Consider the following 72,089-nt stretch of genomic DNA (forward strand, 5'->3'; position numbering starts at 1 on the left):
GGATCAGGTCAGAATGTAGTTCAAGCGTGTAGGACGCAGTATGAGGCGCGGAGCCTTAGCGGAGAGGCGTGCTCGACGAAGGAGACGGGGCGCGAGGAGTCCTCGGCGGCGTCTCAGAACTTCGGAGATCGCGTAGGGGTCTAGCGTGTTAGACGCGCGAGGGTAACTCTAGGCGAGAACCCTAGGGGCGTGCTTGAGCACCGGAGAACGTTAGGTCAAAAGGAGCGACGTCCGGGAAGTCCCCGTGAGTGCTTCGGAACCTTTGAGAATGAGGGAGGGAGAAGACAGTCTGCTTCAGGCCAAATATGGCATCCAGAGAAGCAGAGGCGAGTAAGAAATCGAGCGTGTCGATAGGAGATGAAGAGAATTTTGTATCTTGAATAGGATTCAATGGGATGGCTTTCCCCTCAATGGGAGGGGTTTATATAGGTGTTTGGGGGCCTTAGAAGGTCCCTTTTTCCTCCATGTGGGACTAGGATCGCGCATGCCATCAAGTGGAGGCGCACGGCGTGCGTGGCGCACAAAGAGCGACGCACAACGCGCGGCGCAGTGGGCGCGGCGCACTGGTCATGGGGCACGGCGCGAGGGTCACCGGGCGCGGCGCAGGTCGCGCGGCGCATGGAGCGCGCGGCGCGCAGCTGTCTGGCGCGGCGCGCCGTCTGCTGCACGGCCGGCTGGCGTAGCGTGAAAATGTGCGTGATGAACGGCTCGTCTTGCCGGGCTTTTGCGGGCCTTCGAATATCATTCTTCCCACGTGAAATATGAAGCTTTCCACTTGACGAGAGTGACTCGATTCGAGGAGCAAGGCTCGACTCGACGAGAGCGACTAGCGACTTGACTCGAGGAGTGACTCGAGAATGACTCGAGGCTCGACTCGAGGAACAATTTAAGGCTCGACTCGAGGAACAATTCAAGGCTCGACTCGAGGAGCGAAGCTTGACTTGAGGAGATTGACTCAAGGCTCGACTCGAGGAGAGAAGCTCGACTCGAGGAGTCATGAGTTTGGGCGAGGGCTTGAAGATTTGCCGCTCTTCAGGACCTCCGGCCTGACCATCGGCCCTTTGAGCGACGTGCCTTGGCGTCTCGGGTTTTTCGAAAACGACCGACAACATTAGCCCCCCAAGTTTGTCGTTCGGGAGGCGTCCCAGCGATGAACTTTTTGTTCTTCTAGTTGGGTGTTTGAGGAAAATATTTCCCGTGCCTTGTGGCCCCGAGGAAAAAAATTTTCCTCTTCTTTTTTCTACTTTTTTTTTTTTTTTAGGGGGCCGCTCGGCGCGCGCCCTGGATGGCGCGGCGCGCGGTCTGTGCTGCATGACCCGCGCGGCGCGCCCCGTGCGCAGGGCTGGTTCGCCTCGCGCGGGAGAACTCTGACTTTTTGGAGTTTTTACTCCGATTTTGCTCCTTGTGGGCGTAGGATTTCGACTCCTACCCCCCCCAGAAGTCTATAAATAGACCTCCCCCTTCCCTTTATTCCTCACTTTATTTTTTCTCTTTTCTCTACGCTTGTTTTCTTTTTTACGCTTGCATTATGGGTGTCCCTCCCCTTTTCTCAGCTGAGAGTCCCGAGATTGATTTCTCTCTCTTGTTTCAGGGTTCTGAACACGCAGAGGATGATCTCTTCGCGGGATTAAGGGAAGTTCCTCTGCACGTGGAAGAAAATCCAAGCGGAGTAGAGCAGTGGCTGGAGGAAGGCGAGCTGGGTGCGACCGTGCCCGCTGCTCGGCCTCTTGAAGAGTGGGCGCCAACTGGGTACGATACAGGTGGGGAGTTTGATCATCCCACGTCCGGGGAGCCGGCCCCTCGCCTCGTGATCAACTTAGTTGGCGGGGGGGTCCGCGTCAAAGTCCGCCTCGACGTGCCGCAGTCCGACTTGGGCTTTCAAGGCGTGCCGGGAGATGTTACGGACGCGGATGCGGTGACTCCGCTAGAGTCGGTTCTCGACGAGATAGACTGCGTGGACGACTTTGGTCCCGAGTCTGAAGATCCTGGAGGTGAGTCAGAGACATGTCCGGGGGCCGAAGGCCTCGCATCGGAGTGTCCCGAGGTACCGTCGGCAGCTGCCGCGGTCGTGTCAGAGGGCAGGGACCCTTCCGTGGAGCCAGGGGGTTCTCAGCCCGAGACTCCTGACGCTGAGGCGTTAGTATCGGCGAGGTCGCTTGCTAGGACGGAGTGGTATCCCGAGGATGGCCTTGTTGCTCCCGAGGACTTCGATTGTTCGGGGGTCGATGCTTCGAGCTCGCTCACCTACCGGACATTCGTTGGTCTCCGGGAGGCATTCGCCATTCCGTCGTCCGTGGCGCTTCTCCGTCCCTTACAGGACGACCGTCCTTTCCGGCCTCGTCGTGGATTTGCCGCAGTTTCAGTTGCAAGTCTCAACTGCGGGTTACGGCTGCCGTTTCAACCCATCGTTCAGCAGCTTCTCGCCCGTCTGGGGGTGCACGCATGTCAGATGAGCCCGGCATTCTATCGTATAGTGGCGATGTGCCACATGGAGTGGCATTGCCAGACTGAGCGGGTAATGACCGTGAGTGATTTTCGCAACCTCATCGCGGTCTTCCCTGCGCCCGGGCAACCCAGTTTCTTTGTGGCCCGCGACCGCCGGAATACTAAGCTGATCGTCGATTCAGAGAAGTATAATCGACGACCATGGGTGTGGGTCTCGGCGGACGCCTTTGGCGATGCGCCGCTCCGGTTCGGCCCCTTGGCCGAGTTTTCTGCTAACGTAGGGGCCGATGACCTCGATTTTGTGAAGGAGATCCGAGGAATGTCGGAGGCTCGGAAAGCCGTCGAACGATTTCGTTCCCCTGAGCTGATAGCTTCTACCGGGTGGTTCCCGCCATTTCCACCTAGCCAGCGGACCGAGAGTGCCCCCAGTGCCGCTTCATCTCTCTCGAGTGGCGATCCGCAAGGTATGTCGATGTTTTCACACTTCTTGCTTCTTGTTTTTAGCTTAGGTTTTTTACTTTTGTTGCTTTTGTAGTCTCTTCGGCTAGGGCAAGGGCTCGAGCGCGCCTAGCGAAGGCTTCTCGGGACCCGAAGTCGTTGGCGGCGGTCCGTTGCCGGATTGCCGCTCGGAACGGTCGGGAGAAACCCGATACCGATCATCGGACGGGGAGTGGTCCTCGCGCTTCTTTGAAGCGACCCTCCTCCTCGGCTTTACCCAACACGTCTTCGGACTCCAAGCGCGTAAACTCGATGGTTGACGTGGAGGCCGCGGAGGTTAGGGGGGAATGTTCCCTGGGCCTCGCTCAATCTTCGATGAAGATGTGGAAGAGCGTCGTGGCCAGCACCGACGTGGAGTTCTTTCGTCACGGCGTTTCCGATGCACAGAGAGTAAGTTTCCCTTGCCTCGTTTGTGGTGAACCTTTCTTTTGCTAAATTATGTTTTTGCCTTCTCAGGTGCTTGCTCGAGCGACCCGGGGCGAGAAGATCCTTCACGATCTCATCAGGCGGATGAGCCGTGCCCAAGAAGAGCTTGCTCAAGCGAAGTCTCAGCTGGCCCAAGCCGAGCAAGGTTCTCACTCAAAGGCAGAGTTTGCGAGTCTCCGCGAGCAGCTTCAGGAGGCTCGCGTGGAATTGGGAGTTACCCGCGGCAAGTGTGACCGCGCTCAGGCGGCGGTGGCGAAGATGGATGAGGAGCTAACGATGGAACGCCAAGCCCTCGAAGTGGCGACTCGATCGACGGAGGTCTTCCGGAGCGAAGCGCGGGACCTTCGACGTCAGTTGGAATCGCGCACGGAAAAAGTTGGCATTCTTCACGGCCAGCTTACATCGAGTGAGGCTGCCCGTGTTCGTGCGGAGCGTAAGCGCGACTCCTCGGCGGAGGAGGTGGTTCGGGTCACCGAGGAGAAAGTCGCTGCGGAGCAGCTTGCGTCCGACCTCCAAGACGACTTTGATGTCGGAGTCGAGGAGGCAAGGCATGCAGCGGCGGTGGAGTGTTGGGACGCCACAGCTACCGAGAATGTTTCTCGGGGGGTCACCTTCGACTTCTTCAACTCGCTATTCCCACCACTCGACGGGGCCGATCCTGTAGGCGATGTTCCCGCCGAGTGACCTTTTCCTTTATTTATTTTTCTCGCGCAAGTGTTTAGCGCATGCTTTTTAGGTTTTTCCATTCAGCGCACTTGTCTTAGCGCTTGCTTACTAGGATTTTTCCCTTTAGCGCACTTGTCTTAGCGCATGCTTTCTAGGATTCGAGGCAATTGCCTCTTTCTTTTATGAAAAGTTTTTTTATTTATTCTTACGAATATTTTCGCACATTCATCTTTTGTGGCATGCTTGGATGGTCGATTTGTTTGTGTCAATGGTTTTGCCCATCCTTTTACCTCAGCAGGGTAGCTTTTCAAACACGCCAGTCACTTGGATGGTTCGCGTTTTTCAGTATTTTCAACTGCGGGTCAGCCAGGCTACATAGGCGCCTTACGTGTGCCGGATTGCGTCAAGTGGACGTATCAGGCCGCGCTAGGTAGGCGTTTTAAGCGCACCATGCAGGCGTCTTGGATTGCGCCATGTAGGCGTCTTAGGTTGCGCCATGTAGACGTCTTAAGTGCGCCATGTAGACGTCTTAAGTGGGCCATGTAGGCGTCTTAGGTTGCGCCATGTAGGCGTCTTAAGTTGCGCCATGTAGGCGTCTTAAGTGCGCCATGTAGACGTCTTAAGTGCACCACGTAGGCGTCTTAGGTTGCGCCATGTAGGCGTCTTAAGTTGCGCCATGTAGGCGTCTTAAGTGCGCCATGTAGGCGTCTTAGGTTGCGCCATGTAGGCGTCTTTGGTTGCGCCATGTGGGCGTCTTACGGGCTGCGCCTTTACCATCTTACGTGCGCCATGTAGGCGTCTTAGGTTGCGCCATGTAGGCGTCTTACGGGCTGCGCCTTTATGCGTCTTACGTGCGCCATGTAGGCGTCTTAAGGTTGCGCCATGTAGGCGTCTTACGGGCTGCGCCTTTACGCGTCTTACGTGCGCCATGTAGGCGTCTTAGGTTGTGCCATGTAGGCGTCTTACGAGCTGCGCCTTTACGCGTCTTACGTGCGCCATGTAGGCGTCTTAAGGTTGCGCCATGTAGGCGTCTTACGGGCTGCGCCTTTACGCGTCTTCCGTGCGCCATGTAGGCGTCTTAAGTTGCGCCATGTAGGCGTCTTATGGGTTGCGCCTTTACGCGTCTTACGTACGCCATGTAGGCGTCTTAAGTGCGCCATGTAGGCGTCTTATGGGTTACGCCTTTACGCGACTTACGTGCGCCATGTAGGCGTCTTAAGTTGCGCCATGTAGGCATCTTAAGTGCGCCATGTAGGCGTCTTACGTGCGCCATGTAGGCGTCTTAAGTTGCGCCATGTAGGCGTCTTAAGTGCGCCATGTAGGCGTCTTACGTGCGCCATGTAGGCGTCTTAAGTTGCGCCATGTAGGCGTCTTATGGGTTGCGCCTTTACGCGACTTACGTGCGCCTGTAGGCGTCTTAAGTGCGCCATGTAGGCGTCTTATGGGTTGCGCCTTTACGCGACTTACGTGCGCCATGTAGGCATCTTAAGTGCGCCATGTAGGCGTCTTAAATTTTTTGGTGGAGCGTGTTCTTTTGAGAGTTTCCTTACCATAGCTAGCCCCCCCAAGTTTTTGGGTTATAAGTTAATTGTTTGATAACCAGAAAACTTGCATAAAACAAAATTTGAAACGGAAAACTTGAGTTTTATTACTTTTGCGAAAAACTTGCGAGAAAATTAAAATCCTAAAACATTGGCTCGTAGGCCTTATTGAAAATGGGAAATGAAAGCGATAAAAACGCGGGGGATGCTAGCTACTGATAGTACTTCCTCAAGTGCTCCGCGTTCCACGGGTGGCGAATCGGAGTTCCGTCCGTGTGCTCGATGTAGTATGTCCCGTCGTGAATGACTTTGCGGACTCTGTAAGGGCCTTCCCAGTTCGGGCCTAGGACGCCGGCGCCTTGGACTTGTGTGTTCTGGAACACTCGTCTGAGGACGAGGCTTCCGACGGCAAAGGTTCGCCTTTTGATCTTGGAGTTGTAGTATCTTTCGACCTTGCGCTTCTGTGCGGCGAGGCGTCTGAATGCTTCCGCTCTCTTTTCATCGATCAGGTCGAACTCAAGGCGCATGGCCTCGTCGTTGTCCGCTTCGTCGAATGTATCGACTCGGAACGTGGGTACCTCGGTTTCAATTGGAACCACGGCCTCGACCCCATATGCAAGGGAGAATGGCATCTCACCGGTGGCGTTTCGCGCGGTTGTCCTATATGCCCATAGGACGAATGGCAATTCCTCGGCCCAGGCGCCTTTCTTGTCTTCGAGCTTCTTTTTCAGGTTGCTTTTGATAGTCTTGTTGACTGCCTCGACTTGGCCGTTGGCCTGAGGATGACGCGGCGAGGAGAAGGTCTTGCTGATCTTCAGTTGATCGCAGATATCTCTTACTCGCGCGTTGTCAAATTGTGCCCCGTTGTCGGTCACAATCGAGGCGGGGATACCGTGCCTGCATATGATGTTCTTCCAGATGAAGTTTGTCGTGTTTGCTTCAGTTATTCTGGCAAGCGGCTAGGCCTCTACCAACTTAGTGAAGTAGTCGATGGCGATAATGGCGTACTCGTATTGCCTTGGCGCTCTAGGGAGCTTGCCAATGATGTCCACGCCCCACTTAGCAAAGGGACGTGGGACAACGATGCTGCTTAACGGGGTCGGGGGCTGTCGCGGAATTTCCGCGAAGTGCTGGCATTTATCGCAACGCCTTGCCCATTCGCAAGCATCTCGCTTCATGGTAGGCCAGAAATAGCCTTGCTTAAGCGCTTTGAGCGCAAGGGAAGTTCCCGCGGCGTGGTTTCCGCAGATGCCCTCATGGATTTCGCGGAGGACCTTGGTCGACTCAACGCTATCGAGGCATCGGAGCAGCGGTGTCGAGTAACCGCGCTTATAGAGTATGCCCTCACGGAGCGTGTATTTGGATGCTAAGGCCCTCAGTTTATCGGCTTCCTTGCGGTCTTCGGGGAGTTCCCTTCTTCGCAAAAACTCGGCAATTGAGTCCATCCAAGTGGGCTGAGATGCCACCTCTATGGTCCCGACTTCGTCTCGGGAGACGGATGGTCGTGGGAGAGATTCAATGGGTACGGTCCCTAATCCGTCTTCGTCGATGCCAGATCCGAGGCGAGCAAGCGCGTCAGCCTCCGAATTTTGTTCTCTCGGGATTTGGTGAATCTCGAACCAAGAGAAGGCCTCGAGTTTGGAGTTTGTCTTAGCCAGGTACGCGATCATGTTGGGTTCCTTGGCGGTGTAATCTCCTCTAACCTGGTTTACGATCAACTGCGAGTCGCAGTGTATTCGCAGGTTATGGGAGCCGAGTTTCTGTGCCAGCTCTATCCCTACAATGAGCGCCTCGTAATCAGCTTCATTGTTGGAGGCTTGGAAGCCGTAGTGAAGGGCGTATCGCAGCTTTTCCCCGTCGGGATTAATCAGGATTATTCCGGCGCCAGCCCCCCGAGCATTAGATGCTACGTCTACGTATAACTCCCAGATGGGACCCGTTGGGTCTACCTTCCTTTTCCGAGTTAGCGTATCGTCGCTAAGGTCGGCTTCCGCTCTTCCCATATCGGGAGCGTAGGAGAATTCTGCCACGAAGTCGGCTAAGGCTTGCCCCTTTATAGCCGTTCTTGGGTGGAACTCAATCCCGTACTCGGTTAATTCTTGGGACCAGATCGCCATGCGAGTCGATGTTCCCTTTTGAAGAGCTTTACCGATTGGATGCTCAGTTGGCACCGCAATTGGGTGAGCTTGGAAGTACGGTCGTAGCTTCTTAGCTGCCGTTACGAGAGCCAGAGAAAGTTTCTCAATCTCGGTGTAGCGCGTTTCCGCGTCGAGTAAGGCTTTGCTCACGTAGTAGATCGGCCACTGGACCTTGTTTTCTTCGCGGGCAAGGACAGCACTTACAGCTCTTTCGGAGACGGCGAGATACACGTATAGCGTCTCGCCCTCTCTCGGTTTAGAGAGGAATGGTGGGGTCCCAAAGTAAGCCTTCATTTCTTGGAAGGCATTTTCGCATTCGTCCGTCCACTCAAAGCCGTCCGTCTTCTTCAGAGCTTTGAAGAACGGTTGACACTTGTCGGTGGCTTTAGACACGAAGCGTGTTAGAGCGGCAATCCGACCGGTCAGGCTTTGTACCTCTTTAACTCGTCTTGGCGACTTCATTTCAAGGAGTGCCTTGATTTTTTCCGGGTTCGCCTCTATGCCTCGTCGGCTGACGATATAACCGAGGAACTTTCCGGATTCAACCCCGAATACGCACTTATTGGGGTTGAGTTTCATTTTATATCGGCGGAGAATTGTGAACATCTCCCTTAGGTCGCGTACGTGATTGGTTGCCAGCAGGCTTTTAACGAGCATGTCATCCACGTACACTTCCATCGTCTTGCCGATTTGATCGGCGAAGATCCGATTTACCAAGCGTTGGTACGTTGCTCCCGCGTTCTTAAGGCCGAAAGGCATGACCTTGTAACAGTAGAGACCTCGATCGGTGACAAAGGTCGTCTTAATTTGAATGGGGTCGTGCATTCGAATTTGGTTGTAGCCGGAATAGGCGTCCATGAAGCTTAGAAGTTCATGGCCGGCCGTGGCGTCCACCAGTTGTTCGATGCGCGGGAGTGGAAAGCAGTCCTTAGGGCAGGCTTTGTTAAGATCTTTGTAGTCTATACAAATTCGCCACTTCCCGTTGGGCTTTTTTACCATTACCACGTTGGTGACCCACTTGGGGTACTTAGCCTCTCGAATGAAGTTTACGGTGAGGAGTTTCTCGACCTCTTCATTCATGGCCAGGTATCGTTCTGGGTTGAACGTTCGTCTAGCCTGTACTTTTTCGGCGACTTTTGGGTCGTCGTTCAGTCGGTGCACTATTACCTCGGGATCGATTCCGGGCATGTCCGCATGAGTCCATGCAAAAACATCCTTGAACTCCCTAAGGAAGGCGGTAAGCTGAGTTTTGATGGCGAGTGGAAGTCGGGTGCCGATTTTTACAACCTGATCAGGCTTCGACTCGTCCAGGACGATTGGCACAAGATCATCGGAGGTTTCCACCTTAAGTCTTTCGATTTCATCACGGGGGTCAAGTTCTCCGAACTTCCTTGCATCCCTTAGGTTGCATGTGTAATCGTCTTCCAGTTGGAAGATTGTGTTGACCGCTTTTCCCGCGGACTTGCCATCAACTCCTTGCACGTAGCATATTCTGGCTTGGGATTGGTCTCCAGCCATGATGCCAATTCCCCCTTCGGTAGGGAACTTCACCAGTAGGTGATACGTGGAAGTGATTGCCCTTAGCCGGTTCAACGTGGGTCGCCCGATGATTAAGTTGTAGGGCGACTCTTGATCGACCACTAGGAATGGGACCATGTGAACGGCTTCGATTCCTCCAGGGGTCCCAAAGGTGACCGGCAGGTCGATGATGCCCTCGGTCATAACCTTTTCCCCAGTGAACCCAAACAATGGCGTTTGGGTCGGAGTCGGGCGCAGCCCCCCGAGCTTCATGCGCTCTAGGATGGACTTGAAAATTATGTCGGCAGCGCTGCCGTTATCGATGAGAACCCTTTTCACCAAGTTATTGGCCACTTGGGCCTTGAGCACGATCGCGTCATTGTGCGGATGCACAACTCGCTTGGCCTCTTCATTGGTGAAATACATCGTCTCGTGAGGCACGGACGGAAGTTCTTCATATGTGAAGTTGACGTGCATAGCAGCGTCTTCCTGAGACACGGCCCTAAGGAATTTCTTCCGTTGTCGGGCCGAATCCCCATCTTGTGGACCTCCCACTATGGTGGTTACCACGTGCAGTTGCGGGTTGGCGTTGGCAGTAGCCGTGGTTTGGTTGGCAGAAGCGGCTGCTCCTCCTCCTTGACCAGACTGTTGTCTGTTCGCGGTGGGGCCCGCAGCGCCGATCATGCGCAACACAAACTCCTTCAGCTCGCCCCGTTGGATCAGAGCCTCGATTTGCCTTTTGAGGTTGTAGCATTCCGAGGTCAAATGACCGTATTCTCGATGGAACTCACAATACCTGGATCGGTCGCGAGTTGCGGGATCCTTCTTCATTGGAGCCGGGGGCGTGAACTTGTCACGTGCCAGAGCCAAGATCCTTTCCGGTGCCGTATTCAGCGGCGTGAATGACGAGTACCCTTTGAGGTTTTCCGCAAGTCGCGGTTTCTGAGGTACACGGGGTTGGTTGCTAGGAACCCGGTTCCCCTTGTTTCGCCTTTTACGAGGTTCGCTCTGCTCGCGGCTAGGTTCTTCTCGGCGGCGAGAGCTTTGATTAGTGCTCTTGCGGCCGTCGAGGTAGTCTTCGACTCCCATGAAGGTCTTAGCTCGAGTCATTAACTCGGCCATGGTGGAAGGGACACGGCCGACGACAGACTTGAGGAAGTCACTTGTGCGCAAGCCTTCTATGATAGCGGCAATTGCGTCACTGTCGTCAAAGCGGTCGACCTTGTTTGACTCTTCAGTGAATCGGGCGAGGTATCGTCTAAGAGACTCGCCACTCTCTTGCCTGATTGACCACAGGTACATCTTGGTCTTCTTTTGGACCATAGACGTAGCGAACCGTGCTAGGAACATGTCCTTCAGGTCTTTGAACGAGTGGATGCTTCCTTGCCTTAAGTTTTTGAACCACTCAAAGCCGGGTCCGGCGAGGGTCAAACTAAAAGCTTGGCACATGGCACCAGGAGAAACACCCTGCATCGTCATCCAGGTTTCATATTGCTGGATGTGGTAAGCAGGATCTGCTTTCCCATCATAGGGAGCGAGGTTCGGGAGCTTGAAATTCCCCGTACAAACCTCAGCCAATATTTGAGTAGTGAAAGGCGATGAGTTCTCCTCAACGACTCCGTAGGCACTTCCACCTCTTCCGTATTCTCGGAGATCTCATACCTCATTTCGAAGGTTGTGGATCATAGTGACCACATCGAGACCGGTCCTTGGAGTAACCCCTTGATCGGGAGGAGTCACCTGTAGCCTTTCGTTAGACCCTTGTCCTGCGCGGCGGTTCCCGTTAGTTGGGGCTGCCAGTGGGATATTGGGTCTAGAGCTTAGTCGCTCTCTCAGATCATTGCCACGCCCAATGCATTGAGCAGTGAGGTGGTCCCTAAGATCAGGGCTGGCCGTACGGAGGCGCCGGCTTTGCTTGCGGCGGTGCGCTCTCCGCGCGCCCTGACTTTCCGCAACATTCTCCCTCGGACCTAGTCGGTCGAGAGCCGAACGTCGGGAATTCCCCTCTTGAGAAGCTACCGGCGCATCCCCTGTTCGGGGTAAGGGATTCGACGGACCGGATTCAAACACGGCGGGGAGTTCCCCGTCCTTCGTGAGAGAAGTCTCGATATCCCCCGACTCACCTGTACCCTCATAATCAGGGTCGCGGCTTTCCTCGTTGAGGTTCTCAGGATCCCCGTTGGGGATCGTCGTGTCACGCATAGGTTGCTTCGCAGCCAGTCGGCTGTGGTACCTTCCGTTCTTCGCCTTCAGTCGGCGAGCGGGTCGAGCTCTCTTCGTGGAGCGACTCTTCGTCACCATGCGCTTGGGAGCGCAAGAAGTATTTCCTGGTCCCGGTGACGTTTTCGGGGTTGTTCACGCCCTCAGAACGTACGGGTGGTTGGCTACTCATCGTTTCTCAAGTTCGAGAAGGTTGAGTTCGCAGAAGAAAAGAAGAAGATGAATAGAAGGGATTTCGGGCTGAATAGGTCGGGAAGTCCCCTCCTTCTAGCGCCAAAATGTTGTCGCACGAAAATGAACAACTATTTAAAACCTCGGGCGGTTCGATCCAAGGCCGGACCAAGTGATCGCACCCGGGCCAAGAGTGGGAACTCGATAGTCTCGAGCTAGGGTTTTCTCCGATCAACCCGCCTCTCGGGAGAGGTAGGGGGTGAGGAGGAGGAGTGACCGTGCCTTGGTTGTCGGCTGCCTACATACCCGTGGGTGGGATCAGGTCAGAACGTAGTTCAAGCGTGTAGGACGCAGTATGAGGCGCGGAGCCTTAGCGGAGAGGCGTGCTCGACGAAGGAGACGGGACGCGAGGAGTCCTCGGCGGCGTCTCATAACTTTGGAGATCGCGTAGGCGTCTAGCGTGTTAGACGCGCGAGGGTAACTTAGGTGAGAACCCTAGAGGCGTGCTTGAGCACCGGAGAACGTTCGGTCAAAGGGAGCGACGTCCGGGAAGTCCCCGTGAGTGCTTCGGAACCTTTGAGAACGAGGGAGGGAGAAGAGAGTCTGCTTCAGGCCAAATATGGCATCCAGAGAAGCAGAGGCGAGTAAGAAATCGAGCGTGTCGATAGGAGATGAAGAGAATTTTGTATCTTGAATAGGATTCAATGGCATGCCATCAAGTGGAGGCGCACGGTGCGCGCGGCACACAAAGAGCGGCGCACAACGCGCGGCACGCGGGTCATGGGGCGCGGCGCGAGGGTCACCGGGCGCGGCGCAGGTCGCGCGGCGCATGGAGCGCGCGGCGCGCGCCTGTCTGGCGCGGCCGGCCGGCGTAGCGTGAAAATGTGCGTGATGAACGGCTCGTCTTGTCGGGCTTTCGCGGGCCTTCGAATATCATTCTTCCCACGTGAAATATGAAGCTTTCCACTTGACGAGAGTGACTCGATTCGAGGAGCAAGGCTCGACTCGACGAGAGCGAATAGCGACTTGACTCGAGGAGTGACTCGAGAATGACTCGAGGCTCGACTCGAGGAACAATTAAAGGCTCGACTCGAGGAACAATTCAAGGCTCGACTCGAGGAGCGAAGCTCGACTTGAGGAGATTGACTCAAGGCTCGACTCCAGGAGCGAAGCTCGACTCGAGGAGTCAGGAGTTTGGGCGAGGGCTTGAAGATTTGCCGCTCTTCAGAACCTCCGGCCTGACCATCGGCCCTTTGAGCGACGTGCCTTCTTGGCATCTCGGGTTTTCCGAAAACGACCGACAACAGGAGTCACTTCGCCCCGCACGATCGGCGTGAGGCCTCGAACGATGAAACCTTGCCTCGGCCATTGGCCGGCCCAACCAACCCATGGCCGGCCCCAGGGGTCAGGCTCAACCGGCCAATGGCCGGCCGAAGGTTCAGCACATTCACTCGGCCAATGGCCGAGTGAAATCTTCAGCCGGCCAGGTTGTTCACTCGGCCAATGGCCGAGTCAGCTCCTTATGTTCAGCCGGCCATTGGCCGGCCCAAGCTTTCAGCCGGCCAATGGCCAACCCAAAATTGTCACTCGGCAAAGGGGTTCCCAAAATAACCCTTGGCCGCCTATAAATACAAGGGTTCCTCCCTTGACCCAGGTAATCCGAATTTGAGTACTGAAACGCTGTCGAACTCGTATTTCGCTCGTTTCTCTCAAGTCTTGGCCTCTAAACACTCAAACCCTCTACAATCTACCTCAACCCTACAAAGTTTGAGCGTCGGAGAGGTAAACTGAGGCAACCCCTCTGTTTCCCCTTTGTAGTTCACGTATCCTCTACTGCTTTTTAGGTATTGAGACGAGGTGAGCTTCATCTACAGCTAAGAGACGACTTGGGATACCAAGTCTGACACGCTCGAGCCGAAGTGAGACCACTTGGTCTGGCCTTTGGTCTAACCACTTTGGGCTCCTAAATCGTTGTCCGAAAACGAGCGACAACAATAGCTAAGGGACGACTTGGGATACCAAGTCCGACACGCTCGAGCCGAAGTGAGATCACTTGGTCTGGCCTTGGGTCTAGCCGCTTTAGGCTCCTAAATCGTTGTCCGAAAACGAGCGACAACACTGAGCTTCCCTTTTATCCCAAACCTCATAACTCGCGGCATAGGTGAGATCTTCAGAAAAACTTTCTCTTCTGCTTCAAACTCTAGAGGCCTCATATGGCTGTCAGCGTAGTTTTTCTGACGACTCTGGAACGTTTTCATTCGAGCTTGGATTTTCTTAACCGCTTATGTGGTCTGCTCAAGCATCTCAGATCCAATAGACTTGCTGTCGCCGGCTTTATCCCAGTGAACTGGAGAGCGACACTTCCACCCATACAAAGCTTCATACGGCGCCATACCAATTGTTGCCTGATAGCTGTTGTTGTATGAGCACTCAACTAGCGGAAGATAACGACTCCACGAGCCCTGGAAGTCTAAAACACAAGCTCGCAGCATGTCTTCCAACACTTGGATCGTTCGTTCGCTTTGACCATCGGTTTGCGGGTGAAAAGCAGTACTAAACTGCAAGCGAGTTCCCAGATTCTCTTGAAATCTCTTCCAGAACCTGGATGTGAAGCGAGCATCACAGTAAAAAACAATCAAGCTAGGAATCCCATGAAGACGTAGAATCTCCTTTATGTAGAGTTCAGCGAGCTTATCCACTGTGTGAGTTGTTTTGATGGGTAGGAAATGAGCTGATTTGGTCAATCTGTCGATAATGACCCAGACTGAGTCGTGACCAGCTGTGGTTTTTGGAAAACCTAACATGAAATCCATCGTTATCTGCTCCCACTTCCACTATGGAATCTCAAGTGGTTGCAACATTCCAGTTCACTTCTGATGCTCTGCCTTAACTTGTTGACAAGTTAGGCACTTTTGGACGAACTCAGCTACGTCTTTCTTCATTCCTGGCCACCAAAACACCTTTCTGAAGTCTTGATCCATCTTTGTCACACCTGGATGTACCAAGTATAGTGTCCCGTGAGCTTCGTCCATCAGCTGCTTCCTGACTTCCTCATTGGATGGCACACAAACTCTTCAGATGGACTTTAGAACTTCGTTGTCATCCAACTTGAAGTCACCATCTTTACCGTTTTGAGCCATAAACATCTTCCCAAGAAGATATTCGTCTGCGTACTGACCATCTTTGATCTGCTCAAGCAGTATTGGACGTACGCTAAGAGTGGCTAACCTGCTCGTGATTAGCTAAAGCTCTAGCTTCTGCACATCATATTTCAGATGGAGAGACGTTTCTACCAGACTCGTTAAGGACGATACAGACTTGAGACTGAGAGCATCTGCTACCTCATTGGCCTTACCAGGGTGATAATGCAAATCGAAGTCGTAGTCGTTCAAGAGTTTCATCCAACATCCTTGACGCATATTCCACTCCTTCTGAGTGAAGAGATACTTTAACGTTTTGCAGTCCGTATAGATGTCACAATGGACTTCGTACAGGTAGTGTCGCCATATCTTGAGTGCAAACACTACTGCAGCAAGCTCTAGATCATGCGTAGGATACCGAGTCTCGTAATCCTTCAGCTGTCTCGAGGCATAAGCAATGATTTTCCCATATTTCATCAAAACAGCGCCCAAACCTTGCTTAGATGTATCGCGGTATATGGCGGATCCATCAACTCCTTGTGGAATGGTGAGCAATGGCACGTGTGTCAGCCTGTTCTTCAGCTCTTGAAAGCTCTTTTCACACGTCTCGGTCCAAAGGAACTTCTGTCCATTACGAGTTAGTTGAGTCAGAGGCATGGCCAACTTAGAGAATCCTTCCACAAACTTCCTATAGTAGCCAGCAAGACCCAAGAAACTCTTTAATTCAGTGACCGTCTTTCACTGACTCTACTGCCTTACGGCTTCTATTGTCAATCGTGCCCACAAGAAGAGTTGTAATCTTCATATTGTACATTTGATGTAATAAAGTCTCATGAAGACTCTTTCTTGTAATTGCTTATTCATTAATAAAAAGTTGAAACGTTCATTCAATCTTCCTTGTTTGAAGCTTTATGATAAAACCTTAGTCTTTAGTCCATAAACAAACTAAATAACTTACGAAGAGACAAATGTAGATTTTCATTAACAAACTCTTCGTAGTTTGCTTAAAACGATATATTCGCAATCTAAGGGTCAAAGGACTATTGACCTCAGTATGATTGTTAGAAGAATCTATGATGTCTGGTTATGAGGCATTGAGAGTTGGAGACTCTATAGTTCTTCTAGGTATCTTCCGAAGGTACTGAATTGACCAGTGCACTTCTAGAGACAAGATAAGAACAGACCATTTAACCTCTTATGTCTCGAAGTCACTACGTATGAATTGCATCGTGCTTACCTTAATCCTGAAATGAGACACGTCATTTCACACCTTAGTATTCTCATTTGAGAAAGTCAGAGTTCGGACTCACTATGTGATTCCGAACATGGCCTATTGGTGAAGTACTGAGTTGTGAGAATGTCATGAGTAACTTTGTGAAGTTCTCATAGATATGGAATTCATGTACAAGATTGCTGAAATGCAATATATATCACCTCATGCTTTGTTCCTTGGAGTGTGAATAAATGAACTGGCCAGTGTCTAAATTGAGTCTTGACTCTTTTGGATGAAACATTGTGACTTGTTAGCTCCTCGTCAATACATTGTTTCTAACTTATTCACAAGCGACAAAAGAGTTGAGGAAATAACAACTAGAAGGGTAAAATGGTAATTTTGTAAATCCCGACTAGCTGATGATATTCATGAAGGGTAAACACTGATAATATTCTATGGATCCACTCATTACAATTAGGTTGAATTCTTGAGTAGAAAATAAATTCATTTGAACCGAGAGATTTTCAGTGTCAACTCTTTAGTGGAGTCAGTTGACATTAAGCTAAACTTGGAAAAGGTTTGTGAACTTTTGAGTCCAAGTATTTTAGCTCAAGCTTTGTGCATTTGGATCCATGAGGTCACTATCATGAATCACATCGATTAGGAATAGTTAAACTGGAAGCTAAGTCAAAACAAAAACAAAAATTGTCAAAAGGGTATTTTTGTCTTTTGAGTCATAGGATGAAATGAATGTCAATAAATTTTTTGACAAGGTCATTTGATGACTTGATATTACTCGGCCAAGATTAGTTCAATTGGGCCTTGTGAATTAATTTCATTTCATAAGAATTTTATTGAAAATTCTTAATGGGCCTTTTTCATGTTGTCATGAACAAAAGAAGAAGCTTCTAGAAGCTCCTTCTAGAATGATGTTGGGCGCCTATAATACCCAAAGAAAGAGAGAATATTTTGTGCATAAATGTATCATGATACTTCCCAAAAGAAAAAGAGGAAACAAATTTCCCATACATGCATAGGGAATTTCGGCCACATGGGTCAAGGGAGAAGCAAACAAAAGAGGAAACAAATCCAAGGACTTACTTGGTAAGTCGTGGCCGTGCACCTCTATGAAGGAAAAGGGAAATTGGCTCATGAATATGTGATATTCTATAGAAGAGGAAACTACCTTATTGAAGGTGAGACCTCTCCTATAAAAAGGAGCCTCATTCCTCTCATTTCATTCATTCGACATAAGTTAGAGATTGAGAGCCTCTCTCTCTCTAGACCTTGTGTGATACGAACCTCGGCCGACTAAGCTCCGAGACCCGATACCCCAATAGCACAGCGACGGATCGTCTACGTTTTAGGAACGAAGGTGGATCGAATGACGCCACGGACGGATGCGAATGGCCGTCTGATGAGTCGGGCTCGAACTCCTACACGCACCGCTTTGTAAGAGACTCGAATAGTTCTAAACGAACCAAAGAGAGAATGAAATCCTCACAGGAAGTGTTTAACTCGAAATTCAAATTGTGTGTTTTTCCATTCAGCCTAAAGGCTTAATTTATAGAGTTTACATAGGTCAAATTCGTAGCTCCATGGGCCCCATAACCTAATCAGCCCATTTAGCCTTATTTAAGCAATAATAAACATAAAAACAAAGGACCAGCCCAATACAAACCATACGGGCTTTTAAATAACATGTCTTGGCCCAAATATCATAAACTGAAAATAGAAAAATAGTAATAGTCCGACTAATTCAATTCAGCCCAAATAACGTTCTTCATTGGTGTTTCTTGGCTTCCTTGAATTCTCTCCTTTGCGAGCTCGTCCCCTTCCTCATCTTGGAGCTTGATGATCAGATTGTTAAGCTCCTCCTTGAATCTCCTCGCTCGAGCTCTCGTCACGGGTCCTTCCGGCACTTGGTATTTTGCTTGCGGCTCCTTTTGGGGCATGTCCTCATCATTCCCCTCGTCTTGAAAAGGATTTGCCCTCAAATCATGATCTGCATCAAAAGGAGATAAGTCAGTCACATTGAATGTAGCGCTAACATTATACTCACCTGGAAGATCCAATTTGTAGGCATTATCGTTGATCCTGCGAATAACTTGGAATGGTCCATCGCCACGCGGCTGTAGTTTGGACTTGCGTTGCTCCGGAAAACGCTCCTTGCGCATATGTAACCAGACCCAATCACCTGGTTCAAAAATCACTCTCTTGCGGCCCTTGTTGGCTTGCTGCGCATACTGCTCCGTTCTTCGCTCAATGTTGAGTCGTGCCCTCTCGTGAAGCTGCTTAACAAGCTTTGCTTTCTGTTCACCATCTAAATTCACATGCTCAGAGATAGGAATAGGAGATAAATCCAACGGCGTTAGTGGGTTAAAACCATAGACAATCTCAAACGGTGAGAACTTAGTAGATGAATGAATAGCGCGGTTATAAGCAAACTCAACATGTGGTAAACAATCTTCCCAAGTATTGATATTCTTCTTAATTATTGCCCTCAACAAAGTCGACAAGGTCCTATTAACTACTTCGGTCTGACCATCAGTTTGGGGGTGACAAGTAGTCGAAAACAACAACCTAGTACCCAACTTAGCCCATAAGGTCTTCCAAAAGTAACTTAAGAACTTGGTATCCCTATCCGAGACAATCGTCCTAGGCATGCCATGCAACCTAACAATCTCTCGAAAGAACAGATCAGCAACATTAGAAGCATCATCGGTTTTGTGACATGGGATAAAATGTGCCATCTTGGAAAACCTATCAACCACTACAAAAACAGAATCACGACCTCACTTAGTCCTAGGCAAGCCTAACACAAAATCCATAGATATATCTACCCAAGGTGAGCTAGGAATAGGCAAAGGTGTATACATACCGTGTGATTGAACTTTCGACTTAGCTTTCCTACATGTGATACAATTACCACAGATCCTCTCAACATCACGCTTCATGCGAGGCCAATAAAAGTGCTCTTGGATCACTCCTAGAGTTTTTGCTATCCCAAAATGTCCCATAAGGCCCCCACCATGAGCTTCCCTAACTAACAACTCCCGAAGAGAACAACTAGGCACACAAAGTCTACCAAGCCTGAACAAAAACCCATCATGCCTAAAGTAATCTCCCGACGCCATCTTCTCACACTTCGTAAATATCTCACTAAACTCTCGGTCTTCTGGATACAACTCTTTGACATGTTCAAAACCAAGCAGTTTAGCATCTAAAGTGGAAAGTAAAACATACCTTCGAGAAAGGGCATCGGCTACCACATTCTCCTTACCTTGTTTGTACTTGATGACATATGGAAACGGCTCGATGAACTCCATCCATTGCGCATGCCGTTTGTTGAGCTTTTGTTGTCCCTTTAAGTACTTCAGTGACTCATGGTCGGTGTGGACCACGAACTCTCTTGGCAAAAGGTAGTGCTGCCAAGTCTCTAAAGCTCGAATCAATGCGTACATCTCCTTGTCGTAAGTGGGGTAGTTAAGGGTGGCCCCACTCAGTTTTTCGCTGAAATACGCAATCGGCCGTCGGTCTTGCATGAGAACTGCTCCGATTCCCACGCCGGACGCATCACACTCCACCTCGAATGGTTTATCGAAGTTAGGTAATGCGAGACAAGGAGGGTTGACTAATTTCTCTTTGATTGCGGTGAACGCCTCCTCTTGTGCTTGCCCCCATGCGAACGCCACATGTTTCTTCATCACCTCCGTGAGCGGGGCAGCGATCGTGCTAAAATCTCTGACAAAGCGCCTATAGAAGCTCGCTAAGCCATGAAAACTCCGTACTTGAGCTGCATTTGTCGGTGTCGGCCACTCCTGAATAGCCTTCACTTTTTCCTCATCTACCTGCACTCCTTTTGAACTTACAACAAAACCCAAGAAAACAACGTGATTGGTGCAAAAGGTGCACTTGTCAAGGTTAGCAAATAACTGTTCACGTTTGAGTACAATAAAAACCTCACGCAAGTGTAAGACATGATCATCCAAGGTCTTGCTATAAATCAAAATATCATCAAAGTATACCACCACAAATTTACCAATGAATGAACGCAAAACATGATTCATAAGTCGCATAAATGTGCTAGGTGCATTAGTCAAACCAAAAGGCATCACTAACCATTCATACAACCCAAGTTTAGTTTTAAAAGCGGTTTTCCATTCATCCCCCTCTTTCATTCTAATCTGGTGGTACCCACTCTTTAAATCAATTTTAGAGAAAACACACGCACCATGTAATTCATCTAGCATATCATCCAATCTAGGAATGGGAAATCGATACCTGACCGTGATGTTGTTGATGGCTCGGCAATCCACACACATCCTCTGAGACCCATCCTTCTTTGGAACCAATAGAACTGGTACGGCGCAAGGGCTCATGCTCTCTTTAATGTACCCCTTTGACAAAAGTTCCTCGACTTGCCGTTGCAACTCCTTCGTTTCCTCAGGGTTGGTTCGGTAGGCCGGTCTGTTTGGAAGCGAGGCCCTGGGTACAAGGTCAATCTGGTGCTCAATTCCCCGAATCGGTGGTAGTCCTGTTGGCATGTCTCGAACAACAACGTCCTTGAACTCCTGCAAAAGAGAAACAATGGCAGTAGGTAGAACCTCGCCAAGTTGGTTAGTGAATAAGGCAGCCTCCTTGTACACAAGTAAAATCATCGGCTGTTTGGCAAAGAAGGCTTTCCTCACATCACTCTTTCCCGCAAAGAAGTTGTTTTGTTTTCTCTCACCGATTTTGTTTTTCATGACCCCATCCTTTCTTTCACTCCCCACTTCTCTCTCGGGTTTTCTCTCTGGGACTCTCTCTTTTTTTCTCTCTGTTTTTACCTCATCCCTTGGTTCTTTTCCCTTCTCTAGGGCCCTAAACCTTTCCCTCTCTTGTTGCATCCTCAGTTGATCTTCATGAACTTGCTTTGGAGTCAGGGGGGCGAGGGTGATGGTACGATTCTTGTGCCTGAGGGAGTACTTGTTGGTGTAGCCGTCACGAGTCACCCTCCGATCGAATTGCCACGGCCGCCCCAAAAGTATATGCCCCGCGTCCATTGGTGCCACGTCACAGAGCACCGAGTCCTCATAGCTGCCAATCCAGAAACTGATAAGGACTTGTTTGTAGACACGTACCTCTTCACCATCATTAAACCATTGAAGCTTGTAAGGACGAGGGTGGTTTGTCGTGGGAAGTCCAAGTTTCTTCACTACAGCAACGCTGGCTATGTTCGTACAACTCCCTCCATCTACGATAACGCTGAACACCTTCTCACCAATATGGCACCTGGTGTGAAAGACGTTTTCACGCTGCTCCTCATCATCTCGTACGACCTGTGCGTTCATAGTTCGTCGAGAGACCAACACGAGCTCTGCTGGTGCCTCAATTTCCTCGTCTGACTCTTCTCCAGTACACTCTTGATCTTCCTCTTCATCGTCGGTAACCATCTCTCCGGTCGGAAGAATCGTCATGCTCCTCTTATTCGGGCATTGATTTGCGAAGTGACCAACTCCCTGGCATTTGAAGCACTTGATATCACGATTTCGCTGAAATGACATCTCCGGTTTCTTTTGAGCACTGGAACTAAGACTAGATGTGGTTGGGGCCGTGGAAGTGCTTGGCTTGGCTACGTCCCCTCGTGGTTTGAGACTGCTCTTTTCATCTCGGTTGAAGGTCTTCTTCCATGCAGGTTGGTCTGAGAATCGGTTTCCCCGCATGCTACCCCTCGTCTTGAGCTGCTTCTCAATCTTGACGGCCAAGTGAACCAAATCCTCCATCTCGACATGATGCTGCAACTCCACCTTGTCCGCTATGTCAGGGTTCAGCCCGTTGATAAACCTGGCCATGGTAGACTCGCGATCTTCCTCGATGTTTGCCCGGATCATGGCAACCTCCATTTCCCGGTAGTACTCCTCAACACTGTGAGTGCCTTGCCGTAGGCGCTGAAGCTTCTGGTAGAGCTCTCGGTAATAGTGGCGAGGCACGAATCTCTTCGTCATGATGGCCTTCATCTCATCCCAAGTCTCTATCGGCTCCTCTCCATCCCGTTGCCTACTCGTCACCAGCTGATCCCACCAAACAATAGCATAATCAGTGAATTCAGCGGCAGCAAGTATTACCTTCTTGCGTTCGGTGTAGTTGTAGCAATTGAACACAAACTGGGCTTTGGTCTCCCATTCAAAGTAGGCGTCCGGGTCACTTTTCCCTTGGAATGTTGGAATCTTCTGCTTGATGCCACCAATCCCTCCGTCTTCTCTGTCCCTTCCTCCTTGTCTTCTTTCGAACCTTCTCTCGTTTCGTCCTCCTCTCCTATAGTCCTCCTCTTCAAAATCATTCTCCATCTCATCTTTTGTCTCCTCCCTAGGCTGTCTTCGTCTTCCTCTGTTGGGAGCTTGTTGGCCTTCTTCCACTCTCTCAACACGTTCTCGTAGTGGCTCCAACTCTTCCCTCATCATCCTCCGCATTTCTCCTATCATGGCTTGCATCATCAGCCTCCGGTCTGGAAGTCCCTCATCTGCGTCGCCGTTGTCAGACATGGTTGCTGCAAGATATTGTTAGTAACAAAAGAAAACCTCACCAAACTCTCCCTCACGTGTTTACACTCTAATAATATCACTCAGCGCTCGTGTTTGATAATGGCGATAGTTATACTCTCTCTGCCTTTTACCACTCACTCAAACTCTCTATAGGCTCGTACCGAACTACTCAGAGACCAAGAAGGTGATGAAAGGAATTCGAAAACGATACACCAAAACGACACAAACGACACCCAAACGACACGAACAATAAAACGACACCCCAAATGACACGAACACGAAAGACAACACCACGGAAAGTTATGATCAGGTCTTATATAAGTCCCAAAAAAATAATTCTCCCAAAGTGCGACAAACGGCCCAAAATGACAAATGGCGACAAAAAAAAATTTCGATAGGATGTAGGATACCTAAAAACGCTCCAAAACACACCAGGAATTTTTTATTTTTTTTTTTATTTTTTTTTTCAGATCCTCTTTCTTTCTTTTTTTTTCTTTTTTTTTTTTTTTGATATCCGGGAGGTAATGCTAATTCGAAATTAAATGTGAAAAGTCGAAATTAATTGTGAACATACACAAACAGGAAACGAATGAAAGGGAAACTAAATGGGAAAAGATTATGGAAATAAAAGAAACTAAAAGAGATCCTGAATTAAGTGAAACTGAAATGTCGAAATTGATTGTGAACAAAAATCCGGAATCAATGAGATACTAGGAATGAATGAAACCTGATTTCAGGATAATAAGAATGAATGCCGAATAAATGAAACCCGATTTCAGGATACTAGGAATCAAGGAGATTTCCGAAATTAAGTGATAAAATCCGGAAATGAATTTTCTTTGACTTCCTAAGATAGACTGTGATAATTATAATTGATCTCCACTGAATTCGAATTGATCTCCACGAATTTCCTTTTCTTTTTTCTTTTTTCTTTTTTTTTTCTCGGATCTTTTCTTTTCTTTTCTTTCTTCTTTTTTTTTTTTTTTTTTTTTTGATGCTCAAGAACACAGACCTAGCACGAAAAGAACACAGACCTAATACGAAGAAAACAACACACACTCAACACAACAAATACGTACGTACGGGATGAACACAACACAAATGGAGAAAAGAAAAAACAAGGACAGACTCAACAGAACGTTTTAGGGTGATTCAACACAGACTCAACACAACAATTACGTACGTAGTGAATGAAAGCAACACAAACGGAGAAAAAAACAAAGAAAACGAAACAAAGGATAAGCAGGCCTAAAAGTAGAGACTAGCTCTGATACCACTTGATACGAACCTCGGCCGACTAAGCTCCGAGACCCGATACCCCAATAGCACAGCGACGGATCGTCTACGTTTTAGGAACGAAGGTGGATCGAATGACGCCACGGACGGATGCGAATGGCCGTCTGATGAGTCGGGCTCGAACTCCTACACGCACCGCTTTGTAAGAGACTCGAATAGTTCTAAACGAACCAAAGAGAGAATGAAATCCTCACAGGAAGTGTTTAACTCGAAATTCAAATTGTGTGTTTTTCCATTCAGCCTAAAGGCTTAATTTATAGAGTTTACATAGGTCAAATTCGTAGCTCCATGGGCCCCATAACCTAATCAGCCCATTTAGCCTTATTTAAGCAATAATAAACATAAAAACAAAGGACCAGCCCAATACAAACCATACGGGCTTTTAAATAACATGTCTTGGCCCAAATATCATAAACTGAAAATAGAAAAATAGTAATAGTCCGACTAATTCAATTCAGCCCAAATAACGTTCTTCATTGGTGTTTCTTGGCTTCCTTGAATTCTCTCCTTTGCGAGCTCGTCCCCTTCCTCATCTTGGAGCTTGATGATCAGATTGTTAAGCTCCTCCTTGAATCTCCTCGCTCGAGCTCTCGTCACGGGTCCTTCCGGCACTTGGTATTTTGCTTGCGGCTCCTTTTGGGGCATGTCCTCATCATTGTGGCCGCCCCTCTCCTCTCTCTCTCTAGTCAGTTTCGTTTTATAGTTTTTGCACCTAGTTCCTCATTTGACCTAGAGTTTAGCTCTGCGACTCCAAGACTCGTTCTTAAGTCGTAGTGTTTAAAAGTGCCCACACACTAATTCCTTTTATTTCGAGTGATTTAGTGATAGAAACTTTTGTGGTTGTTCGAGTCGCCGAGGAAAGAAAGAGAGATGTGCTGCGAGGGAGACGAGTGTTGCAACTTTCCAAAAGCTCAAAGTTCAAGCTTCAAGAAAGGTTAGTAAACTTCTTAGCTCATAATAGTTTTTATTTACATGTGCTTGCTCTTTGTCTAGGTTAGTAAAAACCGTTTTACTTGAAAAATAAAATTTTTAAAATTCCGCCGCTTAACGAAGCGTTAAACTTTTTCTTAAACCCTAGATCGATTCCAACAAATGGTATCAGAGCTATGGTCAAAGATATGCATGTACATGTATTTAAAAATATGAGCTTGAAAATCGTTTTCGAAAGTTTACTAATTTTGTGACAAGTTAGAATTGTTTTCTTAGATTTTTTTTAATTTATTGCTCTTGCCTTTAAATTAAAAATCAGTTCTAAAAGTTTTTAATTTTTTATATTGAAAAACGTGTTTTAAAGGTTTGAGAAATTTCGAGTAAATTTTGTGACTAGTTTTCTTGTCTTACTAGTTTCTTTTATTTACTTGAATCGTTTTATGCATGTTGTTATTTCTTTTATACCATGTTATTACCTTGCTAATAAAACACAAATAAAAGCTTTAACAACCTCCTAAAACGTTCCGTTACACTCGATTCTTTTTCGCACCTAAAAAGGACCAAGCTTTAATTCTTTCTTTTTCTTCGAGCTGGAGTAAAACCCGCAGTAAAAGTGGCATAACTCTCTGGTCAGAAATCGAAATTTAATTATTCTTGAATCACATTATAGCTCTTTCTTTCCTCTGTCTAATGCCACCAGTTTCAGATCAAAAGGACATCGGAGCCGCCAGTTATGGCGATTTTACTCCGTGGTGTGCGGCTGTTCCGAAAGTCCAGTTTTTTAGAATTCCAGATTTTCAGCCCCACTACCATGAGTTATAGAACTCTAATGAGAAAAATTTCTTGAGCAAAAATGTTTTTCATAAGATTATAAACATGATGTGTAAGATTAAAATGTTTTGATTTTTTAAAGTTTAATTGAAATTTAATTTTTACAAAACTAGTTTGAATTATGAAAAACCGTTTTCGCTTTCAAACTTGAAAAATATTTTGTCATCCAAATCAAACAAATTTTCAAAATGTTTTCAAAACTATATCTATATCACATATTTTCAAAATCTATATGCTCTTGAAAATTTGAGTTGGAGGTCTCCTTGTAGACAAGCCGAAAAATAAAAAGATGTGTAATCTCAAACTTTCAAGTGTTCGAGTGAGTTGAAGTTCACACTTCCCTCATGCACTTTCCCGAAATAGAAAATAGGAAAAGATAGAGTATGTTCCTTGTGCCTTTATGCACTAACACTGCTCTGAACATGATGATCTAGGATTCTCTTCTAGTTGTCCGCTATGTCGCTCTCTAACTAGGAAATCCGTTTCCGAACTTACAAGAGTCGATGAACCAACTCCAAAAACTAAGTGGGAGGGTTATATTTGTTGTTTGTAACCCACGATCCCCAACACTAATGAAAGAAGCAATTAACGTGGGACTAAGAGCCGCTCTTGCGACCCTCTCTTAAATGGGAGTACTCCAAGGCATTTTTGCTTCGATCATTGCTCAATGAGCTACGTCCGAGAGTGAGACGATGATGACAAGGCCTCCCCTTGGGGGATTGTTTTTCAAAGTTGACCTCTTGGACTAAGTGGTTGGTTGCACACTTAGACTCAATCCCTAGTAATCCTCCCTCGAGGCCCTGCGAAAGGATGTGAGTTATCAAACAAATTTAAAAGGTGGCTGGTCAAAATTGGTGTATTGATATCTTGGCTAAGCATTAATGATGTGTCATTTACTTATAAATGGAGATTTTTTGCGGCGTTCCCTCGAAGGAGTAAATTATCATTTAGTTTATAACACCTTTGGATTTTATCAAGTCTTAAATAAAACTTAAATCCTAAACCAAAGACTAAATCATAAACTTGTTTCAACTTAATTAAGCAACATGTCTCGCAAACTTCCCTCAATCATCCTTTCCTCGAACAAACTCGAAAACAAAGACTATATAGATTCGAAACATAACCTCGACATAATAGTTAACAAGCACAAATGGGTACTCACCACCCCGTGTCTTCCTCTGACGAATGATGATTCAACTAAAGAGGACAAAGACGCCTTGGCGGCCTGGCTTCGATCCGATGAGATTGTTAGGTGCTATATCTTAGCATCTATGAACAATATGCTGAAAAAGCAACATCGTGACATCGAGACTGTCGCCGACATGCTCAACAATCTCCTTGAGATGTTTGTAGGGCAAAGGCATCAGGCAAGGCAACAAGCAGTCCGATAGTTTATGAACTGTCATATGAAGGATAGGACTCCTGTTAGAAACTTTATGATACTGATCATTAGTTTTCTGAATAAAATGGAAATCCTAGGATCTGAGACTGATGGGAAGAATGTCATAGATATGATCTTAGAAACTCTCCCCGCATCTCTTGATACCTCCAAGATGAACTACTCCATAAACAAGCTAGAATACACTGTTACCAAGCTTATGAAGGAACTTCACACTGCTGTCGGTCTCACTAAGAGAAAGAGGAATCAAAGGAGAGGCACATGCTACTGAGCACAAAGCCTCCGCCTCTGGAACTGAGAAGAGACCTCACAAGGCCAATAAAAAGAACTGTCATGCCTATCTCAAAGCAAAGGAACATAGTATTGTACTAGTTACCGAAGCATGCTTAGTAGCTGATAATGTATCAATGTGGATTCTTGACTCCGCTGCTACTAACCATATTTGTTGTTCCTTGAATGGTTTCAAGAAAACCAAGAGCTTAGAAGAAGGCGAGTTCTGTTTCAAATGGAATGATGGGAGCCTGGAGTCTGCGAAGGCTGTGGGATCCGTGATGCTGTCTTTTGAAGACCGCACTTTAAACTTGAATAATGTTTATTTTGTTCCTACCTTTGGGAAGAACTTAATATCCGTTGCTCGTCTTCTTGAGCAAGATTATTGTTTAAAGTTCATTAAGAATGGACTTCGTATTTCGTTTCCTGATAATTCTTTTGTCACTGATGCATGTATAAAGAATGGTCTTTTTTTTATATTTATCCCACTCAACCTTCTATTTTAGACACCGAAATAGATAATGATCTAATTAGGGAGCCAAAGAGGATCAAACTTTGTGAATCCTCCGATCTAACAAAATCAACACACCTATGGCACTTAAGACCTGGTCACATCAGTCTAGATAGGATTAAGAGACTTGTGAGGGACGGTCCACTCCAAGCCTCTGCAATAGGTTCAATACCTACTTATGAATCCTGCATAGAAGGAAAGATGACTGAGCGACCTTTCTCAGATAAGGGTAGAAGAGCCACTGAGTTGCTGGAACTAGTACATTCTGATGTATGTGGTCCGCTCAGCGAACAGGCACGTGGAGGATACGAATACTTCGTTACCTTCACCGATGATTACTCGCGATATGGTTTTATCTATTTGCTCAAAAACAAATACCGAGACCTTTAACGTAAGCAAACTGGGAAAGTGATCAAAACCCTTCGATCTGATCGAGGTGGTGAGTATATGTCTAGAGAGTTCGATGACTTTCTTAAAGAAGAAGGTATCGCTTCTCAGCTTACCGCACCTGGCACCCCTCAACAAAACGGAGTGTCAGAGAGAAGAAACCGAACTCTTATGGAGATGGATAGATCAATGATGAGTTACTCATCACTCCCTCTTTCCTTTTGGGGATATGCCCTCGAAACAGCCGCTTATATTCTGAACCAAGTTCCTGTTGTCGCACGAAAATGAACAACGATTAAATACCTCGGGCGGTTCGATCCAAGGCCGGACCAAGTGATCGCGACCGCGCCAAAAATGGGAGCTCGTAGACCGAGCTGCACCCTCCAAACCCTGAGGTGTGTTTTGGGGGGTGTGACTGTGCCAAAGGTTGGATGCCTACGTACCCTTTAGTCGGGATCAGGTCAGAACGTAGTTCAATTTGTGTATTCGGAGGCTATCTTGGGCTCGGAGGCTTTGTGAATCCAAGGCTTTAGAGGGGGACCGGGCTCGTAGCTTCTAGTGAAGACTTTAGAGGGGTCGCTTGCCTCGTAGCTCGGAGTTCTAGCTCAAGGGCCAAGAAGCAGAAGAGCAATAGGTACTGCAGAGGCTCGGGTCGCAGAAGAGGAACGTGCTCCCTCTCGTGGAGGGGGGTCCTTGACCTTCTGAGCCGAGGGAGGAGGATTGCGCGTTCTTGGAATGTCACAAGAGCACGAAAGAATTCTTAAGAGAAGAGAAGTATTGTTCTTGAAATGTATCAATTCAATCTCTCCTTTTTCCTCCCCTAGGGGGGGGGTATTTATAGTATTTGAGGGGAGGCCTTGGGCCGGCCCCTTGAGGCCCACCGGGTGGCCGGGAGCGAGGCGCGCGAGGCCTCACGCCCAAGAGGGCGCAGGGCGCGCGGGATATGTCGCCTGGATGGGCGCGGGGCGTGCCTGGCGCGGGACTTGGCCGGGCGCGGCATGCCCGGCAGCGGGCGTGCCCCGCCGAGGTGGAAAGAACGCTCGGCTGAGGTGGCAAGGACGCTCGGCCGAGGTGGCCGAGGTGGCAAAGACGCTCGGCCGAGGTGGCCGAGGGGGCAAAGACGCTCGGCCGAGGTGGAAAAGACGCTCGGCCGAGGTGGCCTAGCTGGCAAAGACGCTCGGCCGAGGTGGCCGAGCTGACGAAGATGCTCGGCCGAGGTGGCCGAGCTGGCGAAGGCGCTCGACCGAGGTGGCCGATGTGGCAGGGACACTCGGCTGAGGCAGCAGGGGCGCTCGGCCGGGGCTCCGAGGCGTGCGCAGGCCGGGGTGCGCGGGAGTGCGCGCGCGGGCCAGGAGGCCGGGGCGCAGGGTGCACGCGAGCCAGGCGTGATAGGGCGCCCTGAGGCCCGTTGGGCCGGGGGCGACGGTGCGCGCGCGCCGGCAGTGCAGGGCCGTGGGTGCGTCGGGGCGCTCGGGCCTGGTGGGTCGGGGCCCGTTGGGCTTCCGGCCGGCAAAGCCCGGCCGGCCTTGAATCGTTTTTGAATTTTCGGTGTCCCGAAAACGACCGGTAACATTAGCCCCCCAAGTTTATGGCTTACGGGACGTAAGTCGTGAACTTTAGAAAAGAAAAGGGCGTTGAGGTAATTTCACCTTCGATCACGAGTGACCGCACGCACGCATATCTTTTGTGGCCGGACCCCTGGGAGCCGGACCGGGCCGGTCGGGCAGCAAGACCCGCGCGCGGCCTGGCGCTAGGGGACTAGCGCCTGCGCGAGGCCGGCCCGCGGGCCGGGACTTGTGTCGCGCGCGCAGGGGGAAGGAGCAGGGTTTGCTCCTTCCTCTTTATAAATAGGAGGGTCCCCGCTCTTTCTGTTCACACTGGTGGCCTGCGGGTAATCGGAAAATTTCTTTGAATTTGAAATTTCCCCCGGGCAGTTTACTTTTTTCCTTCTTCTTAATGGGGAGTGAGCTTGTTTCCCGTGTTGATCATCCCGAGGTTGACCCTACCTGCCCTCTCCCAAATTTTGGGGGGGCGGCCAAGGGTCCCTTTGAGGACCTCGACGGGATTCCCATCTTTGTCGAGGAAGACTCTGGCGCGGCCGACCAATGGCTCGCGAAGTTGGAGACCTATGCCGCGGCGATCGCCGAGCTGGCGGGGCCCGGGAGCGGCCCACCTACTAGGCGCGGCCCCGAAGAGGAGGACGAGGGGTCCAAGGACCCGCGTTCGTCAAGGTTGGTGATCAACCTGGTCTCCCGCGAGGCGGCCTTTGACGCCCCCCTGCTCGAGCAGCGGGGTGATGCGGTGGTGAGTGTCGAGCTCCCCCAGGCGTCTAACTTGGACGCCGGGTGTTGAGCTTGCGATAGTGCCGTCCGAATCTTTCTTGGACGAGATTTACTCCGACGATCCCCAAGGGTCGGGCTCGGAGGCTCCTCCCGCGCGGGGGAAGGAGAAACTTGATGGCGAGGTGTTGGCGACGGCATGGCCGGCCCTCGAGTCCGCGCAGGCTTCGGGCTACACTTATGCCCGATCGCTGGAGAGGACTCGTATGTACGGAGTAGGCGACTCTGTCGCCCCCGTCGGCTTAGACTGCAAGGGAATCGATGTTGCGAGCACGCTCACTTCCCGAGTCTTCAGCACGCTTCGGGAGACGTATAACATCCCTCCCTTGGTGGGGTTGCTTAGACCCGCTCCTGAGGACAGGCCCTCCCGCCCCAGGGACGGGTATGCGGCCGTGACGATCGGGAGTCTTGTCTGCGGGTTGCGTCTCCCGTTCCCGACGATCGTCCAGCAGATCCTGACCCGGCTAGGGGTCCATCCATGTCAGATGAGCGCGGCGTTCTATCGCATGTTGGCTACATGTTTCATGGAGTGGCACTGCCAGACGCAGCGTGCCATGACCGTGGACGACTTCCGTAACCTGGTCACCGTCCTCCCGGCGCCGGGGCAGCCAGGATTTCATATGGCCCGTGCTCGGGGCAATGTGAGGCTGGTCGAATATTATGACCCGCCTAGCCGCCGGGCGTGGGTGTGGGTCACCTCGGACGCTTTTGGCGAGGCTCCCCTTCGCTTCGGTCGTCTGGCCGAATTTCCAGCGGACGAGGGGGCAGCGGAGCTCCCCTTTGTGAGAGAAATATCGGGGATGTCGGAAGCCCGCAAGGCTGGCGAGCGGTTCCGTTCCCTCGAGATGATGGCGCTCCAGGCGAGCAGGCCCCCGAGTCCCGTGGTTCAGCCAGCCGCTCCTGCTTCTCGAGGTAACTTTTACAGTTTTGTAAAAATTTTATGTTTGGCAGAACTTGACTTTCGTTACTTTGCCTTGCGTAGCCGCGAAGAGGCGAGCTAGGAGGTTGGCTCTCGCTTCTCGGGACCCCGAGTCGATGGCGGAGATTCGCTCTAGGGTCGCTGACCGCAAGGCGAATGGAGAGCGCGTCGAGACCGCCGGTCTAGTCGAACCGGAGTCTCGGGCTTCTTTAAAGAGGGCTTCGACATCGGCACCTCCCGACGAGCGTTCCGAACCCAAGAGGGCGAACTCGGCGGTGGAGCTGGAGGGGATAGAGGCTCGAGGGGATTGTTTTCGCCACCTCGAGGGATCCCCATTATCCTGGTGGAAGGGCGTGGTGTCGAAGGGCGACATCGCTTTCTTCCAGGCGGGTGTTACCGATGCTCAGAGGGTCAGTACTTCTGTTTGTTTCGTTATAAGCGTGGGTTTTAGTTTTAACCCTTGCTTCTTTGTCGTCGCATGCGTATGTGAGGGCTGTGCGAAGCGACAGGATTTTGCACGACTTCATCCGGCGCTTAGGGGCATCTCAGGAGGAGCTCGCCCGAACGAAGGCTAGGTTGGCTCAGGTCGAGCGAGGTTCGCGTTCGGGGGCGGAGACCGAGACGCTTCGAGACCATCTTCGAGAGGCCAAGGTGGAACTCCAGATCGCACAAGGCCAGCGCGACGGAGCCCAACTGTCAGTGGCCAAGATGGCGGGCGAGCTCACCGAAGAACGGCAAGCTTGCGAGGTGGCGACCCGATCAGCGGAGATTTTTCGCACTGAGGTTACCGACCTTCGGAGGCAACTGGACGCTCGATCCAATGCCTTGGAGACGTCGCACCGCCAGCTTACCTCGAGCGAAGCGGCGCGTGTTAAGGCGGAGCGCGAGCGCGACTCTCTTGCGGAGGAAAACGCTCGACTCTCGTCTCAGCTTGCTGAAGCGGAGCGGAGAGCGTCCGACTTGCAGGATGACTACGACATAGGGACCGAGGAAGCCCGTCGTGCCGGAGTGGTGGAATGTCGAGACGCGACCGCGGCCGAGAACGAGGCCCGGGGGGTCACTTTTGACTTCTTTGACACCTTGTTCCCTCTGTTGGACGAGGGTGATCCTTGAGCCGAGTGGCTTTCTTTTACAGCGCGCGTGTTTAGCGCTTTGCTTTCTCTTCCTATTTCTAGGATTTTATTTATTTTTGACGTACTTTTTGTTCAGCACGTGTTTATCAGAGTCGTGGCTCTTTTTATTTATGAGATATTTTCGTTGCTTTCATGTTGAATGCTATCTCATTTTCCGAGCAATTTTTACTCGCATGTGCCTTCTTTGTGGGCTATCGTGGTCCGGTGACTTCGCTTCGTGCCTTTCGGCGATCGAAGAGGTCGTACCGGGTAGTCCCCGGGGGCTTTGCATCCGTGCCATTGGCGACTGGACGTGTAAGTCGTGCCGGGTTGGGCCGGCGTCTTTTGGAGCCCGTGCTTTTAAGCGACCGAGCTCGCCGGGTTAGGCCAGCGTCTTCGAGCTCGCGCTGTTTGAGCGACCGAGCTCGCCGGTTTAGGCCGGCGTCTTCCAGCTCGCGCTGCTGAGCGACCGAGCGCGCCGGGTTAGGCCGGCGTCTTTGAGCTCGTACTGTTTGAGCGACCGAGCTCGCCGGGTTAGGCCGGCGTCTTTGGGTGTGTGCCCTGAAGCAAGCGAACGCGCTTTGCGTCGGGTTTAGGCCAACGTCTTTTTAGTGTTCGCGCCCTGGAGCGTCGGAACGTAGGTGCGTCGGGTTAGGCCGGCGTCTTTTTAGTGTTCGCGCCATTGAGCATCGGAATGTAGGTGCGCCGGGTTAGGCCGGCGTCTTTTTAGTGTTCGCGCCATAGGGCATCGGAACATAGGTGCGCCGGGTTAGGCCGGCGTTTTTTTTGGATGTTCGCGCCCTTGAGCGTCGGAACGTAGGTGCGCCGGGTTAGGCCGGCGTCTTCTTAGTGTTCGCACCATTGAGCGTCCGAACTTAGGTGCGCCGGGTTAGGCAGGCGTCTTTTTTGGGCCCGCTCACCCTGGAGTGAGCGAACGCGGGTGCGTCGGGTTAGGCCGACGTCTTTTGGGCTCGCTCACCTTGGAGTGAGCTAACGCGGGTGCGTCGGGTTAGGCCGACGTCTTTTGGGTTGCTCACCCTGGAGTGAGCGAACGTGGGTGCGTCGGGTTAGGCGGACGTCTTTTCTCAGACCCGTAAGTCTGATTGACCATCGGGGGCCCGAGCTTCTTAAGCCTTTGTCTCCCATGAGTGGGGGGCTTAAGGTTTTTTTTTTTTTTTTTAAGAGTCGGCACGAGGAGTATCAGTCGACTCGTAGACTCGGAGCTCGACTCGAAGAGCGAGCTCGACTCGAGGAGGCGTAGATTCGGTGTGGGGAGTACCAGTCAGCTTGACGAAATCGGAGCGAGCTCGACTCGAGGAGCGAACTGCTCTTAAGGAGCGAGCTCGACTTGAGGAGCGAGCTGGTCTTAAGGAGCAAGATCGACTTGAGGAGCGACCTCGACTCAAGGAGCAAGCTCGACTTGAGGAACGAACTGGGCTCGAGGAGCGAATTGGACTCAAGGAGCGAGCTCGACTTGAGGAGCGAACTGGGCTCGAGGAGCGAGCTTGACTTGAGGAGCAAGCTCGACTCGAGGAGCGAACTTGAGCTCGAGGATCGAATTGGACTCAAGGAGCGAGTTCGACTTGAGGAGCGAACTGTGCTCGAGGAGCGAGCTCGACTTGAGGAGCGAGCTCGACTTGAGGAGCGAGCTCGACTCGAGGAGCGAACTGGACTCAAGGAGCAAGCTCGACTTGAGGAGCGAACTTGAGCTGGACTCAAGGAGCGAGCTCGACTTGAGGAGCGAACTGGGCTCGAGGAGCGAGCTCGACTTGAGGAGCGAGCTCGACTCAAGGAGCGAGCTCGTCTTGAGGAGCGAGCTCGACTCGAGGAGTGAACTGGACTCAAGGAGCAAGCTCGACTTGAGGAGCGAACTTGAGCTCGACTCAAGGAGCGAGCTCGACTTGAGGAGCGAACTGGGCTCGAGGAGCGAGCTCGACTCGAAGAGCGAACTTGAGCTCGACTCAAGGAGCGAGCTCGACTTGAGAAGCGAATTGGGCTCGAGGAGTGAGCTCGATTTGAGGAGCGAGCTCGACTCGAGGAGCGAACTTGAGCTCGACTCAAGGAGCGAGCTCGACTTGAGGACCGAACTTGAGCTCGACTCAAGGAGCGAACTTGAGCTTGACTCAAGGAGCGAGCTCGACTTGAGGAGCGAGCTCGACTCGAGGAGCGAACTGGACTCAAGGAGCGAGCTCGACTTGAGGAGCGAACTTGAGCTCGACTCAAGGACCGAGCTCGACTTGAGGAGCGAACTGGGCTCGAGGAGCGAGCTCAACTTGAGGAGCGAGCTCGACTCGAAGAGCGAACTTGAGCTCGACTCAAGGAGCGAACTCGATTCGAGGAGCGAACTGGGCTCGAGGAGCGAGCTCGACTCGATGCCGGCCTCGTTGAGCTTGCTCTGGTTAGCGACCGAGCTCGCCGAGTTAGGTCGACCTAAGCCTCATCCCGGAAGTGGGGAGCTTAAGGTTTTTACCTTTTTTGTTTATTTTGGCCGTGAATTCTTGAGTGTATGTCGCAGGACCCATTAGCCCCCCAAGTTTTTAGTTTACAGGCCGTGCCGTGATGACTAAAAACTTTTTTTTTTGTTTTTTTTATAAAGTGGGTAAAAAAGACCGCAAACTTTATTTTTTATTGATTTTTGCTAACGGGGAACATCCTTGAACAGTGGCACATAGGCCTTTATTGAATAAGGGAAATCAGAGCAATAATGAGGGGACTTGATCACTGGTGGTACTGCCTCAAGTGTTCAGCGTTCCACGGGTGCCGGATTGGAGTTCCGTCCGTGTGTTCGATGTAGTAGGTCCCATCGTGTATGACTTGTTGGACTCTATACGGTCCTTCCCAATTTGGGCCTAGGACTCCGGCGCCTTACACTTGGGTGTTTTGGAACACGCGTCTGAGTACAAGGCTGCCGACGGCGAAGATCTGCCTTTTGTCTTTGGCGTTGTAGTATCTCTCGACCTTTCGCTTTTGTGCAGCGAGTCTGGTGAGAGCCTCAGATCTTTTCTCGTCGATTAGATCCAGTTCGAGGCGCATGGCTTCATCATTTTCTTTTTCGTCGAAAGTGTCAACCCGATAGGTCGGGGCTTCTACTTCCATGGGGACCACCGCCTCAACCCCAAAAGCTAGGGAGAAGGGGGTCTCTCAGGTGGCATTTCGAACGGTCGTTCGATAGGCCCATAGGATGAAAGGCAGTTCTTCAGCCCAGGCGCCTTTTTTGGCTTCGAGCTTTTTCTTGAGGTTGCTCTTAATCGTCTTGTTTACGGCTTCCACTTGGCCATTAGCTTGTGGATGTCGCGGGGATGAGAATGTTTTGCTTATCCCTAGCTGGGCGCAGATCTCTCTAACCCTCGCGTTGTCGAACTGCGCGCCGTTATCGGTCACGATTGACGCGGGGATGCCGTGGCGGCATATTATTGACTTCCAGATGAAGTTCGTGGTGTTGGCCTCGGTGATCCTGGCCAGAGGCTCGGCTTCGATCCACTTGGTGAAGTAGTCGATAGCGACGATGGCGTATTCGTATTGCCTTGGAGCTTTGGGAAGCTTGCCGATAATGTCTACGGCCCACTTTGCGAATGGGTGTGGAATAACGATACTACTTAGGGGAGATGGCGGATGTCGTGGAACGTTGGAGAAACGTTGACACTTATCGCAGTTTCTCGCCCAGTCGTAGGCGTCTTTTTTCATCGTTGGCCAGAAATAGCCTTGTCGAAGCGCTTTGAGCGCGAGGGACCTTCCAGCGGCGTGGTTTCCGCAGAGGCCTTCGTGGATCTCGCGGTGGACCTTGGTCGACTCGACGCTATTGAGACATGGGAGCAGCGGGGTTGAATACCCGCGCCTGTATAAGGCTTCGCCTCTCAACACGTATTTGGATGCGAGGGCTTTTAGCCTTTCGGCTTCTTTGGGGTCTTCGGGAAGTACCCATCTACGCAAGAAGTCCGTAAGCGGGGTCATCCAAGTTGGATGAGCGGCGCTCTCAATCGTTCCAACCTTGTCACGTGAGACGTGTTACCGGTCCATTCCGGCCCGGTACGGCAACAACAACATATGGCGGCTTCCCCAAGTCTTTCCCGGCGCACGGCCGCCTCAGAGCCGGCCATGGCCGAGTCAGAGCCGGCCATGGCCTCCACGGCCGAGTCAGAGCCGGCCATGGCTGAGTCAGAGCCGGCCATGGCCTCCACGGCCGAGTCAGAGCCGGCCATGGCCGAGTCAGAGTTGGCCATCGCCGGTTCAGAGCCGGCCATGGCCTCCACGGCCGAGTCAGAGCCGGCCATGGCCGGGTCAGATCCGTCCATGGCCGGGTCAGAGGCGGCCCTCGGCCAAGGGGTTGTTCATGACGCTCCTTGGTCGCCTATAAATATAGGGGTCTCTCCCCTAGTCCAGGTAATCCGAATTTGAGTACCGAAACGCTGTCGAACTCATACCTCGCTCGTTTCTCTCAAGTCTCGACTCCTAAACACTAAACCTTCTACAAACCACCTCAATTCTACTAATGTTGAGCGTCGGAGAGGTAAACAGGGGCAACCCCCCTGTTTTCCCTTTGTAGTTCACACCTTTCTTGCTTGCTTTTCAGGTGCCTGGACGAGATAGATACCACAGACAGCTAAGGGACGACTTGGGATACCAAGTCCGACACGCTCGAGTCGAGACGAGACCACTTGGTCCGGCCTTGGGTCTGACCGTCTACGACTCCTAAATCGTTGTCCGAAAAACCGCGACAACATTTTGGCGCTAGAAGGAGGGGATCTCTCGACCTTGACGACGCATTCCCTCTACCATTTTTCTCCCTTTGTTATCACGACTCTCGAGAGATGAGTCACGTTCCCACCACCTCCGCGGGTACCCGAGCGACGAGCTCGAGGTACGGCCTTCGATGCCTCGCACATCGTCTTGAAGGGCAACCTCACGATAGCAAGAGCCAGCCCCAAGACCCGATGAATGACCCCGAGGCCGAGCTCCGAGAGGACACGGCCCGGCGGCTTGCGGAGCTCCTTGACCGTCCCGGCGTCGACGGTACGCTCATAGCCAATCTCCTCGGCTATAACATTGAGGATAGGTCCGCCCAATACGACTCCGACCCCGAATATGTGGGGGAGTCGAGGATTAATGAGGCAACGCCCAGCCTTGCCCCTTCGCGGCCCGAGAGGTCTAACGACGCTTTGGCCGGGCCGTCGCACCTGGCGTGATAGCAGGCGCGGTCACATTCCCGGGGACTCGCCCCCTCGGTTTCAAGAGGCGGCCGGACACGGCCCCTCGCCGAGGAGAGAGCGACTCTGGTAGATGACGGGGCCGATACCCGAAGCGCTCGCCGGACGGTTCGACCAAGGGCGACCTCGCCTCGCCCCGCGCCAAGCGTGGACCTTAGAGAGCGCTTGACGGCGCAAAGAAACTCCCGAGGGGAGGATCTCCGCCAAAGGCTAAACTCTCAAAGGGACGCGCTCCCCGCCGCAACTCTCGGCCGGCCTCAGGCCAATGTCGTGGACCAAGCGTCCAACGAACGCCAACCGGTGACTCCCGTGGCCCCGACGGTCGGCCCCGCTAACGGGCTTGACATGGTCACGATGATTCAGAGCCTCCAAAATCAAATCATCGAAATGAGGGAGTCAGGGAGGCAAAGGCCGTACGGAGGGATCGAGGAATCATACTCTCCCTTCGCCCCACTTCCAAGTCCAACACTATGAGACGTGGATGACGATGCAAGGGCAGACGGACGCCACCCTCTGCCAAGCCTTCAGCCTGATTCAAGATGGGAAACTGAAAGAATACGTCCTTAGAACTATCGGGACGGCCGCGGCACACGGAGGCCGCCCGCGGCAAGAAAAGAAAGGTCCGGCGACGGTGACCGTTACGGACCGCGCGACAAACGAAGAACCGGAGAGCTCGCAACTTCACGTCGTGGGCGCAATCTTGGGCGACCCGGAGTTCGGAGACTCGGCCACGCAAAGGAAGAAGTACGTGCGCGAAGTTTCCCAAGGGAAAATAGCGCACTACATCAACCATACGTACGAGGCCCCTCCTCCGGCCCCCTTCGAATCCATGTTCTTCACCGGACAAGAAGCGGCGCGAGTGCTCCATCCACACAACGACGCGATAGTCGTCTCAGCCCCGGTCGCCAACAACCTCGTCCGGAGAATCCTGATCGACAATGGGAGCTCCGCCGACATAATCTTCAAGTCGGCGTTGGACAGGATGAAGCTATCCGGGATGAGATCGACCCCAATCTCGACCCCGCTCTTCGGCTTCTCCGGGGAGAGGGTCATGACGGAGGGAACTATCGACCTCCCGGTTACCTTCGGTACCCAGGGGGGCTCGAGGTTACCCACATCGTGTCGTTCCTTGTCGTGGACCAGCCCTCGGCATACAATATCATCATCGGCCGCCCGACTATCAATCGGTTGAAGGCCATAACGTCCACGTACCATCTGATGATGAAATTCCCGACCGAGAAGGGGATCGCCGTAATGCTGGGAGACCAGTCAATGGCGAGGATGTGCTACATCCAGGGCGTAGAAGGAAAAGGGAAAGGAATGGTGGTAAGCATCGTCTTCCAGCTCGTTCCCGTGCAAGATAGAGGAGGGAGGCACCTTCGAAGAGCTAGACCAAAGGGACGACGTCGAGCGTCGAAAGGTGGAGACACCGGACGACCTCGTTCCCGTCGTGTTGGACGACGCCAAGCCTGACCAAGTAGTCAAGGTAGGCACCCAACTCTCATCTGATGTCCGAACCGAGCTCGCCGCTTTCCTCCGAGAGCACAAAGATGTCTTTGCGTGGACACACGCCGACATGCCGGGGATCAACCCCGGAATAATGGTTCATCGTCTCAACGACGACAAGAGAGTGGCCGAGCGCGTTCAACCGTGGCGGGCGTTCAGCGGGGAAAGGTACCAAGCCATTGGTGAAGAAGTTGACAAACTTCTCGCCGCCGACTTCATCAGGGAGGCGGAGCACCCCAAGTGGGTGTCCAATGTGGTGATGGTCAAGAAGCCAAACGGGAAGTGGCAGATCTGTATCGACTACAAAGATCTCCACGAAGCCTGCCCGAAAGACAGCTTCCCCCTCCCGAGGATCGAGCAGCTCGTGGACGCCACGGCGGGCCACGAGTTGCTGAGCTTCATGGACGCCTATTCAGGCTACAACTAGATCCGTATGCATGAACCGGATCAGATGAAGACCACCTTTGTTACGAACCGCGGACTTTACTATTACAAGGTCATGCCCTTTGGCCTCAAAAACGCGGGAGCAACGTATCAAAGGTTGGTGAACCGGATGTTCGCCAATCAAATTGGCAAAACCATGGAGGTCTACGTGGATGATATGCTTGTCAAAATCCTCAAAGCCTACAACCACGTTCGAGACCTTAGGGAGATGTTCACGATCCTACGACGCTACAAGATGAAGCTCAACCCCAACAAGTGCGCTTTCGGGGTCGAGTCTGGAAAGTTTCTGGGCTACATGGTGAGCCGCCGCGGGATCGAGGCCAATCCTGAGAAGATTAAGGCGATCTTAGAGATGAGGTCGCCAAAAAAAGTCAAAGAGGTTCAAAGCTTGACGGGAAGGATCGCCGCCCTGACGCGATTCGTTTCCAAAGCCACTGATAGGTGCCAACCGTTCTTCAAGGCACTGAAGAAGACCGACGGGTTCGTATGGACGGAGGAGTGCGAGGAAGCATTCCGCGGTATGAAAGCCTATTTCACCTCCCCCCCGTTCCTCGCGAAGCCGAAGAATGGCGAAACCTTGTACCTCTACCTTGCGGTTTCCGATAGGGCCGTGAGCGCGGTTCTCATACGCGAAGAAGACAAGGTACAATGGCTGGTCTATTACGTTAGCAAGGCGCTCCTCGACGCTGAAACCCGATACCCGGAAATCGAGGGACTGTCCCTCGCCCTTGCCATGGGCGCGAGAAAACTGCGGCCCTACTTCCAAGCGCACCCCATTGTGGTCCGCACGGGACATCCCATCGAGAAGGCCCTTCAAAAAGGGACCTCCTCTCGAATGGCGATATGGTCCCAAGAGCTGGGTGAGTACGGGGTCGAGTTCCAACCAAGGACCGCCATCAAGGGTCAAGCCTTCGCCGACTTCGTAGCCGAGTTCACAGGCACGCCCTCAACCGACGAGGGTGACGAGAGTAGTAAGAGCACGGAAGACAAGGAGGATGACCACAGCGAGTCGTCGAAGAAGAGGACCAACGACCCGATAGGGCCGGTCTGGGACTTGCACGTGGATGGCGCGTCAAACGCCCGGGGGGCTGGCGCCGGCGTTGTGCTCACAAATCCCGATAGGGAAAAGCTGAGATACGCCCTGTGGTTCGAGTTCAAGGCTTCCAACAACGAGGCAGAGTACGAGGCTCTGATCGTTGGCTTGGAACTAGCGAACAAGCTAGGCGCCCAAAACCTGCGCATCCACTGCGACTCGCAATTGATTGTGAACCAGGTTAAGGGCGACTACGCCGCAAAAGAGCCAAACATGGTCGCATACTTGTCCAAGGCCCAAAAGAATCTAGAGGCCCTGTCGTGGTTCGAGATCGTCCAAGTTCCTCGAGAGGCGAACATTGATGCTGACGCCCTGGCTTGCCTCGCGTCTGGGATAGACGAGGAGGGCGAAGGCAGCGTCCCGATCGAAGTGTTGACCCGACCCTACGTCTCGAGAGGCGACGTAGGGGTAGTTGACGAGATTCCGCCTCCCTCATGGATGACTCCGCTCGTGGAATTCCTTAAGCGAGGAGTCGTTCCCGAAGACAAAGAAGAGGCCAGAAAGCTGAGAAGCTTGGCGCCGAAGTATACGATAAGGGAGGATAACTTGTTCAAGAGAGGCTACTCTATGCCCCTTCTCCGCTGCCTGACCGAAGTCGAGGCGAGGAAGGCGCTCCGCGAGGTGCACGAGGGGGTGTGCGGAAACCACGCCGCCGGACAATCTTTGGCATTAAAGCAGCTAAGAATTGGATATTTTTGGCCGACCTTGAAAAAGGACTCCCACGAGTGGGCCAAAAAGTGTGATAAGTGCCAAAGGTTCGCCCACATCCCGCGTCAAGCACCGGCCCCATTGTGTCCAATCATTGTGCCGCGACCTTTCGCGAAGTGGGGAATCGACCTCATCGGTGAGCTACCTACGGCCCCGAGGCTATACAAGCACGCGATTGTGGCCATCGATTACTTCACAAAATGGGTAGAGGCTGAGCCGCTAGCGAAGATAACTGAAGCCAACACGACGAGCTTCATTTGGAAAAGCATCATCTGCCGTTTCGGGATCCCCGCGTCAATTGTAACCGACAACGGGAAACAATTCGACAACGCGCGCCTCCGAGAAATGTGCGAACAACTAGGCATTAGCAAGACTTTCTCCTCTCCCCGCCACCCTCAAGCCAATGGTCAGGTCGAGGCAGTTAACAAGACAATCAAAGAGAACTTGAAGAAGAAGCTGGAGGAAAGGAAGGGGGCTTGGGCCGACGAGCTCCCCATGGTCTTATGGGCATACCGCACCACCGCTCGAAATGCGACTGGTGAAACCCCTTTCGCTCTCGCATTCGGCGTCGAGGCCGTGGTACCCGTCGAGACCAAGCTACCAACCTTGCGCATCGAGGAGTATGAAGAAGCCACCAACGACGACGTAATCAGGCTCGAGTTAGACCTCATAGACGAGAGGAGGGCGGACGCACTCACCCGACTTGCTGCACAAAAAAGGAAGGTCGAGAAGGACTATAATTCCAAGATCAGGCTACGGAAGTTCGCCGACGGGAGCCTCGTTCTTCGAAAGGTGTTTCAAAACACCAAGGTACAAGGTTCGGGAGTTCTAGGCCCCACCTGGGAAGGCCCGTACCGTGTGCGACGAGCCATCCACAACGGCACATACGAGCTCGAGAACCTGGAGGGACTCGTGTTCACGCATCCATGGAACGCGGAGCACCTTCGGCAATATTACCAATAGATACCCTTTCGCTCGCTCTACGCTTTGTTGTTTTCATGATTATTTTCGATTTTTAGCAAAGACAATTTTAAATTTCAAGTTCGGCCAACGGCCTGGGATGTAATTTTTCAACCATTTCAACAATATAATGAATTACATTTCGCTTCAAAGCATTGTATTATAATTTCTAGTCTCCTCTACGAGCACCCAAGAAACTCGGGGGGCTAAGGAGGATAGAATGAGGGTAACAAGCTCATTTACTCCATTTTTCACGCTCCACCTTTCACGCACCGAGAGGTAGCGAAACGTCCACAAGTCGGATCCGCGCACCGGACCTCCGACCCCGCACTGAGAGATAGCGAAACGTCGACAAGTTGGATCCACGCACCGGACCTCCAACCTCGCACGTCTTTCGCTGCGACACTATCGCGCAACGTCGTGCCTTGCACACCGATAGGCAGTAAGGCGTCGACGGATCACATCCGCGCACCGGATCGTCGATCTCGGCAGTCAAAACCCAAAACGTGACACGCGTACCAGCAGGTACCACGCTCACTGGGAATTGCAAGCTCGTCCTGATACGCACGCCGATAGGTAGCGTACTCGCCGGAGGATGAGCGCGACGGCCACCCGGCTCACACACGCCGATAGGCAGCGAGTCACGAAGGGATGGCCGAGATTCGCACCCGCCGGATGAAACTGGTCTAGCCAGCGCCCGTGGGAAACTTCGCCGCCCTATGGGGCATTAAGCCGTGCAAACCGGTTACGCTAAACATAGTAAACCGGGTTCGTGAGACACGCGTCGTTCAAATCGCGCAAATCGATTACACTAAGCAAAGAAAATCGAGAAAATAAGACGCGTAGCGAATAAAAAAGCTTCAATCAAAACAGGACAACGTTGCACGATCAACCCAACAAGAAAAACACGAGAGTGCGATACATGTCAAACAAACAAAAATCCGAAAGTAAACACTACGTAAGCGCTAAACAAGTGCGCGAAAAACCAAGGAGAAGTTGACTAATCCGAGCCGAAGTCAACTTGCTCTTCATCTCCCTCGGGGCCAGGAGCGCCAAACCCGCCAACGGCTTCTCCGTAAGGCTGGCGGGTCGTCGACTGTGCAACCTCGGCAGGGATTTGTGGATGTAGGTCGTCCTCCGGCGGCTCGTCATCATAAGGAGGGAACATGGCGTTGAAGAAGGAAAACGTGGTCCCACGAGACGCGTTCTCCTTCGCGGTCGCATCTCGGACTCGCCTTGTCGCTTCGTAGCGAGCCGCCTCCAACGCCAAGTCCCAGTCGTCCTCCAAGTCCGTCTTGGATCGCACGGCATCTTCCTTCTCCTCGACGAGGGTCTGCATCTCCGTCCGTAAGGTGTCCCTCTCCCTCTCGACCCTGACTCGGGCAATCTCGCTCGCCGATAGCCGAGCATGGACGATGCTCAGCTCCGCATCCCAGCTCGAGAGTGCTGCCAGGAGTTTCTTTGTTTCCCCCAGAAAGGTGTCAGCCGCTTGCTCCGCCTTCTCACGAAGTGCTTTCTCGGCGGCCGATTCCCCGCGAGCTCGCTCCAACTCCCCCTCGAGCGCCTCAAACTCTTGGGCAGTGCGAGCCCCCGCTAGGGCGGCAGCATGCGCGGCCGTCATGCTCGTCTTCTCCTTCTCCATGATCTGCATGCGTCGTAGCATATCTCGGAGAATCCGATCGCTCCGCTCTTGGCGCGCGAGCATCTGTGGAAACAGATGAAACGCGAATAATCACGATGAGCACGATAATCATACATAACACAAGCGAACAAGTCATACCTTTCGGGCATCGCCGATCCCGTTCTGGAAATGCTCAAGATCGCTCGTCGTCAGCAGACCCTTGAAATCCCACAAGGAGGTCTCAAGGATCCCTCGGGAGCACAGGTCCCTCAGCTCTGCCGCCTCTGCTAGGAGCATAGAGTCCAAGCTGTCTGATACCGTCGATGTATGCGCGCGTTTGTGGCCGGGCGGTGACCCGAGGGAAGCCGACGACGATGGTCGCTTGTTGGAGGAGACCACCTCGTTCCTCGCCCGCGATGGCGACCCACCGCGATGGGCCTCGGCTGAAGGACGAACCACGATCGTAGCATCGTCAATGGGCGATACTCTCGGCATTTGTGTGCGCGGTCGATGACGTCGAGCCATGGTACCTACAGAGAAGAAAAGAGCGTCTGTCAGTTGAAAAACAACGATAAGCACAAATAATGGAAAACAACGATAGCGCGATAACACGAAAGTATATGCACGGCCAGTACCCCCCGCGTCGGGGGAAGGAGCTGACGAACCCCCCGCCTCGGACTCGGGATCCTCCGTAGCCCCCGCGTCGGGGCCAGGGCACGAAGGAACATCGAAGAACTAGGACCCAAGCACTGGATTGCTGTTAAGCATGTTCTTAAGTATCTTCGAAGAACTAGGAACTTGATGCTTACATACTCAGGTATTGACCTGACTATGACGGGATATACCGACTCCGATTTTCAAGCGGATAAGGATTCCAGGAAATCCACTTCGGGATCTGTGTTCATCCTTAATGGTGGAGCTATTGTGTGGAGAAGTATTAAGCAATCTTGCATTGCTGACTCCACAATGGAAGCAGAATATGTGGCTGCTTGTGAAGCATCCAAAGAGGCTGTATGGCTTAAAAAGTTCCTTAAGTATTTGGAAGTTGTTCCAAACGTCGACGAGCCCATGACCCTTTATTGTGATAATAGTGGGGCTGTCGCTAACTCAAAGGAACCTAGAAGCCATAAGCGCTCTAAGCATATTGAGAGGAAATACCATTTGATTCGAGAGATCGTGCAGCGCAGAGACGTGGAAGTGAAGAAGATCTCAACGGTGCACAACCTCGCAGATCCATTCACCAAGGCCCTAGCGAACAAGGTCTTCGACCAACATCGTGAGGGATTAGGCATGAAGGACTACACACACCTTCTTTGAGTCAAGTGGGAGTTTGTTGTCAATGGTGCCCACAAGAAGAGTTGTAGTCTTTATTTTGTACATTTGAAGTAATAAAGTCTCATGAAGACTCTTGCTTGTAATTGCCTATCTATTCATTAATAAAGTTGAAACGTTCATTCATTCTTTCTTTGTTTGAAGCTTTATGATAAAACCTTAGTCTTTTAGTCCATAAACAAACTTAACAACTTACGAAGAGACAAATGTAGATTTGCATGAACAAACTCTTCGTAGTTTGCTTAAAACGATATATTCGCAATCTTAGGGTCAAAGGACTATTGACCTCAGTATGATTGTTAGAAGAATCTATGATGTCTGGTTATGAGGCATTGAGAGTTGGAGACTCTATAGTTCTTCTAGGTATCTTCCGAAGGTACTGAATTGACCAGTGCACTTCTAGAGACAATATAAGAACAAACCATTTAACCTCTTATGTCTCGAAGTCACTATGTATGAATTGCATCATGCTTACCTTAATCCTGAAATGAGACATGCCATTTCACACCTTAGTATTCTCATTTGAGAAAGTCAAAGTTCGGACTCACTATGTGATTCCGAACAAGGCCTATTGGTGAAGTTCTAAGTTGTGAGTCTGTCATGAGTAACTTTGTGAAGTTCTCATAGATATGGAATTCATGTACAAGATTGCTGAAATGCAATGTATGTCACCTCATGCTTTGTTCCTTGGAGTGTGAATAAATGAACTGGCCAGTGTCCAAATTGAGTCCTGACTCTTTTGGATAAAACAATGTGACTTGTTAGCTCCTCGTCAATACATTGTTTCTAACTTATTCACAAGCGACAAAGGAGTTGAGGAAATAACAGCTAGAAGGGTAAAATGGTAATTTAGTAAATCCCGACTAGTTGATGACATTCATGAAGGGTAAACATAGATAATATTCAGTGGATCCGCTCATTATAATTACGTGAATTCTTGAGTAGAAAATAAATTCATTTGAACCGAGAGATTTTCAGTGTCAACTCTTTAGTGGAGTCAGTTGGCATTAAGCTAAACTTGGAAAAGGTTTGTGAACTTTTGAGTCCAAGTGTTTAGCTCAAGCTTTGTTCATTTGGGTCCATGAGGTCACTGTCACGAATCACATCGAGTAGGAATAGTTAAACTGAAAGCTAAGTGAAAACAAGAACGAGACAGTTTTACGAAAATTGTCAAAAGGGTATTTTTGTCTTTTTGGACATAGGACGAAAAAAATGTCAATAAATTTTTTTGACATTGTCATATGATGAAAAATGAAATAAATATTACTCAGCCATATTAGTGTAATTGGGCCTTGAGGATTAATTTCATTTCATAGAATTTTACTTGAAAATTCTTAATGGGCTTTTCTTATGTTGTCATGAACAAATGAAGAAACATCTAGAAGCTCCTTCTAGAAGCTCAAATTTCGTCCAACCCAAGGAAAATAAGGCTGAATTTCGTTCATGCCATAGTGGGAAAGAGAGTTTATTTTGTGCATTGATGTATGAAGATACTTGCCAAAAGAAAAAGGGGAAACAAATTTCCTTAAGAAGGAAAGTGCATTTTCGGCCAACTAAGAGGAAATCAAATGAGGAAACAAATCCTAAGCCTTCATGAGGCATGTTGGACGTGCAAGGCAATAGGAAAAGAGGAAACTACCTTTTGAAGGTAATCCTCCTCCTATAAATAGGAGCCTCATTCCTCACATTTCATTCATCCAAGTTTAAGAGATTTGAGAGACTCTCTCTCTAGAACTTTGGCCGAACTCCTCTCTCTCTCTCTAGTTTATTTTCGATTTTGTTTTGGCACCTAGGTCCTCATTTGACCTAGAGTTTAGCTCTGCGACTTCAAGACTCGTTCTTAAGTCGTAGTGTTTAAAAGTGCCCACTCACTGATTCCTTTTATTTCGAGTGATTTAGTGATAGAAACTATCGTGGTTGCTCGAGGTGCCGAGGAAAGAAAGAGAGACGTGCTGTGAGGAGACTAGCGTTGCAAACTTTCCAAAAGCTTCTACAAAGTTCAAGCTTCAAGAAAGGTTAGTAAACTTCTATACTCATAATAGGTTTTAATTACATGTACTTGCTCTTTGTCTTGGTTAGTAAAAACTGTTTTTACTTGAAAATAAATTTTTTAAAATTCCGCCGCTTCCCGAAGCGTTTAATCTTTTTTTTAAACCCTAGATCAATTCCAACAAATGGTATCAGAGCTATGGTCAAAGAGATGCATGTACATGTTTTTAAAATTATGAGCTTGAAAATCGTTTTCGAAAGTTTACTAATTTTGTGACAAGTTAGAATTGTAATCTTAGATTTTTTTTAATTTATTGCTCATGCCTTTAAATTAAAAACCATGTTGTTTTTCTATGATTTTGGGATGTTTTTAAAACACTTTAGAATCAGTTCTAAAAGTGTTTAATTTTTTATATTGAAAAACGTGTTTTAAAGGTTTGAGAAATTTCGAGTAAAATTTTGTGACTAGTTTTGTTATCTTGCTAGTTTCTTATTTTTACTTGAATCGTTTTATGCTTGTTGTTATTTCTTTTATGCCTTGTTATTACCTTGCTAATAAAACATAAATAAAAGCTTTAACAACCTTCATAAAACGTTCCGTTACACTCGATTCTTTTTCGCACCTAAAAAGGACCAAGCTTTAATTTATTTCTTTTTCTTCGAGCTGGAATAAACCCGCATTAAAAGTGGCATAACTCTCTGCTCAAAAATCGAAAGTTAATGATTCTTGAATCAAATTAAAGCTCTGTCTGTCCTTTGTCCAATGCCACCGGTTTCGGCTCAAAAGGACATCGGAGCCGCCAGATATGGCGATTTTACTCCGAGGTGCGCGGCTGTCTGAAACTCCAGTTTTTTAGAAATCCGGATTTTCAAACCCCACTACCATGAGTTATAGAACTCTAATGAGAAACTTTTCTTGAGAAAAAATGTTTTTCATATGATGATAAACATGATGTGTAAAGATTAAAAGTTTTGATTTTTGAAAGATTAATTGAAATTGAGTTTTTACAAAACTAGTTTGAATTTTAAAAAACCGTTTTCACTTTCAAACTTGAAAAATATTTTGTCACCCATATCAAATAAGTTTTCAAAATGTTTTCAAAACTATATCTATATCACATATGTTCAAAATCTATATGCTCTTGAAAATTTGAGTGAGAGGTCTCCTTGTAGACAAGCCGAAAAATAAAAAGATGTGTAATCTCAAACTTTCAAGTGTTCGAGTGAGTTGAAGTTCACACTTCCCTCACGCACTTTCCCGAAATAGAAAATAGGAAAAGATCGAGTATGTACCTTGTGCCTTTATGCACTAATACTGCTCTGAACATGTCGATCTAGGATTCTCTTCTAGTTGTCCTCTCTGTCGCTCTCTAACTAGGAAATTTGTTTCCGAAGTTAAAAGAGTCGATGAACCAACTCCAAAAACTAAGTGGGAGGGTTATACTTGTTGTTTGTAACCCACGATCCCCAACACTAATGAAAAGTGCAAGTGTCGTCGGACTAAGAGTCACCCTCGTGGCCCTCTCTTAAATGAGAGTACTCAAGGGCGCTTTGCTCTGATCATTGCTCAATGAGCTACGTCCGAGAGTGAAACGATGATGACAAGACCTCCCCTCGGCGGATTGTTTTTCAAAGTCAATCTTTTGGACTAAGTGGTTGGTTACACACTTAGACTCAATCCCTAGTAATCCTCCCTCGAGGCCCTGCGAAAGGATGTGAGTGATCAAACCAATTTACAAGGTGGCTAGTCAAAATTGATGTATTGACATCTTGGCTATGCATTAATGATGAGTCATTTACTTATGAAAGGAGACTCGTTGCGGCCTTCCCTCGAAGGAGTAAAGTGTCATTTCGTTCATAACACCTTTGGATTTTATAAAGTCTTAAACAAACTTAAATCCTAAACCAAAGACTAATCATAAACTTGTTTCAACTTTTATAGGCAATATGTCTCCCAACTCTCTCTCTTTCATTCTTTCCTCGAACAAACTCGAAAAGGAAAACTACATAGACTCGAAACGTAACCTCGACATAATACCTACCGTTAACAAGCACAAATGGGTACTCACCACCCCGTGTCCTCCTCTGACGAATGATGATTCAACTCAAGAGGACAATGACGCCTTAGCGGCCTGGCTTCGATCCGATGAGATTGTGAGGTGCTATATCTTGGCATCTATGAACAATACGCTGAAAGAGCAACATCGTGACTTCGAGATTGCCGCTGACATGCTCTACAATCTCCTTGAGATGTTTGGAGGGCAAAGGCGTCAAACAAGGCTACAAGCAGTCCGACAGTTTATGAACTGTCATATGCAGGCTAGGACTCCTGTTGGAGACTTCATGATACTGATCATTAGTTTTCTGAATAAAATGGAAATCCTAGGATCTGAGATTGATGGGAAGAATATCATAGATATGATCTTAGAAACTCTCCCCGCATCTCTTGATACCGCCAAGATGAACTACTCCATAAACAAGCTAGAGTACACTGTTACCAAGCTTATGAAGGAGTTTCACACTACTGAAGGTCTCACTAAGAGAAAGAGGAATCAATGAGAGGCACATGCTACTGAGCAAAGAGCCTCCGCCTCTGGAACTAAGAAGAGACCTCACAAGGCCGATAAAAAGAACTGTCCTGCCAATCTCAAAGCAAAGGAACATAGTATTGTACTAGTTACCGAAGCAGGCTTAGTAGCTGATAATGTATCAACGTGGATTCTTGACTCCGCTGCTACTAACCATATTTGTTGTTCCTTGAATGGTTTCAAGAAAACCAAAAGCTTAGAGGAAGGCGAGTTCTGTTTCAAATGGGGTGATGGGAGCCTGGTGTCTGCAAAGGCTGTGGGATCTGTGACGCTGTCTTTTGAAGACCGCACTTTAAACTTGAATAATGTATATTTTGTTCCTACCTTTGGGAAGGACTTAATATCCGTTGCTCGTCTTCGTGAGCAAGATTATTGTTTAAAGTTCATTAAAAATGGAATTCGTATTTCGTTTCCTGATAATTCTTTTGTCACTGATGCATGTATGAAGAATGCTCTTTTCTACATCTATCCCACCCAACCTTCTCTTTTAGACACCGAAATAGATAATGATCTAATTAGGGAGCCAAAGAGGATCAAACTTTCTGAATCCTCCGATCTAACAAAATCAACACACCTATGGCACTTAAGACTTGGTCATATCAGTCTAGAAATGATTAAGAGACTTGTGAGGGATGGTCCACCCCAAGCCTCTGCAATAGGTTCACTACCTACTTGTGAATCCTGCATAGAAGGAAAAATGACTAAGCGACCTTTCTCTGATAAAGGTCGAAGAGCCACTGAGTTGCTGGAACTAATACATTCTGATGTATGTGGTCCGCTCATCCAACAGGCACGTGGAGGATACGAATACTTCGTTACCTTCACTGATGATTACTCACGATATGGGTTTGTCTATTTGCTCAAACACAAATCCGAGACCTTTAACGTATTTAAGGTCCTTAGGGCTTTAGTGGAAAAGCAAACTGGCAAAGTGATCAAAACCCTTCGATCTGATCGAGGTGGTGAGTATATGTCTGGAGAGTTCGATGACTTTCTTAAAGAAGAAGGTATCGCTTCTCAGCTTACCGCACCTGGCACACCTCAACAAAACGGAGTGTCAGAGAGAAGAAACCGAACTCTTATGGAGATGGTTAGATCGATGATGAGTTACTCATCACTCCCGCTTTCCTTTTGGGGATATGCCCTCGAAACAGCCGCTTACATTCTGAACCAAGTTCCGTCTAAAACGGTTCCTGGTACTCCTTATGAAAGATGGACTGGCCGTAAAGTAAGTTTGGGCCACATCCGAATTTGGGGTTGCCCTGCACATGTGCTAAGGCAAAAGACTAGCAAGTTGGCTAGTAGGTCAGAATTGTGCCTGTTTGTGGGATATCCAAAGGAAACCAAAGGTTTCATTTTCTATAGTCCCGAGGACGATAAGACTTTCGTTAGCACGAATGCTCGTTTCCTTGAGGAGGACTTCATGAAGGATGCGAAACCTAGAAGCAAAATTGTGCTTGAAGAAAAGTTGGGTGAGGATGCTTCTACCTCATCTGTAAGAAATGTTCTTACCCCAACTGAAACACAACCTAACTCATCAGAATCTCGTCAAGTAGTACTTAGACGTAGTGGGAGGGCTGTTCAAAAGCCTGACAGGTACATGTCTTATGGAGACTCTCTTGTAGCCGTCTCCGACATGGACGACCCTGTTTCCTATAGCCAAGCGATGGCTTGTTCTGAATCAAACCTTTGGCTTGACGCCATGAAAGTTGAAATGCACTCGATGTATGTCAACAAAGTCTGGAAACTTGTAGACCTTCCTGAAGGGATTAAACCCGTAGGGTGTAAGTGGATATACAAGAAGAAAAGGGGTCCTGATGGGAACGTCGAGACGTTCAAAGCACGACTTGTGGCGAAGGGTTATACCCAACAAGAAGGGATTGACTATGAAGAAACCTTCTCGCCAGTCGCGATGCTTAAATCCATCCGCATACTCCTATCCATAGCTGCAGCTCTCGACTATGAGATCTGGCAAATGGATGTCAAGACAGCCTTTCTGAATGGCAATCTTGACGAGCGCATTTACATGGCTCAACCAGACGGTTTCGTGGATAAAGGTAAAGAGACCAAGGTTTGTGAGTTGCTTAAATCCATTTATGGACTAAAGCAAGCATCTAGGTCATGGAATATTAGATTCGATGAAACTGTAAAGAGCTTCGGCTTTGAACAGTGAATAGATGGGCCTTGTGTTTACAAGTTAATACACGAAGGCAAAGTTGTGTTTCTGGTACTATATGTCGATGATATACTACTCATTGGTAATGACGTGGGTAAGTTGTCTGAGGTTAAGGTCTGGCTGGCAAAGCAATTCGATATGAAGGATCTAGGAGAAGCCGCATACATTCTGGGAATCCAAATCTTTCGAGATAGGAAAAACCGGACCCTGTCGCTCTCTCAAGCATCTTATATTGATAAGGTGATGGATCGCTTCTCGATGCAAGACTGCAAGAGGGGTCAAACACCCTTTAGGCATGGAGTTTCACTCTCTAAGGACCAATCTCCCAAGACTGCACAAGAGATTGAAGACATGAGGAAGATTCCTTACGCCTCTGCCGTAGGAAGCCTCATGTATGCTATGCTTTGCACTAGACCTGATATATGTTTCGCCGTTGGCGTAGTTAGCCGTTTCCAATCCAACCCTGGACCCGAGCACTGGATTGCTGTTAAGCATGTTCTTAAGTATCTTCGAAGAACTAGGAACTTGATGCTTACATACTCAGGTATTGAACTGACTATGACAGGATATACCGACTCCGATTTTCAAGCGGATAAGGATTCCAAGAAATCCACTTCGGGATCTGTGTTCATCCATAATGGTGGAGCTGTTGTGTGGAGAAGTATTTAGCAATCTTGCATTGCTGACTCCACAATGGAAGCAGAATATGTGGCTGCTTGTGAAGCATCCAAAGAGGCTGTATGGCTTAAAAAGTTCCTTAAGTATTTGGAAGTTGTTCCAAACGTCGACGAGCCCATGACCCTTTATTGTGATAATAGTGGGGCTGTCGTTAACTCAAAGGAACCTAGAAGCCATAAGCGCTCTAAGCATATTCAGAGGAAATACCATTTGATTCGAGAGATCGTGCAGCGCGGAGACGTGGAAGTGAAGAAGATCTCAACGGTGGAAAACCTCGCAGATCCATTCACCAAGGCCCTAGCGAACAAGGTCTTCGACCAACATCGTGAGGGATTAGGCATGAAGGACTACACACACCTTCTTTGAGTCAAGTGGGAGTTTGTTGTCAATGGTGCCCACAAGAAGAGTTGTAGTCTTTATTTTGTACATTTGATGTAATAAAGTCTCATGAAGACTCTTGCTTGTAATTGCCTATCTATTCATTAATAAAGTTGAAACGTTCATTCATTCTTTCTTTGTTTGAAGATTTATGATAAAACCTTAGTCTTTTAGTCCATAAACAAACTTAACAACTTACGAAGAGACAAATGTAGATTTTCATGAACAAACTCTTCGTAGTTTGCTTAAAACGATATATTCGCAATCTTAGGGTCAAAGGACTATTGACCTCAGTATGATTGTTAGAAGAATCTATGATGTCTGGTTATGAGGCATTGAGAGTTTGAGACTCTATAGTTCTTCTATGTATCTTCCGAAGGTACTGAATTGACCAGTGCACTTCTAGAGACAATATAAGAACAAACCATTTAACCTCTTATGTCTCGAAGTCACTATGTATGAATTGCATCATGCTTACCTTAATCCTGAAATGAGACATGCCATTTCACACCTTAGTATTCTCATTTGAGAAAGTCAAAGTTCGTACTCACTATGTGATTCCGAACAAGGCCTATTGGTGAAGTACTAAGTTGTGAGTCTGTCATGAGTAACTTTGTGAAGCTCTCATGGATATGGAATTCATGTACAAGATTGCTGAAATGCAATGTATGTCACCTCATGCTTTGTTCCTTGGAGTGTGAATAAATGAACTGGCCAGTGTCCAAATTGAGTCCTGACTCTTTTGGATGAAACAATGTGACTTGTTAGCTCCTCGTCAATACATTGTTTCTAACTTATTCACAAGCGACAAAGGAGTCGAGGAAATAACAGCTAGAAGGGTAAAATGGTAATTTAGTAAATCCCGACTAGTTGATGACATTCATGAAGGGTAAACATAGATAATATTCAGTGGATCCGCTCATTATAATTAGGTGAATTCTTGAGTAGAAAATAAATTCATTTGAACCGAGAGATTTTCAGTGTCAACTCTTTAGTGGAGTCAGTTGGCATTAAGCTAAACTTGGAAAAGGTTTGTGAACTTTTGAGTCCAAGTGTTTAGCTCAAGCTTTGTTCATTTGGGTCCATGAGGTCACTGTCACGAATCACATCGAGTAGGAATAGTTAAACTGAAAGCTAAGTCAAAACAAGAACGAGACAGTTTTACGAAAATTGTCAAAAGGGTATTTTTGTCTTTTTGGACATAGGACGAAAAAAATGTCAATAAATTTTTTTGACATTGTCATATGATGACAAATGAAATAAATATTACTCAGCCATATTAGTGTAATTGGGCCTTGAGGATTAATTTCATTTCATAGAATTTTACTTGAAAATTCTTAATGGGCTTTTCTTATGTTGTCATGAACAAATGAAGAAACATCTAGAAGCTCCTTCTAGAAGCTCAAATTTCGTCCAACCCAAGGAAAATAAGGCTGAATTTCGTTCATGCCATAGTGGGAAAGAGAGTTTATTTTGTGCATTGATGTATGAAGATACTTGTCAAAAGAAAAAGGGGAAACAAATTTCCTTAAGAAGGAAAGTGCATTTTCGGCCAACTAAGAGGAAATCAAATGAGGAAACAAATCCTAAGCCTTCATGAGGCATGTTGGACGTGCAAGGCAATAGGAAAAGAGGAAACTACCTTTTGAAGGTAATCCTCCTCCTATAAATAGGAGCCTCATTCCTCACATTTCATTCATCCAAGTTTAAGAGATTTGAGAGACTCTCTCTCTAGAACTTTGGCCGAACTCCTCTCTCTCTCTCTAGTTTATTTTCGATTTTGTTTTGGCACCTAGGTCCTCATTTGACCTAGAGTTTAGCTCTGCGACTTCAAGACTCGTTCTTAAGTCGTAGTGTTTAAAAGTGCCCACTCACTGATTCCTTTTATTTCGAGTGATTTAGTGATAGAAACTATCGTGGTTGCTCGAGGTGCCGAGGAAAGAAAGAGAGACGTGCTGCGAGGAGACGAGCGTTGCAAACTTTCCAAAAGCTTCTACAAAGTTCAAGCTTCAAGAAAGGTTAGTAAACTTCTATACTCATAATAGGTTTTAATTACATGTACTTGCTCTTTGTCTAGGTTAGTAAAAACTGTTTTTACTTGAAAAGAAATTTTTTAAAATTCCGCCGCTTCCCGAAGCGTTTAATCTTTTTCTTAAACCCTAGATCAATTCCAACATAGGTCTGGGGACTCGAAGAGCGTTCCTTGCCGCCTCGATTCCGGGACCGCTCTAATCACCGCGTCGAGCTCGGATCCTTCGATGTCACCCGCGGGTGGGAAGTCGGCCACAGGACCGAAGACGAGAGGTGCGACCCCGAAAGCCGATTCGGACACCCACACCCAGGGGTATCTGTGCTTCGAGTTCACCTTGGTGAGAATGGCGAGGCGCTTGTGATGCGACGCCAGGTAGAAGCCCGGCTTCCCGGGCACCCCTCGCACCATCATGAGGTCCTGAATATCGTCGGCAGTGACGACCCTTTTCTTCGCCCGAAAAAACATCATGTGGAACGCCGCAACCACCCGGTAGAAGGATGGGGACATCTGCGAGGCGTGCACCCCTAATCGAACCAACAACTCTTGGATAACCGGCTGGAAAGGCAGTCTTAGTCCTCCACGGAGACTCGCCTCGTGGACCGCAGCGTACCCCTGTCGCGGGCGAGTTGGAAGATCATCGGGTAGTGGTCTCAGGATCGACACGGACTCTGGGATGCTGTAACGCCTTCTCAGACTCATGAAGCTGACAATCGAGAGTGAACTCGGGACGTCGACGCCCGAGCAATCGAGCTCGCCTCGTATGGCCGACTCTCCAATCGGGAAGGCCGAGGCCCGCGTTTCCTCCCGCACGGTTGAGGAAAGTGGCGCGGCAGGTACGTCGTGATGGCTGGGCGAATCGCTCGAACGGTCGGCGTCAGGAGCCACGCTTGGACAAGGAGGAGCCCCGTCATGGCCGCCCTCACAAGCCGGCTGGTTCCCCTCGGCCCCGGCATGGTCGCCCGAGAGCGCGCCCGATCTCCGTCCGGTCGGTACACCTTCATCGGGCCGGCTCGACTCCCGTCCGGCCGTGCTCCCTCCGGCGTGCGCGTGCAGCCCAAGGACCCAGCCCGTCTCTTGGCTGGGCGACTCCTCCATGCGCGGGCCCGGTGCGAACGGACCGGCGCTTCCAGCGCACGCATCTGGCCCGCCGGTCCGGCCCGGCTCCCGGCTAGCAAGACCTTCGGCCCGTGGGCTCTTCCCGGGCGCACCGACGCTCGCCCCATGTGCGCCCGGCCCGGCGGTCTGGCCCAACTCCCGGCTGGTTGGGCTTCCCTCGCGCGCGCGTGGCCCATTGGCCCAGTCCAGCCCCTGCCCGGCCGGGCCCTCTTCCCGCGCGCCTAATCCAACCCCCCGGCCCAATTCCCGGCCGGCTGGGTCCTCGCCACACAAGCCCGGCCCATTCCGGCCTAGGGTTTCCCCAGGGGCCAGGCAAGCCGCCACCTCCTGCCCGACGCCGCCAGGCCGAGCCGCCCCCTGCCCGACGTCGGCTCCTCCATGGGTGACGTCCCCCGGCAACGGTGACTCCCCGGCGGCGCTCGTCTTCACCGGCGCGGCTGGGCTCGAGGAGCTCTCCCCCTGGACGCGGTCTCCAGGCCACCCGGTGACCTTCCCCGCGTTGGGACCGACCCAGAAGACGCCGACGCCGGCCGGCGCCCCCCCCCCCCCCCCCCCGGCGCTGGTTTCGCCGTGCGCGGCTTTCCCGGGGCCGATCGCTCCGCCCGGGCGGCTTCCCCCGCCAACGCGACAGGTTGGCGTCCTGTCGGCCTCGCCCGGCCGGGTGAGGGTTCCCTCGGGGTCGGGGTCGACCCAGGTCGCGCCCCCCGAGGCCGAGGCGTCATCCCCGCGGCCGCTCCAGGCGCGACTGCCTCCGGCACGCGCGCGCCATCCAGGCCACCAGTGGGCGCCAGGGCACTATCCCTCGGCCTGGGTGGGTCTTCCTCGACATCTCCTGTGCCGCTATGAGTCCAGCCACCTCCTCCGGCGCGCGCGCTGTCTTCGGCGTCTACCTGCCGGCGCTGGCCGTCTCCGGCACGAGCGCCCTCTCCATCACCGGGCAACCACGCTTCAACCAAGGCAAGATCTTCCCCGGCCATCGTAACGACGCTGCTCGTGCCCGATGAGTGAGGCACGTTGGTAACGCTTGGGAGAGATGAGAATTGAGTCCAAAAAGTTTCCAAGTCCGCGTGTTGATCCCCAAGCAAGTGAAACAAATCGTCTTCAATGGTCCCACAGCCTAATAGGCGGTCAATGGGGTCCATGATCGCGAATAACAAGACGAGGGTGACCGACAAAAAATAAAATAATAATATTAAAGGGCGTCGGAACATACCTCTTGGCGATGGGCTACTCCGGTGGGCCGATAACGGCAGAGGCTTCGAGTTTATCACACGAGTTACACTCAATAATAAACTCGGGGGGCTAATGTTACCGGTCCATTCCGGCCCGGTACGGCAACAACAACATATGGCGGCTTCCCCAAGTCTTTCTCGTTGCACGGCCGCCTTAGAGCCGGCCATGGCCGAGTCAGAGCCGGCCATGGCCTCCACGGCCGAGTCAGGGCCGGCCATGGCCTCCACGGCCGAGTCAGAGCCGGCCATGGTCGAGTCAGAGCCGGCCATGGCCGGGTCAGAGCCGGCCATGGCCTCCACTGCCGAGTCAGAGTCGGCCATGGCCGGGTCAGAGCCGGCCATGGACTCCACGGCCGAGTCAGAGACGGCCATGGCCGGGTCAGAGCCGGCCATGGCCTCCACGGCCGAGTCAAAGCCGGCCATGGCTGAGTCAGAGCCGGCCATGGCCTCCACGGCCGAGTCAGAGCCAGCCATGGCCGGGTCAGAGCCGTCCATGGCCGGGTCAGAGGCGGCCCTCGGCCAAGGGGTTGTTCCTGACGCTCCTTGGTCGCCTATAAATATAGGGGTCTCTCCCCTAGTCCAGGTAATCCGAATTTGAGTACTGAAACGCTGTCGAACTCATACCTCGCTCGTTTCTCTAAAGTTTCGACTCCTAAGCACTAAACCTTCTACAAACCACCTCAATTCTACTAATGTTGAGCGTCGGAGAGGTAAACAGGGGCAACCCCCCTGTTTTCCCTTTGTAGTTCACACCTTTCTTGCTTGCTTTTTAGGTGCCTGGACGAGATAGATACCACAGACAGCTAAGGGACGACTTGGGGTACCAAGTCCGACACGCTCGAGTCGAGACGAGACCACTTGGTCCGGCCTTGGGTCTGACCATCTACGACTCCTAAATCGTTGTCCAAAAAACTGCGACAACAAGACGGATGGTCGCGAGAGAGATTTGATTGGGATTGTTCCCAACCCGTCTTCAGTGGTACCGGATCCGAGGCGAGCTAAGGCATCAGCCTCGGAGTTCTCTTCTCGTGGGATCTGGATGATCTCGAACCAGGAGAAGGCATCTATCTTGGAGTTTGTCTTTGCCACGTAGGCGATCATGTTAGGTTCTTTAGCAACGTAGTCGCCTTTAACCTGATTGACGATTAACTGCGAGTCACAGTGTATTCGTAAATTCCGTACGTTGAGCTTTTGAGCGAGCTCTAGCCCTACGATGAGGGCTTCGTACTCGGCCTCATTGTTGGAGGCCTGGAATCCGTAGTGGAGGGCGTAGCGTAGCTTTTCCTTGTCCGGATTTGTCAAAATCATGTCGGCGCCTGCTCCTTGGGCATTAGATGCTCCGTCTACGTGTAGTTCCCAGATGGGACCCGTAGGGTCGACCTTTCTCTTTCGAGCCGACAAGTTGTCGATCGAGCCGTCTTCTGCTCTTCCCATGTCGGGAGTGTAGGAGAATTCTGCCACGAAATCAGCTAAGGCTTGAGCCTTTGTTGCCGGCCTCGGATGAAACTCAATCCCGTACTCGCTCAATTCTTGGGACCAAACCGCCATGCGAGTCGATGTTCCCTTTTGAAGAGCCCTACCGATTGGGTGTCCGGTTCGGACAACGATTGGGTGAGCCTGGAAGTAGGGGCGTAGCTTTTTGGCGGCTACGAGGAGAGCGAGAGAGAGCTTCTCTATCTCTGTATAACGCGTTTTGGCATCAAGTAGGGCTTTGCTTATGTAGAAGATGGGCCATTGAGCCATGTCTTCTTCACGGATCAGCACAGTGCTCACAGCTCGTTCGGAGACGGCGAGGTATATGTAAAGCGTCTTGCCTTCTTTTGGCTTGGAGAGGAACAGAGGTGTCTAGAAGTAGGCCTTCATTTCTTAGAAGGCCTTTTCGCACTCGTCCGTCCATTCAAAGCCGTCCGTCTTCTTAATTGCTTTGAAGAACGGTTGACACTTGTCGGTTGCTTTGGCCACAAAACGCGGTAGGGCGACAATCTGACCGGTCGGACTTTGGACTTCCTTGACATGTCGCGGGGACTTCATGTCAAGGAGTGCCTTGATTTTCTTGGGGTTCGCTTCGATACCTCGACGACTAACTATGTAGCCTAGGAACTTCCCGGACTCGACCCCGAACACACATTTGTTGGGGTTGAGCTTCATTTTGTACCGGCGGAGGATTAAGAACATCTCCCTCAGGTTGTCTACGTGGTTGGTAGCCAGCAGGCTTTTAACGAGCATGTCGTCCACATATACTTCCATGGTCTTGCCGATTAGGTCCGCAAAGATCCGGTTTACCAATCGTTGGTAAGTAGCTCCTGCATTCTTAAGGCCGAAAGGCATGACCTTGTAGCAGTAGAGGCCGCGATCAGTGACAAAGGTTGTCTTGATCTGATCGGGCTCATGCATTCGTATCTGGTTATAGCCCGAGTAGGCGTCCATGAAACTTAGGAGTTCATGTCCTGTCGTGGCGTCGACCAGTTGTTCGATGCGTGGGAGTGGAAAGCAATCTTTCGAGCAGGCTTTGTTAAGATCTTTGTAATCTATGCAAATGCGCCACTTCCCGTTGGGCTTTTTGACCATGACCACATTGGCCACCCACTTTGGGTACTTGGCTTCTCGGATGAAACCAGCGGAGAGAAGTTTTTCGACTTCCTCATTTATTGCTAGGTACCGTTCGGGGTTGAACGCACGTCTAGCTTGTACCTTTTCAGCGATAGTTTTATCGTCATTCAATCGGTGCACAATCACATCGGGGTCTATGCCGGGCGTGTCTGGTCAGGTTTAGCTTTGTCGAGAACGATCGAAGTGAGATCATCGGGGGTGTCAACTTTCAACCTCTCGATATCGTCGCGGGGGTCTAATTCCCCGAGTTGCCGTGCGTCTTTTTGATCACACGGGTAGTCGTCTTCCAGTTGGTAGATCGTGTTAACCCTTTTTTTAGCGGGCTTGCCGTCCACGCCTTGGACGTAGCATATCCTCGCCTGGGTTTGATCACCGGCCATGACGCCAATTCCCTCTTCGGTGGGGAATTTCACTAGTAGGTGATAAGTGGACGTGATAGCCCTTAGTCTGTTCAACGTGGGACGCCCAATGATAACATTGTAGGGCGACTCCTGGTCGACCACAAGAAAGGGGACCATGTGAACGACTTCGATGCCTCCGGTAGTTCCGAAGGTGACTGGTAAATCAATGATTCCTTCAGTCATGACCTTTTCTCATGTGAACCCAAACAGGGGTGTCTGAGGTGGGACAGGGCGGAGCCCCCCGAGCTTCATGCGCTCGAGGGTGGTCTTAAAGATTATATCGGCCGCGCTGTCGTTATCAATAAGAACTCTTTTTACCAAGTTGTTGGCCACCTGGGCCTTGAGGACTATAGCGTCATTGTACGGGTGCACACAACTCGCTTGGCCTCTTGATTGGTGAATTGTATCATCTCGTAAGGTACGGACAGAGGTTCCCCGTAGGTGAGGTTAACCTGCCCGGCAAGGCCTTCTTGAGAGGCAGCTCTGAGGAGCTTTTTCCTTTGCCGGGCCGAGTCCCCGTCTTGCAAGCCACCTAGTATGGTGGTGACGACGTGGAGTTGCGCATCAGCCGTAGCTGTGACCGCTGTGCGGTCGGTGTTTGCGTTGGTCCCTCCACCTTTCTTAGGCTGCGGCCTGTTGCCGGCGGGGGCTGCCGCTCCTACCAAGCGAAGTACGAACTCTTTGAGCTCTCCCTTCTGGATTAATGTCTCAATTTGTTTCCTAAGATGGAAGCATTGAGCGGTCGTGTGACCGTAATCCCGGTGGAACTCACAATAACGGGACCGGTTGCAAGATGCGAGATTGCCCCTTATTGGAGCCGGAGCGACGAACTTGTCACGCGCCACAGCGTAGATTTGCTCTACCGGGGCGTTCAAGGGAGTGTAACCCGAGTAGTCTCTAAAATTACTCGCAAGACGCGGCTTCTGAGACATAGGGGGTCGGCTATCGATAGCTTTACCTCCCTTGTTTATCCTCTTGCGAGGGTTTCCAGGCTCGTCGCCGGACTAATCCCGACGGCGGGAGCTTTGGCTGCTGCTCCTGCGGCCGTCGAGGTAATCTTCTACCCCCATAAGGGTTTTGGCTCGGTTCAATAACTCGGCCATAGTGGAAGGGACTCTGTCGACGACGGACTTTAAGAAGTCTCCGGTGCGCAAGCCCTCGATGATGGCTGTAATTGCGTCACCGTCGTCAAAGCGGTCAACCTTATTTGATTCTGCGGTGAATCGGGTGAGATACTCTCTCAAGGACTCGTTATTCTCTTGCCTGATCGACCATAACTACATCTTGGTCTTCTTTTGGACCATGGATGTAGCAAATCGTGCTAGGAACATGTCCTTCAGGTCTTTGAATGATTGGACGCTTCCTGGTCTTAAATTCTTAAAACACTCGAAACCGGGTTCGGTGAGGGTAGGACGAAAAGCTTGGCATAGAGCCCCAGGTGAGACGCCCTGCATCGTCATCCAAGTTTCGTAATGTTGGATGTGATACGTGGGATCAGATTTCCCATTGTATGGAGGGAGATTCGGGAGTTTGAAGTTTCCCATGCACACCTCAGCAAGGATTTGGGCAGCGAAGGGAGAGGAATGTTCTTCCACGACCCCGTATGTATCACTGGCCAAGCCGCCTTCATGTAGGTCACGCACCTCATTATGAAGGTTGTGAATCATGGTAACGACGTTGAGGCCAGTGTTGGGGGTCACTCCTTGTTCAGGAGGAGTCACCTATCACCTTTCGTTCGACCCTTGAGCCGTGCGACGGTCCCCATTGATTGGGGCAGTAGGGTTATGACCCTTACGAGCGCTCAGCCTCTCTCGGAGGTCTTCGTCACGGTTGTTCCGTTGGGCGTTAAGTCGATCTCTAAGATCCGGCCCGGCGGTATGGGGGCGTGAACTTCGAGCCACACGCCTTACTCGCCGAGTCGTTGTACCTTCCCTGACACTGCCTCTTTGACCGAGTCGGTCATGGGCTGAACGTCGGGAGGTCTCTTCTTGAGAGGAGACCGGTATTGCTCTTGTTTTCGACGGACCGGCTTCGATCTCAACAGGGAGTTCCTCGTCTTTGGTGAGAGAAGTCTCGACGTCCGCCGAAATTTCCAAGCCTTCATAGTCGGGGTCATAATCATATCCCTCGTCCATGAGGTCCTCGGATTCCCCGTGGGGGGCGCCGTGTGCAGGTGCCTTGCCCGCCAGTTGGCGGTGGTACCTTGCATTAGCTATCTTTAGCTGGCGGATTTTCTCCTCCATTTCAAGGATGCGGTCGTTCCGACTGTCCTGAAGAGGAGGGGGCGAGGGAGTGTGACTCTCGTCGTTGAGAGACTCCTCGTCGCCTTGCGCTCAGGAGCACAGGAAGTATTTCTTCACCGCGGTTGCGTTTCCGGGGTTATTCATGCCCTCAGAACGAACGGGTGGTTGACCACTCATGTCGTTCTCGAGTCGAGAAGAAAGGGGTCGAGCTATAGAAGGGATTTCGGGCTGTGTAAGTCGGGAAGTCCCCTCCTTCTAGCGCAAAAATGTTGTCGCACGAAAATGAACAACGATTAAATACCTCGGGCGGTTCGATCCAAGGCCGGACCGAGTGATTGCGCCCGGGCAAAAAACGGGAGCTCGTAGACCGAGCTACACCCTCCAAACCCTGAGGTTTGTTTTGGGGGGTGTGACCGTGCCAAAGGTTGGCTGCCTACGTACCCTTTAGTCGGGATCAGGTCAGAACGTAGTTCAATTTGTGTATTTGGAGACTATCTTGGGCTCGGAGGCTTTGTGAATCCAAGGCTTTAGAGGGGGACCGGGCTCGTAGCTTCTAGTGAAGACTTTAGAGGGGTCACTTGCCTCGTAGCTCGGAGTTCTAGCTCAAGGGCCAAGAAGCAGAAGAGCAGTAGGTACTGCAGAGGCTCGGGTCGCAGAAGAGGAGCGCGCTCCCTCTCGTGGAGGGGGGTCCTTGACCTTCTGAGCCGAGGGAGGAGGATTGCGCGTTCTTGGAATGTCACAAGAGCACGAAAGAATTCTTAAGAGAAGAGAAGTATTGTTCTTGAAATGTATCAATTCAATCTCTCCTCTTTCCTCCCCTAGGGGGGGGGGGGGTATTTACAGTATTTGAGGGGAGGCCTTGGGCCGGCCCCTTGAGGTGTTGTCAATGGTGCCCACAAGAAGAGTTGTAGTCTTTATTTTGAACATTTGATGTAATAAAGTCTCATGAAGACTCTTGCTTGTAATTGCCTATTCATTCATTAATAAAGTTGAAACGTTCATTCAATCTTCCTTGTCTGAAGCTTTATGATAAAACCATAGTCTTTTAGTCCATAAACAAACTTAACAACTTACGAAGAGACAAATGTAGATTTGCATGAACAAACTCTTCGTAGTTTGCTTAAAACGATATATTCGCAATCTTAGGGTCAAAGGACTATTGACCTCAGTATGATTGTTAGAAGAATCTATGATGTCTGGTTATGAGGCATTGAGAGTTAGGAACTCTATAGTTCTTCTAGGTATCTTCCGAAGGTACTGAATTGACCAGTGCACTTCTAGAGACAAGATAAGAACAAACCATTTAACCTCTTATGTCTCGAAGTCACTATGTATGAATTGCATCATGCTTACCTTAATCCTGAAATGAGACATGCCATTTCACACCTTAGTATTCTCATTTGAGAAAGTCAAAGTTCGGACTCACTATGTGATTCCAAACAAGGCCTATTGGTGAAGTACTAAGTTGTGAGTCTGTCATGAGTAACTTTGTGAAGTTCTCATAGATATGGAATTCATGTACAAGATTGCTGAAATGCAATGTATGTCACCTCATGCTTTGTTCCTTGGAGTGTGAATAAATGAACTGGCCAGTGTCCAAATTGAGTCCTGACTCTTTTGGATGAAACAATGTGACTTGTTAGCTCCTCGTCAATACATTGTTTCTAACTTATTCACAAGCGACAAAGGAGTTGAGGAAATAACAGCTAGAAGGGTAAAATGGTAATTTAGTAAATCCCGACTAGCTGATGACATTCATGAAGGGTAAACATAGATAATATTCAGTGGATCCGCTCATCATAATTAGGTCGAATTCTTGAGTAGAAAATAAATTCATTTGAACCGAGAGATTTTCAGTGTCAGCTCTTTAGTGGAGTCAGTTGGCATTAAGCTAAACTTGGAAAAGGTTTGTGAACTTTTGAGTCCAAGTGTTTAGCTAAAGCTTTGTTCATTTGGGTCCATGAGGTCACTGTCACGAATCACATCGATAGGAATAGTTAAACTGGAAGCTAAGCCAAAACAAGAACGAAAATAGTCAAAAGGGTATTTTTGTCTTTTGAGACAAAGGATGAAATGAATGTCAATAAATTTTTTTGACAAGGTCATTTTATGACATGTTTCACTCGGCCATGACTTGATCATTGGGCCTTGTGAATTAATTTCATTTCATAAGAATTTTATTGAAAATTCTAAATGGGCCTTTTTCATGTTGTCATGAACAAAATGGAAAAGCTTCTAGAAGCCCTTTCTAGATGGTGTAGGCGCCCATATTACCCAAGAGGAAAGAGAGTTTATTTTGTGCATAAATGTATTAAGATACTTGCCAAAAGAAAAAGAGGAAACAAATTTCCCCAAAGGGGAAAGCATGGTAGGCGCCCAAAAGGATCAAGAGAGAAGCAAATAAAAGAGGAAACAAATCCAAGGACTTACTTGCTTAGTCTTGGCCGTGTGACTCTTTGAAGGAAAAGGGAAATTGGCTCATGAATATGTGATATTCTATAGAAGAGGAAACTACCTTATTGAAGGTGAGACCTCTCCTATAAATAGGAGCCTCATTCCACACTTTTCATTCATGCAAAGTTTTAGAGATTGAGAGCTTCTCTCTCTAGACTTGGCCGCCCCTTCCTCTCTCTCTCTCTAGTTTATATTTTCGATTTTTCTTGTCTTGGCACCTAGGTCCTCACTCGACCTAGTGTTTAGCTCTGCGACTTCGAGACTCGTTCTTAAGTCGTAGTGTTTAAAAGTGCCCACTCACTGATTCCTTCTTTTCGAGTGATTTAGTGATAGAAACTTTCGTGGTTGCTCGAGGTGCCGAGGAAAGAAAGAGAGACGTGCTGCGAGGGGAGACGAGCGTTGCAACTTTCCAAAAGCTTCTACAAGGTTCAAGCTTCAAGAAAGGTTAGTAACTTTAATAGCTCATATTAGTTTTTATTTACATGTGCATGCTCTTGTCTAGGTTAGTAAAAACTAGTTTTACTTAAAAAGAAAATTTTTAAAATTCCGCCGCTTAACGAAGCGTTAAACTTTTTCTTAAACCCTAGATCGATTCCAACAAATGGTATCAGAGCTATGGTCAAAGGAATGCATGTGCATGTTTTTAAATTATGAGCTTGAAAATCGTTTTCGAAAGTTTACTAATTTTGTGACAAGTTAGAATTGTAATCTTAGATTTTTTTTTAATTTATTGCTCATGCCTTTAAATTAAAAACCATGTTGATTTTCTATGAGTTTGGGATGATGTTAAAACACATTAGAATCAGTTCTAAAAGTTTTTAATTTTTTATATTGAAAAACGTGTTTTAAAGGTTTGAGATTTTTCGAGTAAATTTTGTGACTAGTTTTATTTTCTTGCTAGTTTCGTTTATTTACTTGAATCGTTTTATGCATGTTGTTTTTTCTTTTATTCTATGTTATTACCCTGCTAATAAAACACAAATAAAAGCTTTAAACAATATCTTAAAACGTTCCGTTACGCTCGATTCTTTTTCGCACCTAAAAGGACAAAGCTTTAATTTATTTCTTTTTCTTCGAGCTGGAATGTAAACCCGCATTAAAAGCGGCATAACTCTCTGCTCAGAAATCGAAATTTAATGATTCTTGAATCAAATTAAAGCTCTGTCTGTCCTCTGTCCAATGCCACCGGTTTCGGCTCAAAAGGACATCGGAGCCGCCAGTTATGGCGATTTTACTCCGAGGTGCGCGGCTGTCTGAAACTCCAGTTTTTTTTAGAAATCCGGATTTTCAAACCCCACTACCATGAGTTATAGAACTCTAATGAGAAAACTTTCTTGAGCAAAAATGTTTTTCATATGATTATAAACATGATGTGTAAAGATTAAAAGTTTTGTTTTTTGAAAGATTAATTGAAATTGAATTTTTACAAAACTAGTTTGAATTTTGAAAAACTGTTTTCACTTTCAAACTTGAAAATATTTTGTCATCCAAATCAAATAAATTTTCAAAATGTTTTCAAAACTATATCTATATCACATATGTTCAAAATCTATATGCTCTTGAAATTTTGAGTGGGAGGTCTCTTTGTAGACAAAACCGAAAAATAAAAAGATGTGTAATCTCAAACTTTCAAGTGTTCGAGTGAGTTGAAGTTCACACTTCCCTCACGCACTTTCCCGAAATAGAAAATAGGAAAAGATCGAGTATGTACCTTGTGCCTTTATGCACTAATACTGCTCTGAACATGTCGATCTAGGATTCTCTTCTAGTTGTCCGCTTTGTCGCTCTCTAACTAGGAAATCTGTTTCCGAACTTAAAAGAGTCGATGAACCAACTCCAAAAACTAAGTGGGAGGGTTATACTTGTTGTTTGTAACCCACGATCCCCAACACTAATGAAAAGTGCAAGTGTCGCCGGACTAAGAGTCACCCTCGTGGCCCTCTCTTAAATGAGAGTACTCAAGGGCGCTTTGCTCTGATCATTGCTCAATGAGCTACGTTCGAGAGTGAGACGATGATGACAAGACCTCCCCTCGGCGGATTGTTTTTCAAAGTCAATCTTTTGGACTAAGTGGTTGGTTACACACTTAGACTCAATCCCTAGTAATCCTCCCTCGAGGCCCTGCGAAAGGATGTGAGTGATCAAACCAATTTACAAGGTGGCTAGTCAAAATTGATGTATTGACATCTTGGCTATGCATTAATGATGAGTCATTTACTTATGAAAGGAGACTCGTTGCGGCCTTCCCTCGAAGGAGTAAAGTGTCATTTCGTTCATAACACCTTTGGATTTTACAAAAGTCTTAATGAAACTTAAATCCTAAACCAAAGACTAATCATAAACTTGTTTCAACTTCAATAGGCTTTATGCCCCGCAAACATCTCTCAATCTTTCTTTCCTCGATCAAACTCGAAAACGAAAACTACGTAGATTAGAAACGTAACCTCGACATAATACCTACCGTTAACAAGCACAAAAGGGTACTCACCACCCCGTGTCCTCCTCTGATGAATGATGATTCAACTCAAGAGGACAATGACGCCTTAGCGGCCTGGCTTCGATCCGATGAGATTGTGAGATGCTATATCTTAGCATCTATGAACAATATGCTGAAAAAGCAACATCGTGACATCGAGACTGCCGCCGACATGCTCTACAATCTCCTTGAGAGTTTTGGAGGGCAAAGGCGTCAAGCAAGGCAAAAAGCAGTCCGACAGTTTATGAACTGTCATATGAAGGCTAGGACTCCTGTTAGAGACTTTATGATACTGATCATTAGTTTTCTAAATAAAATGGAAATCCTAGGATCTGAGACTGATGGGAAGAATCTCATAGATATGATCTTAGAAACTCTCCCCGCGTCTCTTGATACCTCCAAGATGAACTACTCCATAAACAAGCTAGAGTACACTGCTACCAAGCTTATGGAGGAACTTCACACTGCTGTAGGTTTCACTAAGAGAAAGAGGAATCAAGGAGAGGCACATGCTACTGAGCAAAAAGCCTCCGCCTCTGAAACTGTGAAGAGACCTTACAAGGCCGACAAAAAGAACTGTCCCGCCTATCTCAAAGCAAAGGAACATAGTATTGTACTAGTTACCGAAGCATGCTTAGTAGCTGATAATGTATCAACGTGGATTCTTGACTTCGCTGCTACTAACCATATTTGCTGTTCCTTGAATGGTTTCAAGAAAACCAAAAGCTTAGAGGAAGGCGAGTTCTGTTTCAAATGGGGTGATGGGAGCCTGGTGTCTGCAAAGGCTGTGGGATCTGTGACGCTGTCTTTTGAAGACCGCACTTTAAACTTGAATAATGTATATTTTGTTCCTACCTTTGGGAAGAACTTAATATCCGTTGCTCGTCTTCGTGAGCAAGATTATTGTTTAAAGTTCATTAAGAATGGAATTCGTATTTCGTTTCCTGATAATTCTTTTGTCACTGATGCATGTATGAAGAATGCTCTTTTCTACATCTATCCCACTCAACCTTCTCTTTTAGACACCGGAATAGATAATGATCTAATTAGGGAGCCAAAGAGGATCAAACTTTCTGAATCCTCCGATCTAACAAAATCAACACACCTATGGCACTTAAGACTTGGTCATATCAGTCTAGATAGGATTAAGAGACTTGTGAGGGATGGTCCACTCCAAGCCTCTGCAATAGGCTCACTACCTACTTGTGAATCCTGTATAGAAGGAAAAATGACTAAGCGACCTTTCTCCGATAAGGGTCGAAGAGCCACTGAGTTGCTGGAACTAATACATTCTGATGTATGTGGTCCGCTCAACCAACAGGCACGTGGAGGATACGAATACTTCGTTACCTTCACTGATGATTACTCAAGATATGGGTTTGTCTATTTGCTTAAACACAAATCTGAGACCTTTAACGTATTTAAGGTCTTTAGGGCTTTAGTGGAAAAGCAAACTGGCAAAGTGATCAAAACCCTTCGATCTGATCGAGGTGGTGAGTATATGTCTGGAGAGTTCGATGACTTTCTTAAAGAAGAAGGTATCGCTTCTCAGCTTACCGCACCTGGCACACCTCAACAAAACGGAGTGTCAGAGAGAAGAAACCGAACTCTTATGGAGATGGTTAGATCGATGATGAGTTACTCATCACTCCCGCTTTCCTTTTGGGGATATGCCCTCGAAACAGCCGCCTACATTCTGAACCAAGTTCCGTCCAAAACGGTTCCTGGTACTCCTTATGAACGATGGACTGGCCGTAAAGTGAATCTTGGCCGCATCCGAATTTGGGGTTGCCCTGCACACGTGCTGAGGCAAAAGACTAGCAAGTTGGCTAGTAGGTCAGAATTGTGCCTGTTTATAGGATATCCGAAGGAAACCAAAGGTTTTACTTTCTATAGTCCCGAGGACGATAAGACTTTCGTTAGCACGAATGCTCGTTTCCTTGAGGAGGACTTTATGAAGGATGCGAAACCTAGAAGCAAAATTGTGCTTGAAGAAAAGTTGGGTGAGGAAGCTTCTACCTCATCTGTAAGAACTGTTCTTACCCCAACTGAAACCCAACCTAACTCATCAGAATCTCGTCAAGTAGTACTTCGACGTAGTGGGAGGGCTACTCAAAAGCCTGACAGGTACATGTCTTATGGAGACTCTCTTGTAGCCGTCTCTGACATGGATGATCCTGTTTCCTATAGCCAAGCAATGGCTTGTTCTGAATCAAACCTTTGGCTTGACGCCATGAAAGTTGAGATGCACTCGATGTATATCAACAAAGTCTGGAAACTTGTAGACCTTCCTGAAGGGATTAAACCCGTAGGGTGTAAGTGGATATACAAGAAGAAAAGGGGTCCTGATGGGAACGTTGAGACGTTCAAAGCACGACTTGTGGCGAAGGGTTATACCCAACAAGAAGGGATTGACTATGAAGAAACCTTCTCGCCAGTCGCGATGCTTAAATCCATCCGCATACTCCTATCCATAGCTGCAGCTCTCGACTATGAGATCTGGCAAATGGATGTCAAGACAGCCTTTCTGAATGGCAATCTTGACGAGCGCATTTACATGGCTCAACCAGACGGTTTCGTGGATAAAGGTCAAGCGACCAAGGTTTGTGAGTTGCTTAAATCCATTTATGGACTAAAGCAAGCATCTAGGTCATGGAATATTAGATTCCATGAAACTGTAAAAAGCTTCGGCTTTGAACAGTCAATAGATGAGCCTTGTGTTTACAAGTTAATACACGAAGGCAAAGTTGTGTTTCTGGTACTATATGTCGATGATATACTGCTCATTGGTAATGACGTGGGTAAGTTATCTGAGGTTAAGGTCTGGCTAGCAAAGCAATTCGATATGAAGGATCTAGGAGAAGCCGCGTACATTCTGGGAATCCAAATCTTTCGAGATAGGAAAAACCGGACCCTGTCGCTCTCTCAAGCATCTTATATTGATAAGGTGATGGATCGCTTCTCGATGCAAGACTGCAAGAGGGGTCAAACACCCTTTAGGCATGGAGTTTCACTCTCTAAGGACCAGTCTCCCAAGACTGCACAAGAGATTGAAGACATGAGGAAAATTCCTTACGCCTCTGCCGTAGGAAGCCTCATGTATGCTATGCTTTGCACCCGACCTGATATATGTTTCGCCGTTGGCGTAGTTAGTCGTTTCCAATCCAACCCTGGACCCGAGCACTGGATTGCTGTTAAGCATGTTCTTAAGTATCTTCGAAGAACTAGGAACTTGATGCTTACATACTCAGGTACTGACCTGACTATGACGGGATATACCGACTCCGATTTTCAAGCGGATAAGGATTCCAGGAAATCCACTTCGGGATCTGTGTTCATCCTTAATGGTGGAGCTGTCGTGTGGAGGAGTATTAAGCAATCTTGCATTGCTGACTCCACAATGGAGGCAGAATATGTGGCTGCTTGTGAAGCATCCAAAGAGGCTGTATGGCTTAGAAAGTTCCTTAAGTATTTGGAAGTTGTTCCAAACGTCGACGAGCCCATGACCCTTTATTGTGATAATAGTGGGGCTGTCGCTAACTCAAAGGAACCTAGAAGCCACAAGCGCTCTAAGCATATTGAGAGGAAATACCATTTGATTCGAGAGATCGTGCAGCGCGGAGACGTGGAAGTGAAGAAGATCTCAACGGTGGACAACCTCGCAGATCCATTCACCAAGGCCCTAGCGAACAAGGTCTTCGACCAACATCGTGAGGGATTAGGCATGAAGGACTACACACACCTTCTTTGAGTCAAGTGGGAGTTTGTTGTCAATGGTGCCCACAAGAAGAGTTGTAGTCTTTATTTTGAACATTTGATGTAATAAAGTCTCATGAAGACTCTTGCTTGTAATTGCCTATTCATTCATTAATAAAGTTGAAACGTTCATTCAATCTTCCTTGTCTGAAGCTTTATGATAAAACCATAGTCTTTTAGTCCATAAACAAACTTAACAACTTACGAAGAGACAAATGTAGATTTGCATGAACAAACTCTTCGTAGTTTGCTTAAAACGATATATTCGCAATCTTAGGGTCAAAGGACTATTGACCTCAGTATGATTGTTAGAAGAATCTATGATGTCTGGTTATGAGGCATTGAGAGTTAGGAACTCTATAGTTCTTCTAGGTATCTTCCGAAGGTACTGAATTGACCAGTGCACTTCTAGAGACAAGATAAGAACAAACCATTTAACCTCTTATGTCTCGAAGTCACTATGTATGAATTGCATCATGCTTACCTTAATCCTGAAATGAGACATGCCATTTCACACCTTAGTATTCTCATTTGAGAAAGTCAAAGTTCGGACTCACTATGTGATTCCAAACAAGGCCTATTGGTGAAGTACTAAGTT

General features: G+C 49.1%; 1 pseudogene; it reads right to left on the minus strand.

Annotated features, from left to right (window-relative positions):
• Nucleotides 1–14,697: 14,697 nt before the first annotated feature.
• LOC149402525 (uncharacterized) lies at nucleotides 14,698–57,461 on the minus strand (annotated as a pseudogene).
• Nucleotides 57,462–72,089: the final 14,628 nt, after the last annotated feature.

The sequence above is a fragment of the Urtica dioica genome, chromosome 3, assembly GCF_054948205.1.
Source record: "Urtica dioica subsp. dioica isolate 48M chromosome 3, U.dioica_male_clone48M_v1_H2, whole genome shotgun sequence".
Classification (NCBI taxonomy): domain Eukaryota; kingdom Viridiplantae; phylum Streptophyta; class Magnoliopsida; order Rosales; family Urticaceae; genus Urtica; species Urtica dioica.